This window comes from Lissotriton helveticus, chromosome 6 (genome assembly GCF_964261635.1).
Source record: "Lissotriton helveticus chromosome 6, aLisHel1.1, whole genome shotgun sequence".
NCBI lineage: Eukaryota > Metazoa > Chordata > Amphibia > Caudata > Salamandridae > Lissotriton > Lissotriton helveticus.
This window is the reverse complement of record NC_136067.1, coordinates 1723834587-1723906675: the sequence shown is the minus strand read 5'-3', so window position 1 is coordinate 1723906675 and position 72089 is coordinate 1723834587.

The window sequence follows — 72089 nt, the reverse complement described above, 5'->3', positions numbered from 1 at the left end:
CTTACAAACTTATGAAAGGGCACCACGGGGTATGCACTGGTTCAGTGCCCTTACATACTTATGTAAGGGAACAGAGGGGTATCCACTCCAGTGTACACCACTCAGCACACTTACATACTATGTAAGGACACCTCAGGGAATGCACTGCACTGCAGTTGTAGTTTACAGTACTAGAAGAGAGAGCAGTCCCTCTAGGTTTAAAAATCCTTGCAGATTAAAGTTTAATCTACAGTGGTTATTAAACATGGATTCCAGCCCTGTTTAAAACCATTACAGTGCTGATTTAATTTTGCCAGTGGAACAGCAGTATTAATTAGTAATACTGCATTAAATGAGTACAGAGGAATTACTAAATTACTCTGACTCTGCTAGAAAAATTAGAAAATCTTCTACACTATACTCATTGCATTTAATAAGCTCTAACTTCCAAATGGGAACAGGTACCCAGTTCATGTTTGGTGTCTTTGAAATTGTAATGAAAAATCCTCTCTTATGGTAAAGTCATATATTTAAATTACAATTTTGAAAATGCCACTTTTTAGAAAGTTTTATAAGACTAAGGAGTTAGGTTCGATTGGGGTACGGGGTAGGCTGGAACCTATTAAACAGTAAATCACAAAAAATTGCCTACACCCGACATGCTTAACCAAAATTATTTAAATGGAATGGGCAAGCGCACTGTATGAGTTTGACCTGGTATTTTTATTTACACCTATTTACTTTATCAAATTTTTTCTATACCTTTTTCAAAGTTTCACCAAAAAGGAAAATACATTCATAATATTTAGATTACAGTCATGACTATTTACAACCACATATTTACAAATTTCATACATTCCACAAACAAAACTTTTTACAAATACACATGAAAGGTTTATAATTTCATTAAATCGAATCAATCACATTCAAAGGAAAAAGACAAAGTCAAAACAAAGGAGCAAAGCCAAAAGATGGAAATAACTTATAGAATCAGCCTTGACTGATACAAAAACTCTTAATGATATTGCTTGCTCCTTCTGGTATGCTGACGCTTTTCTAGTCCAGGGAAACCAGTTCCCGGACTGTCATCAGGGCTTTGTCAGTTTTCTGTATAGAATGCAGAAAGACATTTAGGATTTATTACTAAATTGCTACCTACTCCTATATCATGTTTTGCACAGTTCATTTTCTGAAGGAAGTACCTGTCTTTAGTAGGTCATTCCCTTGAAGGTCAACAAAACGACAAAAGGGCTTCGAGTCAGCCTATTTTATTCAAAGAGAGACCGTTTCAAACAATGGGGCGTTATCTCATTATGTGCAATGAGAGAAAAGTTTTTTTCAGAGTTGGGATCCCAACTCTGAAAAAAACTTTTCTCTCATTGCAGACCCAGCTCAGCGTGGCATATAAATACGGCTGTGCTATTAGGGACCCCTAGGTGATTTCTTAAACACCTATTTTCTACTAGCTGCAGGCACTCAACATTAGCATACCCCAGATGCCCGCTACATACATAGCAATCAGTGTATATTTAGCTTTGTAGATTGTTAATAAATCAGCAAATGGGCGCCTCCCTAACTTTCTGGCAAAGTGAATCAATGCACCAGTTGCTTTACAAAATAGTCATTTTCTAGATTCTATGGCTTTAGCCCATAGACCCCTTCTTTCAAATACAAGGCCCAAGTATGAAAAGTGAGTAGTAAATTCGAGTTTCCTATTATCAATGAACAAATCTCGGCACTTAATACAGGGCTTACGACATTTAATTGTGAACGTTTTGTTTATATTTACATGGAGGTCTAGATTTGACATATAGGCAGAAAAGCTAGAGAATAGTTTTTGTAGACCAATGGGGGTACGAGCCAATATGAAGGCATGGTCCGCATATAACAATGCTCCGATTGGTCGTCTACTTATACATGGTAAATCCTGACAGTCCCGACTTCGTTTTGTACCAGACTGTTTATATAAAGGGTAAACAGGAGGGGTGCTAGAATGCACCCCTGCCTCACCCCCTTCTTTACTGGGAAGCTGTGGCTGAGTTCACCGCCTCTTCCATAGCACAACTGGGCCCTGGCATCTAGGTAGGACTGTTTTAAAAAATCCAAGATGGGTGGATCAACCCCCATGGTCCTTCAAATGCTCCATAGCTTCTGGTGGTTGACACAATCAAAAGCTGAACTCAAGTCAACAAAACATAAAAATAGACTCCCCCTTTTGGCCTGTAGATATTTTCCAAGCAGGAGATTCAGATTCAGACTCTTTTCGACGGTTCCCACGCCTTGACGGAAACCGTACTATAATTCTGAAATTATGCCCTTTTCCTCCACCCAGAGCTGGAGGCGATTTAGGAAGACACGTCCGGCCACATTTGCAAAAGAGTCCAGTAGTGATATTGGTCTATAACAGAACGGGTCGTCACGATTATCTTTCTTGAAATAGGGACCAGTATGGACTCCTTCCAGGTGGCTGTAAATCCCAAGGTAAAGCAAGTCTTTAGGACCAAGGCTAACAAGGGTCAGCAGAGCTCTGGACCTGATTTAAATAAATCCACTGGTATACTATCTGGGCCCGGGGCCTTACCACCCACGTTTGCATTTATAGCTAAAATCACCTCCTGGGCATCAAAAACAATTTCAATAGGAAGATGATTTGAGAAGTTTATGCTTAAGGCCTCTTCGTTTTGGGGATCCACCAGATTGTTAAAAAGACCAGAGAAGTGAGTCACCCATTTACCCCCCCCCCCCTATTGTGATTTCAATGCTGGGCGAATTACCTGAAGCAAAAAAGGGGGCATTCACGGCCCTCCAAAAACCTTTCATGTCTTTCAAATCTGATGGTCGTTTTAGATTTTGCCATAATTTTGGCTTTATGGCCGACTCGCGTTCTTTAAGGGACATCTTGTCAGCTAATATAGCCCTTTTTATTGCTCTTTGATCTTTTATGGGCTTATATAAGGTAGTAACAGGACTGCATGAGCTTTTGAACATTTAGAGTAAAACCAGTCACTCCTCTTATAAACCAGTTTTTTGCATTTTACCCGTAATCTATTTTGTAAAGACTGGGATATGTTTATAAAGGAGCTAAGAACATCAGATTTGTTAGCAGTTTCGTTGAGGCAGACCATGAAGTTGTCTTTGCGAATAGTTAAAAGGTGCTTACATAATTCGAATGAATTGATGCCTGCCCATTTGACTGTATAGCCATTTTGTTCGTTAACAACAATATCTTCCGCCGGATGGGTTACCAATGTTTTGCTAGTTAGCATCTCGGCAGGAAGATCTAGGAGAATGCTAATGGGGTAGTGGTCGCTAAAAGCAACGGGATGTACTATTAAAGAGTCTATCATGTCTGCATATCAATTTGATACTAGTATGTGGTGTATAACTAAAGACAGGCCACATCCATTAAAAGTGCTACTAAAAGGAATTGTTAGCAAATCCCATATCCATAGTATGTTTTAACAAGTTGAGTAGGTCACTGGGAGCAGAATGTAAAAAGTGGGACAAATCATTAGTGTCATCTAGTTCTATACCACAGACATCTCCGTCGGTATGTGGGCAGGGTGCACAATTGAAATCCCCACCCCAAATTATGCAGTAGTTTTTGCCAGTACTCCTTTGAATCTTATCCAAGTCTCTCTGCAGGTGCATTACAATTTGTTCAATATCCACAGCGGGTATGCTATTATAAAAATGTATTATAACTAAGTAATTCATATTCTCTATATTAATTTTAAGCACCTGATGATAGGTCTTGGACTCCACAAAGTCTATATTGTGAGCGTTTAACCTATAGGACACGTAAGTACAAAGGCCACCCTTATTCCTCCCCTGACTCAAAGAAACCGCTGGGCTGAAGAATGTTTTATAAAAATTAATATGTAGTATAGTATCAATCCAGGTTTCTTGAGTACATTTAGGGGCCGATTCCGATTCGGGAAAAAAACGCTCCGAATAGCCGTTCGGAGCGTTTTTCCCGTACGAATCGTACCCTGCAACGTCCTCCGTACGTACGACGAAGTACGATTCGTACCAGGAGCCGTACTCCGTACGAGTCGTACAGAGACCGTACGACATTAATATCCGTCCGATTCTCCCTCGGAACCCGCTGTACACGACATCTGTACGGTTCGTGGCTGGTTTTTACGACACAGCAAGTGCGATAGGTGTCGGGTATGCACCGTATGACCCTTTTACTACGGGAGCTGAAAACAGCCGTAAAAGCAGAGTTCGTGCCGAAACAGGTACGGAACAGCCCCCCGGGTACGGTGTGTACCCCCCATGATCGCAGGGGTACGGTGCGTACCCCTGTGATCATGGGGTGTACGCACCGTACCCCGTGTACAATGGGTGTACGCACCGTACCCCATGTACGATGGGTACACCCATCGTACATGGGGTACGGTGCGTACACCCATCGTACATGGGGTACGGTGCATACATCCATCGTACATGGGGTACGGTGCGTACACCCATTGTACATTGGGTACGGTGCGTACACCCCATGATCGAAGGGGTACGCACCGTACCCCTGCGATCATGGGGTATACGGACCGTACGGTGTGTATGTGTTTGTATGCTTTTCTGTCTGACTCGCCCTTACCTGACATGGACTGTACGAATCGCGTCCTCATACCCCGGTCCGGATCGTACTCGTCGGGTCGTACGGCATGTGTTCGAGTCGTACGGCATGTGTACGAGTTGTACGGTTCACGGTTTCAGCCTTGCAATACGTACAGATCGCGACGATTCGGACAGATTCACGGAATACGGATCGTACTACGCGACTGATGGACGGGTACGATTCGTACGGAAAGGGCTCCGGATACAAATCGTACGGACGTTTTTTCCCCAAATCGGAATCCACCCCATAATGTAAAATTTGTAAATAAATTCCAGGCAGGGTTACTAAATTTGACTTTAAGTCCTGCCACATTCCAAAACAGGATTCCCATTTCTTTAGTTCTAGGCCCAGGCTTAGATGCGCAATTAGTGGGGGAAAGGGCGGTATAGGGGCCATCAAGGCTATTTGATATTTCACTGTGAGTGATGTCTATGGTAAATTGAGTTGTTCCATTTTTGGTATTATAATTATTAGGAATGTCTCCAGCCTCAATGTCGACTTGCTCGACATTAGCCACGGGGACTATACGTGGCGATGGTATTCCCGTAGTTTGGCATTGAGCCCCATTACTACTACTATTGCTGAGTTAATCAATGTCCTCCAGGGTAGAAAGCACCTCAAATCTATTAAACCAGGGTCGGCTGGGTTGGGAATGGTTCACGGGGTAAACCAGGGTCTGCTGTCTTACATAAGGAGTATAATTTGTAGGAGGATAAAAATAACCCAGGGGCAGAACGTTTATACCATGGTTGTTCACATGATTGGAACCCTGTAGGTGCAAGATCTCTTGTATTAGGTTTGGTGTTCTAAATGTGAGAACAATGCAGTCGCCAGGGAACCTCTTATCTCTTTTCCCCACCCATCCTACTCTCCTTGCCATTTTAAATTCCCTAAATAGGACACCAGTTAGGCCGGATTTGGATCCGGGCCAGCAAAGGGCCTTATTAAGTAAGGACTCCCAAGATTCAGTTGACTTAGAAGTGAGTTGTGGTACATTCGCCAATATTATTGTGTAAGGTGTGGCTTCTGGTGGTAAATTTAAAGTCACCTCCTCTCCATTTGCCCTGTCCCTTTCTCTAAAAATAGCACACAAATTGGGCATCCTATGAGAGTCACTGGATTCTATTTGGAGTGGCACTTTATTATGTCAAGTCAAGTCAAATAATCTTTATTCGGATAAGAATATCCTTAAAAGCACAGTTCATCACCACCAATAGAAAGTACAATGCAGATTTTGTTTTAAAACAAATAAATACACGGTATCATCCTAAACATACACAACATTACACTGTATAAAATCAAAAAGAAAGGTGGGATGGGCCTACCAGAACTAGCAGCATAATAACATAGTACAAATTATGAGGTTTGGACCAATGTGCAAAATCAGCAATATACTGCAAATAATGTGTAGTAACAGGCAATGAGACAAACAGTAATGCCTAGTCTAGCAGCGTTAATAACAGAGTGCAGATTATAAAGTACAGACCAATGTGCAAAGTCAGCAATAAATAAAGTGCGATAATGTGCAATAGGTCAAGCAGTAATGGGCAGCAAGATATAAGTGTGATCCAGCTTTGCACCATTTGCAATTTTGCAAGTGATGACAACTTCCGGCAAGGCAGTTTTAGTTTCAAACGATGCAAAACAATCATGAAAACAAATTAAAAATACTTTGCACTAGAAAGCATTACAAAGTTTTTCGACGCATTAGAACTCATTCATGGAAGCACATGAGTGTACCGCAGCATGTAAAAACGTGCTTACCCGGAGAATCATGTCATCGCTTCCTAGCTGTAGGATTTCATGATATGCTAATTTAAAATCAGAAATAGCCCATTCCTTAAAATAGGAAATTAGATATTGTTTAGTATATCTAGTATAAAATTTACAAAAGAATGAAAAATTTAGCAATGTTTGTTTACTGCCGATGCCACATCAGACATGGCTTGACAGTTCGGGCTGGACTGTTCTTATGAGGCACAGGGTCAGACTGATTTGCATATAGCCATGTCTGAACTGGGGAGGCAGAGTGGGCTAAAGAACGGTGATGGATCAAACCCAGATCTTTTGACTGTTTGATTGATTCAGATGCTCCGTCCATCACCACCCCCTTTTGTACCACCGATGCCACATGGGCAAAACAACTTCTAAAGATTGCTGTTAAATCCTATCAGGAAGCAAAGTGTATATTTTATACTAACGTCCCTAAGACGGAAAAGTAAGTTCCTATTCCGTCTCCCTATATTTATCATGAGGTATTTCTGTGGCATATGATGTTGATTGCTCGGGACCTCCAGGAGGAGCATATATCTTATGATCGATGGTTTATGATGTTCTATATTTTCTCTTTCGTTATGATACAAATCATACAGTGCCCCCCTTAGTGATTTTATGCTTGTGCCACCCGTTGATAATGGGCGAAAGAAAATGTGCTCCAGCTTCACACTGGCTAGGCTGTTTTTAACTGCGCCAAGCCAAGGTATACTGCCACCCCTATCACACTTGAGGCAGTCTGTGATTATCTCTTGAGTTAAAAACGCAGCGAGGTTCTGCCATATTTTTTGCCAAAATATGGCTGGACGGGACCTAATAAAGTCCTCTACATAGTGTAGATTCAATTCTTTATGGCATATATAGTTTGGGGATGAGATTTGAGCCCCAAGGATTTTTCTACAAAATCTATTCTCTTGAAGTTGAATCCCGATACAATTCACATGCCCCCAGACTTCGGCACCATAGGTGGCCGTTGGTACACATTGTTATTTATATATCTGGAGCAAGGGTATGACCACCTCTGCTTGTTTTGGTTTCCGAAGGCTGATGATTGAATTAACAGCTCTGGCAAATTTACTTCTACCATGAGCTACATGGGCTTGCCAAGAGTCTGAAAAAACTAGGCCCAAATAGGGAAAAGTGCTTGGGTGTGTTAGGGATTCGCTGCCCGATGTTACAAAATGTATGTATTGTTTTTCCTGCCCGCACGACATTATGTAAGATTTTTTAAAGTTAGTGCAAAGGTCCAGATCAGCCATAAAAGACACAAACCCCATAATTAAAGTGCGAAGTGCGTTCGGGTTGCGGCCCATAAGGACCACATCATCTGAGTATAAAAGTGCAGGGAATAATCTACCATTGATTTTGGGTACATCACTAGTCAATTTGGACAGGGCATTATGTAGTTAATTTATGTAAAGGATAAAAAGTAGAGGGGCTAAGACACAACCTTGTCTAACCCCTCTACCAATGACGATGTCCCTAGAGACCTCCCCTTCATTACTTATCCTCACCCGTGCCTTCAAATCCCTGTGCAAATACGCCAAAAAATAAACCAAGGCCTTATCCAGCCCATAACTTAAAAGAATCTCCCATAAACGTGATCTGTTAACAAAATCAAAGTCTGAGGTTAAATCCATAAAACTCAGATAAAGTGAAGCCTTTTGTGCGATAGTATATTTATCAAAAATAAGCTTTAAGTTCAAGCACTGTTCGACTGTTCCAACGTTGCTTCTAAAACCCAGTTGACAGCAATTTAAAATGTGGTTGTCTTCAGCCCAATTCCTGATCTTATTAAAAACAACCCTGCCCAGAATCTTCAAAGTGTTTGTCTATCAGAGAAATTGGGCGGTAACAGCTGGGGTTGGATCTGTCACCCTTTTTAAAAATGGGCACGATAATACTGGTCGACCAAGTGCTTGGAATGGCTGTATCAGTTAAATATTAAAAACATTGCATAAAAGAGGGGCCCAAAAATCTGGTTTGTGTTTCATAAGATCGATCGGGAGTCCGTCCGAACCTGGGGCTTTATTCCATATGCTTTGATGTATGGCATCCTCAACTTCACTTATATATATTGCAACCTTTGAAACTGGGAGGCAGGTATGATTGTTAGACGTCATTGTAGGGCTATATAGATTCTGGCAAAATGCTCCTCCCATGACTCACTTGATAAATTACAACTTATGGGAATGATGTTCGATCCCATCGACCTCATAGCTTTTACTTCCTTCCAGAATCCGGTTACATCTTTAAGTGAAGCAGCACTAGCAAGGTTTAAATGTTTTAAATGTTTTTGTACTTGTATAGCGCACAGCTACCCGCAGTGGGTTTCCCGGCGCTTGTACGAATACCGCAAGGGAACCCTTCCTGGCTTTCCCTGTGAAGTGTCCACTCCTGGGCACCCCCATGGTGCAGACCAGGCATCCCTCGCGTTGTGGGGGCCATTGTGGAGACTAAGCAAGCTATTGCCCAGAGTTGCAGCGCGGGACCCATGATCAGAATAGGCCCTGAGGCAAGAATATCCGGTCAGGGGAATAAATGAGCCCGAGATCCGCCGAGGCGGGAATCGAACCCTGGTCCCTCGCCAGAGCTCTGCATCGAGGTCTGCCTGCTCTAACCATCGAGCCACACTTCTTCACAGGTTTACCCATTGTTCCTTCAATAACTCATCAGAGCGGAGTTTGGTTGCTTTCTTATAGCAAGCTCTTAATGCCATCACTAGGGTTATGTCCCTGGGTTTGGCCGCTAGTGCTTCACGCAGTTCTCTGTTAGCCCGGGAGCATGCACCATCAAACCATCTGGGATTCTTGCTTGAACTTGTGACCGGTCTTGAGATTGCATGTTTAATACCGCACATAACCCAGTAAAGGCCTCAAAAATCTCTGCACCCATAAAACTACTTGATACACGTCTCCACCAATAAGGGATGTGATTTTATTATGCAAGCAAATAGGGCTTTATTGTCTATGCCCTTCCAAATCAGTCTGAGCCGGTCGGTGGATGCCACCAGATGTTTAGCCCCTATTTCTTTTTGGGTTGTGAATTTAGTAGAGAATCTAATAGTTTTTAAAATCGGGTTATGGCCACAATGACAAGTACATAAAACCTCAGCCTTGACTAAATAATTTACCAGTGAAAATGATATAAAAACATAATCTATGGTGGATGAGCAGCAGCGTCCTCTTTAGGTAGGCAATGGACCCTAAACTGAATTGACGCCAGCCTTTTCCATTACATTGATCGGATTGCAAGGGGATAAACAATTAAGAAGCACTTTCCCTCTTTTACATCGGGTTGGCCCTGGCCGGTACAGTGGAAGTGTTATCATTTTGACTATGCAAACGTATGTTAAAATCCCCACCAAGGCAGATTCCATCCAATTTGCCATACCTCTGCTCATCCTCTCATTTATCAATAAATTCAAACAAGTTACTAAAATTCCTATTTGATAGTGATGTAAAATCATTATTATAAAAATTATTTAAACATATCGTAGTCCCCTGTGAATAGATCGTGGCTTGAAAATTTTCATTATTTGTCTCCAGGGGTTTTATACTACTCCCTGCTGTGATCTTTATCTATGTTGATAACCCCCCACATGGTCGACCTGTTTTGGGGCTTGGAACAATATTATTATAACATACAAATCCCTAAAAAAACAGTTCATTTGTACACCACGTCTCCTGGAACATCAAGATGTCATAATTACTAAACAGATTGACCCATTTCACAGAGTTCAGTTTAGATCTTAGTACCGTGATATTCCAACTAAGTACATTTAGGATAGAGACTAGAGGTCTAGATTCGGTAACGTCCGGACAGATCGTTAGGGGTTCCACCGACCCCGATACAGCAGTCGATGGTTGATTCACTAGTCAGTCTTGGCTATCCAGGCTAGACAGGACGGTGAACCGATTTTGTGTGGTGTGTGTGGGGATGGTAAAATTACGGTTTCCCCGAGCAGGTTTATAGAAAAAACCCAGGGGTAATCAATGTATAAGGGTTGAGGAAATGTTGTGATTCATTTGTGCTTGCAATAGCCATTTCAACATGGAGGGGCATCTAAAGTTCACAACTATGCAGTCACCTGTAACATTCTTATCTGAGGATCCCACCCATCCTACACGTCGCACCTTTAAAATTTCATTGATGTTCGCCTTCCCTAGTCCCTTATACTTCGAGAGCCAGTCAATACTCTTATTCTTGAGTTGTTCCCAGGACTCAGTTTGATCTTTCTTCAGAGGAGGTACTCCAGCTAAGATTACGACATAGGGACAAGCCTCAGGTGGTAAATGAAGGACTTCTTCAGATGGGCTCCTAACCTGTTTTTCAAAGGTAGGAGTGTTGTTCGGGACAGTAGGTATATTCTTGGGAGCAGGGGCTAACGTCACAGGAGTAGCTAATGCAGGATTACGGAACAAACTATTGCTAGTGGTCCTATTATCGAAAGCTGCATTTGATAAGTACAACAAACTAGAAGTAGGTTTAGGAAACAAACTGATCTTAGAATTACCACACTTATCACATGCATTATTAATACTAGGTGACGTACGGTCACCGCTCTCCTTTGACAAGCCCTGGGAAGTTGTATCCATTGATTTTAAGTTCTGTTCCCCCCTAGTTTTATTAATAATGTTAGCCTTCTGTTTTTTTCCATCCTGTTTCTTAACCAGGTTTTCTAGTCTATCCAGACGTTTAAAAACTGCATTAAATTGTTTGTCTACTTGATCTTTTAAACAATCATAAACAGAGTCCACAATAGTGTCAATTAGGGTGTCGCTCAACCTTCCATTTGGGCCATTTGCTGCTGTGTGTTCAGTTTGAGTATGGATGGAATTCGGTGCAGCTTCTGATATGGTTAGGTCTAAGGTGCTATCATTGGTTTGCACAGGTGGGCTAGCAGATGCACCAGTGGATCCTTTTCTCCACATGCTCAAAGGTGTAGGTTGAGTTTTTAGGCGGGGTGGCTATTTCCTCTTACTATTGGTCATTTTTGACGTTCCTCTCTTCCTTTTCTCCCCCACCACTTTAGTGACCGAGGCCGAATTACCAATGCTAGCAGTGGCTTGAGGCCCTGGTTGGCAATCAGAAATTACCACATCGTTCTTATCAGTCTCAAAGCCCACAGGTAACATTTCTTGGTGTGTGGGATTATTAATTATTACATTGGGTGATAGCGGGAGAGGTGCCATTGGATTATCCCGCTCTTCCCCTCCAGACGTGTGCAAATGAGATATCTGTAGACCCATAGACAGTCTCCTCTCGGTCAGTTCAATTTCCGAGGAAACCAAGGTGACGGCTTCTTCAAGCATACTTTCAATGGTGGAAGTGGTGGAGGTTTTTTGGGCCCAATGTAGCTGTGCGTTTCCCCATAATACTTGTAGTCACTCACCTTAATGAGGTGCTTAGGGGGGTAGCACGGCCCGGTCTCCTTCGGCCTCCGACGGCCCACCCTTTGCCCGGGCTTAGCCCGGCGGCCGCCCGCATGCATTCCCCGTGGTGGGAAAGGTCCGCTGGTTAAATCCATCCCCGATGTCAAGGGGGCGGGGCTCTCACTTTGCCAGTCGCCCACAGGGTTCTGGGGTGTGCAGTCCTCTGCGCTTCTTCCCCCACTGGTTGTTGCACGAAGGTTTCCTGTGGCGACGCGTCTCCCGCGAAGCGGGAGGCGCGAGCAGCTGATAAGGCCCCCGGTGTCAAGGGGGCGGTGCTCTCACTTCATCGGTCGCCCCACAGGGTTCTGGGGCGTGCAGTCCTCTGCGCTTCTTCCCCCGCTGATTGCCGCACAAAGGTGTCCTGTGGCGACGCATCTCCCTTTATTATGATTTAAATTAGGAGGGCTCAGAAAGCCAACACTTCCCCCTGGGACTGATTGTGAGATATATGCAAACATCGATCCACATTCTGTCCATCATTGTTGTGTTTGCAGGTACCGCCAAAAGAGGTTTGGCTGTCATGCCGTCATTTTGTGTGCTCCCTAAGCAATTATGCAGTGTGTTATTTAAGCCTGCACCCTGTACTTTGCTCAGCAGGTCCTCGATGACCAATGTCATGGCCAACAATTTCTCTAGTGGAACCAGGGCTGAGTTTTGATTGTCAAAAGCATTGCCGGAGCCCTGACCCTCCCTCGACACCTGGGGGTTCAGAGGGGTGGAAAACAAATCTAAACGTCCAGACAGATTAGTCAATACACCATCCAGATGCTCTAAACGACCGTCCAATAGAGCAAAGTTTTTGTCTATGGATTCCTTAATCTGTTCAAGGACAGTGTCTAAGGCGGTCACACCAGCAGCAATGGTGGCAATGGTGGCAGTTTTATCCTCCAGGGCTGCGTTTACGAAGAAGCAACTGTGGTCTGTGTGCCTATGGAACAGGTCCTCACCACAGAATTAGACTGAGGATGACGCTGAGGCCCTTTTGTTGTTTTTGTTTTAGTGGGCCCGCACCATTCTCGCGGTTTACAGATGCCTTTGTTTTAACCCTTGTGCCCTCTATGGGGAGATGAGAAGTCCGGGTCCTAGTAGCTATACGGGACCCATTAGAGGTATCCATATGTGGTGCTATCAAGTCATCAAATGCGAGGGCCAGGGTATCCAGGGTGGCCAGTGCTGCCCCCGGGTTGAGTGGTGATGAGCAAGTTTGAATTGGGGTTTGATTTTGAGAAACGCCAGCCAAGTTTTGTGTTCCTAATGAGGATTGCCTCAGAAGAAATGAAGGGTCTAGAGACAGTTGCCTCTCTGTTAGTTCTATTTCGTGGCAGAGCAGTGATTGAGCCCTCAGTATAAAGGCATCCAAAGTCCCCTTGGCCCCCTTGCTTTTAATTGCTGCGGGATTGCTTATTACTAAGACATCTATATAAATCGCTCCGCCACAATAATAAGTACCAGTCACACTGCACACAGAACGTGGAGGCAGAAAGTAAAATCAGAAGACACTACCTGGAGATCAACGAATGATTGCGGGGGGCCTGTTGTTAGGGAGGGGGCCCAGCCCAGCCTCATCCGGTCTCCTTCAGGCCTTGACGGGCCATCCCTTGGCCCGGGCTTTGCCCGCGCACGTTCCATGCTGCAGGAGGGCCGCTGTGCTTTTATCGTGCCTCCTGGCGCATTTGGCAGAGTCCCGGGTGAGCAGGGGCTGCTGGGAATTGTAGTTGGGCCGTTCCCCTCACGGTCAGAGATGGTAATTTTCAGCTGTTCCCCTCACGGCAGCAGCGGAGACTGCTTGTCGCTGTCCCGGTGCCTGCGCTCCCTCTCTAAACAGCAACCAGAGGAAACGTCAGTGGTAAGGCCTGCCCTCGTGACGGCCTGAAGACTCCGCAGGCCTTGAGTTGAAGAAAGTCACCATACAAACATAGAGCCGCTAAAACCTCCTCTGGAGGTATTCAGAGTCCCAGTGTGGCACCAGTGGAATCCCTCACGCAGCAGGTGGACAGCACACCCAATCCCGTGGCCACACTTACTTTGTCTGCTCTCCACCACTGTAGCTGTGTGCGGAGCTGTGGCTTAGCAGTAAGGATCAGCTCCGGTCATGCAACATGCTGCCAAAGGTGCCCAAACTTCCGAAGACTGCCCAGAGATTGGAGCTGTCAGGGCTTCAGGCAAACCTCCGACTGTCCAAAAAATGCTCATTGCAGAGAGGCCTGGGTTCCATGTAAAAGCTTGCGCTGGGAGCAGCGCCTGCTCCGCTGCCCTCTGCCTCCCCGGACACCAAGATTCGCCTAACACGCCCCTCTCTTCCACTGTACAGACAGCCTCTCACAATAGGGAGCTTAGATGGGCCTGGATAGGCTATCACTGGCAGGATGGGAGGGAGTAGCTAGGCACAGCCCTACTTACACTTGAATCTTACACTTGAATAAGCTGTGTCCTGTCACCACTTCAACGGGCTTCACAACCTGTGTAGTTCGTCTGGAGCCAGGGCAAGGAAGGGAGGACACCTGTGCAATTCAAATGGGAACCTCTAGAAGCTTTTCCAACTTCAAAGGCACAACTGGGTATAAATATTTGACCTCAGACTCCAACTCTTCAGTACACTTCTAGAACTGTGGATACTCTGACAGGAAGAAGGACTGCTGTGAGAATGGGAATGACTTGACCTGCATTTGTTGAACCCAGGGCCACCAGAGTGACTCCAAGGGCTAGTTGGCTGGCCCTCTGACTAGAGCTTAGGGACAGAGGCCTCCAGCAATCTTGACACAAACACCTGAACACTGCCATCTGTGTGTCTATCCTGCTATGTGGTGCCACCCCAGTACTGGACCCTTGGAAGTGAGTCTAAGGTGCTCTGCCAGTCTCTGTTGATACAGCAGAACCAACGCATCTCCTCTGGTGGCTGGCATAATCAAGAGCAGAGCCAAATCATCGCTGCTACTGTCTGAATCGTCTTTGTCGCAAAGACTCACATCACAACCAATTGCCTCATCGGATCCGCCGCTGTGCGACGTACACATGGCGCAGGCCCCTGCATTCCTCAGCGACGCCAGCCTGGACGAGGATGCCGGACTCCGTATTACCACTTCATAGCACCTCAGAACCGATGCATTAGCCCTACTAAATAACACATTCTTGATGCAGGACTTTGTTTCACAAGCCCTCATTGACGGGAACCTCTAAGATGATGCAGGACCTTGCACTTTAGCCTCTCTGCTTCTCTGAATCAACGCATCGCTTCAGCTGCGCAACTCATCTTTGACACGGACCCTCGCACACTCCACAAACAAATTTCCGATATTTCGTTTACCGGCCTTAACTTGGTTCCCGTGGCATGAACTTGCAATTTTGTCCCGATAAGGCATGACCAGATATCCAATTTATGGTTTTTGGCTCTAGTTTCACTGAAATCTTTCAAATTAAACATCTCCAAATCTACTGATTGGATTCTTGTTGTTTTGGTCTTGTTTTATACATTAAAATGTACTCTATTTTTATAAACTGGTGTGGTATTCCTTTGTGGAGGGTTTTCACTGTGTTACTGTTCGCACAAATCCTTTATACCTTGCCTCTACGTTACGCCTGACTGTTCCGAGCCAGACTACCCGAGGGTTGCACACGGGTTAATTTAGGGTTTGCTTGTGACTTAACCATGACAAGGATTGTGGTTCCTGCTTGAGTGGGGCTTCACACCCCTCAACCTGTAGCCCAATTTCTTATAGGACTAAGGCCAGAATGACTAAGTATTATTCAAGACACAGCATAATAGCCATACACTGCATTCTGTCAAAGGGTGAGCAAAAACAGCACCATAACTACTGTGATAGGTCTCTGTTCTTCTCTCCTTTAGCACGTGTGCACTTTATGCTGCCATGCGTAACAGATGTGTGCATTCTGTCAAGCATAGGGTTTGTTCTAAAAGGGGACCCTTCCAGTACAAAAGCTATAATTTAATATTTTCGAACTTTCTCTGTGTGCTGTACAGTGCAGCAAACATGCAAAGTGGGATAACTGTAGAGGTTGTTGGGGGCGTGGCTTGGATGGTGAGGCTAATGGCAGATTGCTCCCAATGGACGGACTGAAACCGGAGGATTTCTTTGATTTCTTGAACACCCTGATGTTGCCACACAAAACCGTAGCCTCTGAGGATTATACCGATGCTCAGTAGGACTGGTTCAGCAATTTCTGCGGAGCCCTGGGCCTACGGAACACTTAGAGCATGTGTACAAGGGATTGGCTTACATAATGTCCACCCCTCCTCTCCCCTCTCCGACCCTGACGCCATGAAAGTAATGCCTGTGATGGCACCACTTCAGTTCATTCTTTATTAATGTTTAGACACGTTCTTTAAAACATACATTCCTTAAAAACAATTTAAAAAAATGATATAATTACACTGTATGAATACCAATTCATCCTACTACAGCTAAATACCCTGAAGCCCTAATATTTACACCATAAGACACTAATCCAAACATTTGTTAAGAAATTGTTATCCAGGGTACATGTCACACCAAAGAAATCCATCCTTAAGAGAAGTGATAGTACATCATTTCGACAATAGCTATTATATTTTTTTAAAAGATGTTTTAAAATCAAGAAACATAGCCTATAAAAGTGGCAACAATCAATTAAAAGATGAACATTGAAATTATAACACTACAGTCCACATGTGCATTTATTCTCTTGATCTAAAAGGGCTTAAAATGTCTCAGCTCTTACATAACGCACTTTGAATCCTGCCTGGAACTTTAGTAGTAGTAATAGTAACCGGGCATCTGGGTAGGCAGATAAATACAGAAATACATTCATATTTTCCCATGAATCTACAATGTATTTTGCAGAGGGTTTGTTCCTTGTATATTTCAAGTCTGCCAATCTTGATTCTTTTTTACAGGCTGTTTTTAATTCTGCTTTGGGGATTGAGGCTTCAGCTTCTTATATCCAGGTAGATGCCTTTATTCTAATCTTGCTGCGATGTCGCTTTCGGCATTCTGCCACCGGCCCTGACGTTTTGTACCCAGCGATCCTTAAACAAAAAACCCTCACCATGCCTGCCCTTAACATGGTGCCAGGAGAGCCCAATGCAGCCTAATGTACTGAGACCTGATTAATTTCTGCCAAGGAGACTGTAACCTATCGCTCTACTGACTGAGATCTAGCTGACCACTTCAATCCTTGCTTACACTCTGGATGCTAATACAGAGAAATGGCTCAGTGAGTGCACTTGATTGGGATACATATTCCCCCAGATTCATCATAGTCATGTTTTGTGAGTCCTTATTAGCGAATTTTAAGGATTCGCTATTAAAGACACGCAAAACAGGATGCATGTATAAATCGCAATATTTTTTTGCCATTTCTACTGCTTCCTTATTTGCGATTCGCTAATTGCTAATTGCAAATAAGGAATGGCTTTCCCTTTCATTCCTATGGGCCTAGAGGCCCATAGGAATGAATGGGGAGTCATTCCTTATTTGCGATTCGCAATTAGCGAATCGCAAATAAGGCAGCAATTTCAAGGGTGCCAGGGTGTCCAAAGGACACCCTGTTGCACCCCTGAAATGGTAATGTACACTGGTGTTGCGCACACACATGTCCCAAGGACATGTGTGTGTGTGTAACATACAACTTAGAAAAATGCACTAAAGTGCATTTTTCTAAGTTTTTGCTATTTACCACGTAGTTAGACTTCGCGGTAAATAGCGGCCCCAGATTGCGAATATGCAATTTTTAAAAGGCTCATGCATTGCATTTAAGGAATCTCAAATTGAGATGCACTGGAGCAGTGTCACCTGCTCGATCCGTTCACACATCAAGAAAATACTGTGTACCTATATAACCTCACTTAAAACCTGCTCAGAGACTGCTCTCAGATGCAAAACTGCGAATCAGTGCTGTAGAGGAAATCTAATCAAAATCAGAAAAAATACTCAAGCACTTCAATCCCTCATGAAAAGTATCTGATTTGGAAGACCGGAATCGTAGGGAGAATCTGAGAATATTTTCCAAAGGGAATAGAAGATTCTGCAGACTCCCATGCATCGCTTTCTTAGAAAAATGGCTTCCACAGGTCACTTGTCTACCGTTCACCAAAGGCTTGGAACTCAAATGTGCGCATTGTGTACTCTCCAACCAGGGAATAAATCAGTAGCAAGACAGATGTCGGCAAAGCCCTCCACTCTCAAAATAGCAAACTGATCCTAAAGCACATGCACAAGCATAACTATTGGGGATGAGGTTCTAATTACAGCACACCTTGCAACCAAAATATTTTAGTCTTGGCTGAAATCGTATACCATCAGTAGAAAAGTCTAACTACTATACACAGCACAAATACAGAGTAGCATAGAAAACACGTCAATAGGGATCCAGATAATCCACAATAATTTCAGAGAAAGTCCTCTTCAGATTTCATCAGGTCATTCTTTATTTATGTTCATAATTTCTTAAAAGGATCTCCCAGCACGTAATTCGCCAACACGTGTTTCGTCTCACACAGAGACTTTATCAAGGCAGAATTAAAGTAGGTAGTTCTCTGTTGTTCTGTTAAAATGGAATCGCAAATAATGAGGATGGACCGTGGATAATTTGATCACGTAGATATGAGATAGGGCACCTCCAGTGTTTAGGATCCTAAATAAATGGGAGGAGTAAGTAAGTTCTAGGAGTCTTTTACAACATTGCTAGTTGGACGAAATATCCAATGTGAAGAAACCACCACACCAAGGTAAGTGTAGGGTAGTCAAAGCGTATAACCACAGCTACAAAAATACCTCTATTGTTCTGTTCGATAATAGTAAGTAGTGCACAAGTGAAATTCTTAGCGGCGTTTAATAAACAACTCTGTTATGTTCCGTGACCAATATAACTAAGTCCGTTTCGTGAAGAATACTGTCCATAAATTAAAACCTGTCGAAAGTGGCAACCATGATAAGTCGCGTTCTAAAGAACCACGAACGAGCTCAATCACATGCTCGACCGCCCACAGCAACGAGCACATGCGCAAGCATAATCATATTCTTTGGAATGGCCATAAACTATACATCTCGCAGGACTATTCAAAAGCAAAAGTGGACACGAGGAAATGTTTCCTGGCTCTTCGACCTCAACTCAGAGACCCCTTTCAATGCTGTATCGCTCCTCAGAGACCACCACTTTTATTAACCTCACATGATGCTGTTTTTCCATTTGATTTTATTTGCACAGAGTGTGACTTCAGGCGTCCCTTCCCCCGTACGGTCTCGTGAAGCCATAGGGAGGCAATTAATATGTATGTGCCATTTCATCAGCAGTTTTAATATATGTGTGTCTGTCCTGTCTGTGCTTCGTTGTTAACAGCGTTTTCAAAGCAAACTTCTCTTATGGTATAGCTACAAGTGTTCACATGCCTATCACAATTTTTTCACGCAAGTGATGTGTTTTGGCATGACAATGTGTAAAGTGCCCTATTGCCTTGACGAGCTAAACCCCGTTTTTCTTTCCAAACATTTTCTTTTTACAGATTTTCCTGATACAAACACAAATTGGTGCTGTACGTATATTACTTATTATATGTTTTTCACAAAGGTATTCCTTATTAACAATAAATAAGAGTAGTATCAGAGAGCAGTAATCCTTGGTCCTGAAGAATAGCCTTGGGGTAGGGCTAGAAACATGTTGACCAGTGGAACTTAGGGACATTTTTGCCATTGAGTTCGCATTTTTCCCACCATTTTTTAATTATATTGTATAGAGGCACAAATAAAGATTTCTTTTCCTACTAGCCAGATATTTTTATTTTATTTTCCTCCCGCCCACTCGTTCCTTTGCTGCATCACATAGTCTTCCAACTAAGTGCTCCCACGTAACATGTAGGTTGCAGCACATTCTGTTCCACAGTGACACGGGAAGAACCCAATCATGAAGCATGCCACCAAGGGGACAGCCCGGTGGGTGAGGGTTATCTAAGGAAAACTTTCTTTTTTCTAAACAAACCAAAGTGGGAAGAAATATCCTTTATTGACAGAAGGGCTCAATTTATTTTGATTACAGAAATTGATCAGGGCACCTGGTTTCAAGATATTATAAACTCTTACAGCTTCTTTCCACATGACTAAACCTATCCGTACAGGTCAAATGGGATGAACACCAACCGATAACCCAACAGAACTGGAAACTGAAATAGAAATCAGTTGTTTCCCTCAAAATTATCTCTGTGCTCTCCCAGGCTAAATTTTGCCTCCTCCGTAGACTTTTTTGACTCCATCACACCTTCATGAAGTCAGCCTCAAAAGCTACTCTACCTTTTGGAACCGTAATGTGGAAACGGGCAACTTACCTCACCTGATACTTCACTGCAGTGCTGTATCTGGATTTTGGGACAGAATATTTAAATTCCTATCGACTCTATTTGGGTTCCAAATCAAACATGAACTCCATGCCATCCTTTTAGGGTTTTTGGAACCTTGACTGAAGTCCCCCAAATGTTTCTCTGCTTTTAGATATTCTACTAATGGCCGCCTGTAGGTCCATTCTTTCCAACTGGAAAAACACTGCCTCCACATCTTTTCAGTCATGGTTGAATTGGATTGCACATGTGAGAGGTCCAGAAAACATTGCTCTACAACAATCCCCATGGAAACCACAACATGGACCTCTGTGAGGAACCCTCAATTCCTATTTTACTAGCAACAAACCCACATGAGCCCTCAATACCACTAGTTAACCCTCTCTGCAACCAGGTATTACTCATATTGCCGAAAAGCAGGTTCTGGTGGTGCAATTCATGGAATGTGCACACCACCACCACCACACTTCTTGTGGATCCGTCACACAAGGACATACTCCAAGAAAATAAGCCATTACCTTCAATTGTTCTTCCTCAATACTGTCCTTTGGAAACATTTTAATGCTCCCATATTGATGCATATATACTGTATGTACACACTAATGTGAACACCCTACTTCTAGCCACAACAGCACTTTACTAATTGTAAAGTATTGGACTTCTCACAATCCTACTTTACTGGTTTCGTTTTTATCACTCATATACTCCCACAAGGTATACCTTGTTTATGCCTCTTTATACTCTTGTTTACTTTGATTGCTCGTATGATTTATGTTTTTGCATCTGTTTATTGTATTCTCTTATGTCTGGTATACGCACAAAAAAAATCTCAATGCAACTCTTGTAACTAAAAAAAAATGTGGAGGTTGGTAAAACTTGCAACACCTATTCATCTGCCTCAAGGAAGCAGCATGTGGTGGCTCAATCCATGTCTATAAATGTTAGTATATGGAGACGTATGTCAAAACTCATGGATGGTTAAATAGACATGCCCAAGTACTGCCCTTGATAGGCTTCTTGACTCAAACAAGTGCAAGTAGCCAACAATGACTTGTGTGCAACTTTAGTCAATTTTTCAATGCAAATCATGTTTTGCTTTGAAAAGTAAATCCAACCACAACATTTTGACAAGGGTTTGCGACACTTTCATGCATAAAGGGCTTGGGACTGCAAGTATTGCCTCAGAGGGTTCTGAGTCCCACAGAATTTGAAATGGTTTTAAGTAATTCTGCATATGTGTCAGGTCAGTGGTCACAAACAATCTAATCTGTGATCCACCCTACTAACCTTGGAAGGGAACACCTCCCCAGCTCATAAGGCTTGGGCAGCAAAAGAGCAAGACCTGTGAAGCATTTCACCAATGATGGTCCATCCTTAACATGCCTCAGGAGCACCACTAGGGGAACAGATGTCATCCATTCCAATTCTTTGCATACCAATCTCCAATAAGTAGCTACCCGGGGCACCAACAAGCCAGATACAGAAAGCCCACACTAGCTAAGGAACATCTAGCACATATAGCTTGGGCAATCAAACCACTGACCTGTATCCAAGACTCTGTATAGTAGATGTGGCCTAACCACCCTTAGCTGTCAACTTTGGAACTGAGGAACACGGTCAGAGTCCACCCCCTGACTCAACATTCTGTCCTTTTGGGCAAATCACTTAGGCCCTTAATACAAGTTTGGCGATCTGGTAGATAGCCAAACCCGTGGTGAAAGTCCACCTGCCACATTGGGACTGTGGTGGTTAGACCACCATAGGACTGCTGCTGCCACCAGGGATCCATGATCCTTGGTGGTGGCACATCAGTCTGAGGCCCCTAATATGCTACCAGTGCCACTGCTGCACCGCCAATCATATTAGGAGTTTCCTCACTGCCACACTTTTCATGGCGGTGCTACCACCATGAAAAGTGTGGCAGTGAGGAAACAAAGTGAGCCCTATAGATCCCCCTTGTGCCTCTGCGCCATGCGGTGCATGGAGGGGGCACATGATTTGTCCCCCTATGTGCATCCCCCCAGTACCTGCACGGGTAAACAGAAACAGGAGTAAACCGTTGACCCAGGTGAGACCGGGTAAGCTTTATAACAAAAGAACAATGTCTCAACTGGTATATCATTCAGGGGGACTGTTCATTAGAAGGTGTAACAGTGTCATAGCACAGGAGGGGGGAAAAAGGGGGACAAGGGAGACCAAGATAAGGTGGAAGGGTTGTTACAACTAGATTGCAGTAACCATGACAACCAACTGTGCACTAGAAGTGTTACTGTGAATGAACGGCGCAGTGGCACAAGTGATAAAGGAACAACGTGAAGCGGCGAAAAAGCAGTAAGCCTAAATGTATCGTGCATTTATTATTTTCAATTTGTTGAAAGTGTAACACTGTAATTCATATTTTTCTCATTTCGTTACTCGTTGCAACCCTATGTTTCACATTGATCTCCTTTTAATTGTATAAAGTCACAGAGACCGCTGTTGTAATATGCATTGTCACTATACTACGGTGTCTACACTAAGATGGCCATCTTGAAACTGCTGTATTCTCTCCTTTCAGTCCCCCCGGGGCACGCAACTCGCCAGCTCCAATGCACTAGCGCCCGTATCCGGTGAAAGTGAGGAAGACGGTTGCACTGTGTCAATGTTTACCTCAGAGAAACATGCGCATGTCAGACTGTCTGCATGAAAGGAAAAATATCAGTCAAAGAAAAGTCGACATGCCAAATCACCAAAGCCATATAACCATTGTCCAAAAATTACATTCAAAATAAATGACTGCTCAATAGCTTTCATCCTCGACAGGGGCACATCAATAAACATAATGCCTCAAGAGAAATACTATAAATTGCCTCCATTGCCTCCTTACGCCACTGAAAACCAAAGTGTGCAAACACCTACCCATGTGCTCCAAGGTACAGCAGCAAGTGCCTGTCTGCTCAGTTTCAGTATCACTACTGATATGGGACTGATTTCTGTGACTTACAAACAGAATGCTCACCTCAAAATAGTTAGTCAATTTCCTACATTATTTCATGGTCTGGTAAAGCTAAAGACTATGAAAGTAAAGTTACACCTTAATGACTTAATGAATATCCATCCTGTTGCTCAGAGACATAGATGAGTTGCTTTCCATTTACAAGAATCTGTTGAAAAAGAACTTGAATCATTACTTAAACATGACATTGTTGAGTGCTTAACTGGTCCAACGCTTTGGGTTACACCCATAGTGGTACTGCCCAAAAAGTACACTGAAGGAGCTTTACGCATATGGGTTGATATGCGCCAAGCAAACAAGGCAATTAATTGAGATCAACATCCAGGTCCACATATTGCTGACATTGCAATTAAATGGTGCAAAGGTTTTCTCTCCCCTTGATTTAAATAAAGGTTATAAGTTGAATTTTGCAGACATATTACAACTTTTTCAACAAACGTCAATCTGTTTCAATATAAAATACTTCATTTTGGTGTGTTATGAGCTGTAGAACTTTTCCAAGACATCACTTGACATGTCATACAGCCGGTTTTAAATGCATTCACCTATAGTGATAACAGGGCTCCTCACTAAGCCCCCTGTTGTTTAATGTTTATTTTTCCCCCCTGGCCGAGCCCATTGCCCAGTCAGGAATTAAGGCAACTTCGTATGCTGATGACATTCAGCTTTTGTTTTCTTATGATACTCCCACTCAGACCACCTTTGACCCATTGAAACTCTGTCTTCGTAACATCGCCTGATGGATGGACAATAATTTCCTTCGGTTGGATGCAGGAAAAACCGAGGTTCTCTTTTTCCATCAACCCTCTCCTTTGGACTCGAACCTCTGGTGGCCACTTGATTTGAGTGTGGCCCCCTCCCCCAAGGAATCAGTAAAAAACCTGGGGGTAAGATGGGACTCTAGACTATCCTTCCATAACCAAGTCCAGACGGTGTCTGCTGCCTGTTTTTCAAAAATTAGGATGATCAGAAAATGTATCAATTTTCTCCCTAGTAGCACCAGGAAAACCATTGTTCAGGCATTAATAACATCCCATTTAGATTACGCCAACGGTCTATATCTGGGACTTGCTTCTGGCCTTTGTCATCAGTTACAGACAGTCCAGAATGCAGCAGTCCGGCTGGTCTGTGGCATCTCCCTACGTGAGCATATCTCGTCACATCAACGCAGGCTACACTGGTTACCTGTTAGTAAAAGAGCGGAATTTAAAGCCCTCACCTTAGCCCATCGTGATATCAAAGGAAAGGGCTCTGCTTATCTCTCTTCCTGTCTTCGCCCATATAGCAATGCGAGACACCTTCGATCCAACTCAAAAAGTCTGTTGTCTACCCCCAGGTTCAAAAAAGCACGCTCCGGGGGAAAAACCTTCCAGGTATGTGCCTCCTCTCAATGGAATAAACTCCCCATCTCCATCCGGATGATACAGGAGGAGCTACCTTTTCGCAAAGCATTGAAAACATTTCTTTTCTGCTAAACTCACTCATGTAAGACTCAGCAAATGTGCAGAAGCGCCGGGACACCCTGTTGGGGTAGCTGCGCGCTATACAAAATACACTAAATAAATAAATAAATAACTTCCTACTGATGAGTGTTGATGTGTAAAAAATTGCAGTTCTTTATTTAACAGAAGAGTATATGTGGCTTCATAACATATTTTATGACAGAACACTTTTGGCTCCTAATGGACTCATAGACCTATGACATAGGTGTCAGAGTGCAATGTCATGAAAGCTTGTCTTGGAATGTGGAGTTTGCAGCTACACACAGCAGAATAAAGATGTGTAATGCTAAACTCTGTGTGTGGGACGGTCATTGGCAGGTACCCGAACTGGGAAGCTTCCCAGGCTCCCACTTCCCTGGACTGGTCCTCCGACTAGTCAAGGCCCCTTTGAACCCAGCTGCTGAGTTCTCAATCTGCTCTTTTCTGGTCTACCTCCCTTCAGCTCCTTGGCTCTACTTTCAACCTGCTGACCTCTGTCCTTTGTTCTCTGGCACTTAAAACTGGCCTTTCTCTGCCTTTTGCTCCACTTTGCTCCAGGCCCTCTGACCTCCTTTAGGCTTCCTTGTTGCCCCGCTCTCAATCGCCTCACTCTCACTTGCTCCCCTTTCTGGCCTTTCTAATATTCCGCTTATGATTTTTGGACCTGCATTGCGCCCCCTCACTCCCACTGCCGCTCTCACCCCTCTCACTCTCTCCTGTTTTCTAGTCTCTTTTACATTTTGCTCATGTCTTATGGACTTGTATTTTTGTCCACTTTCACTTTTCTGAACTGCCTTTTCTCCTGCTCTCACTCTCCTCATTATCATTAACATCCATTCAGATTTACATTTACTGCTCTTCTTTTACATTTCTTTTCAGTTTCTGCCCTTTTTTTCTTGTTTTACTACTTTCTCCATTTCTCCATTTATGCTCTCTTCACCCTCCTGCTGCCTCCCTTTTGATGCTCCCACTGCCGTTCTTCCTGCTCCCACTGCTGTTCTTCCACTCCTCCCCTCCTTTCTCCTTACCTGCTCTCCTGTATGTATTCCTCCTCCTGGTGTGACAAAGGCAAGCCTGTCTGTGCTCGTCCATGCCTAGACCACACCCAGTGCCAGGAACCCTAGCTCCCCACTCCCCCACTGCTGTACTGCTGCCCACCTCAGTGCCTCAAAACCCACAAGCCTGAGTGAACACTGCTGCTGCATGATGCCAAACTCACCGGTAGGCCCCTTCACCAGCACCGTCACCTGCAACACTATTCCACCCAGCACCATGCAGACCACTCACCACACCGCACCACCACTGCACCACCAGCTCACTTGCATCCTCCTCAACACATGTTTACTGTGTAAGCATGCCACAGAGCATTGAGACCTCATCGTTACCCTCACAACCAATTTTGTTTTCCTCACTGAGACCTGCCTCAACCCTTTGTCTGCCCTTGATATTGCCACAGCAGTATATGACAGATGCAAGATCACCCACCAGGACCGCACCGACAAGCCTGGAGGAGGAATGACCATCATCCACAAAGAGACTATGCAATCCACCACCATAACTGACAACACAACTCCAGCTATGGAACACCTTACCTTGAAGCTCCAAACAGCTGACAAGTCGACCATCAGAGACACCCTTGCCTACCGACCTCAGGGACTACACTCCAGCTTCTGCAACATCATTAACAAATTCATTGCCCCCTTCTCCACAGACTTCAACTGCTACATATTCCTCAGCAACCTCAACTTCCACCTTAATGACCACAATGACATCAACACTGCCAACCCTCTTATCAGCATGAACAACCTCGGACTCACCCAACTCATCCACGACCACACACACAACGCAGGACACACGCTTGACCCCATCTTCACCTACAGAAACTGAGTTAAGTACAGCCACATCAGCAAACTTACCTGGACCGACTACTACTTTGTCTACTTCAATGTTACTAGCCCTTGTACCAGCACCCCCATGTTGCCCAGGAAAAAACTAAAGGAGATCCAAGGGATCGATGCCCCCAACACCACCAACTCAAAAACTGCAACAAACCTGGACCAGGGTGTCAAGAACTTCAACACCTAGATCACCAATTGCACTGACACCATTGCCCCCATCAAGTACAGGAGATTCATAAAACAGGCCAGCTGGTACACCAAAGAACTGAGAACTGCAAAACTCAACTGCAAACAGTTGGAAAGAAGATGGCAAGCAAGGACAACTCCGGCATGACCTTCTTCAAGACCTCCCTTAACATTTGCTACCGCTGCTGAGGGAGAAGAAGAGGAACACCCTAGCTGCTTGCATCTAATCCAGCCCCAACCACAGAAAAGAGCTCTTCAACATTGTCAGAGAGTTCTCCAACCCTGCAGCCACAGAGAAGAGCATCACCCCCTCACTGGAATTCAGTGCCAATCTTGCAAACATCTTCCACAACAAGATTGCTAATATGTACAAAAACTTTGAACCCCAGCCCAAACCTACAGACTTCGGAAACACTCCTACAGCGCTACCAGCACAGACCACCAACTGACCACCTGAAACCAGCTCACCCAAGACACTGCCACCATCATGAACCCCTTTCACTCCCAAAGACCCTTGTCCACACCACATCTTCAACCTTGAAGCACCAGGACCAGCCTCCAACTCACCACTCTGCTTAGCACCTCCATAACCGCAGCCACCTTCACCAAAGACTGGAAACACTCTGAGGTCAAACTGTTACTCAAGAAGCCAACTTCCGACCTGAGTGAACTCAAAAACTACTGGCCCACCTCCCTTTACCATTTAAGTTCCTGGAAAAGACCATCAATAGACAACTCACAAATCATCTATAGCAGAACCTTCTTGACCATACATCCCAGTCTGCATTCCGCAGCAATGACAGCACCAAGACCACCTTGATCACATCCACTGATGACATATGAGCCCTCCTCGACTGGGGAGAAACATCGGTACTGATCCTCCTTGACCTCTCAGCGGCAATCAACACGTATCCCACCACACGCTGATCGCAAGGCTACACCAAATCAGTATTCAAGGGAATGCACTCAGATGGATCACCTCCTTCCTCACTGTAAGAACACAGAAAGTACGCCTACCACTATTCACCTGCATACCCAAAGAAATCATCTGCTGGGTTCCCCAAGGCTCTTCCCACAGCCCCACCCTCTTTGACACCTACATGACCCCCTCGGACAACATCATCAGATCCCATAGACTCAACATCATATCCTATGCAGAACACACACAAATTATCCCCTCCCTCTCTGAAGACCCTACCACAGCCAGAACCAAATTCCACAGGTGCATGGCAAACATCACCAACTGGATTAGGGACAACTGCCTAAATCTCAAAATGGAAAAAGCAGAAGTACTGATCTTAGGCAACAATGTCACTCCCTGGAATGCTTTCTGATGGCCTTCGGAGCTAGGACCCTTAGCCACCTTGACCGACCACACCAGATACTTCAGCATCATCCTGAACGACAAGCTGACCATAAAGTCCCAGATCAATTTAGTCTCCTCCGCCTGCTTCTTCACTCTACGCATGCTACAAAAAATCTACAAATGGCTTCCCCAGTGCACAAGACGCACAGTCACACAGACCCGCATCAGCAGCTGAATGGACTACAACAACACGCTCTAATCATAGATCACCACACACCTCCTACAGAGACTTCGGACCATACAGAACACCACAGCCAGATTTGTCCTTGACCTGCCTCAATGAACCCTCATAACTCCTTACCTCAGAAAACTCAACTGGCTACAAATGCAGAAGATATGTCCATTCAAGCTGCTGACCCATCCATACAAGGCCCTACACAACCAAGTACCCACCTACATCAACCACCATCTAAACTTCCACCAACCAGTCAGACATCTATGCTCTGGATGCCTCTCAATCGCCCACACTCCTCACATCTACGGAAGCAACAGTGGAGCGCGCTTCTTCTCCTACCTCACTGCGAAGACATGGAATGACCTCCCCCTGAAGGTCTCGACCTCCACTTCCCTACCGGAATTTCGAAAGGCGCTAAATACCTGGATCTTCGACTAGTCCAGTAGGCCCATCACGCGCCTGGATACCATCTTAGATGAAAAGGAGCACAATTTAAATTGGCTGATTGCTTGATGCATCCCAGTCAGCAGACTGTACCACCATGACCAACAATGAAACGTGGCACATTCTGCCCCTAGCATCAGACGTCTGTCCCCAACCTAAGGGAAATGCCACCCATAAGCTTAGCAATCAAAAGAGGCCACTGACAGCTGTTAGTGTCAAGAACTAGGCCACAGGCTATCCAGGGTTCTCATACTTCTGAGGATTCTCAGAGTGAGGAGCAACAGCCCCTGGTGTCAGGCACCCCATTTCCACTCCCTCTCCCACCAATCAAGGGATGGTATCCTGAGACTGGCCTTTCAGTCCAGGGTCTGTACCCTCAGGCTGAACAGGAACCTTGCAAGCTTGGACTTTTGGGGGGATCCCTACATCCACCCCCACTCTACCTGTGTCATGCTGGGCTCTATCTGGAACTGGTCTCCAGCCCTCTGTCTCTGTGACAGCACAGGGAGTCCCTCCCGGTCAGAAGTGGCTTCAGCAGGGTCAGTCTTGGGGTGCTTTGTACTCAGAGCTGGAAATCCCTGATGCACTGGTCCACTCACTGAGGACTGTTTCCACCTCCTACCCCTCCATCTGGGCTCCTTTATTCTCCCTGTCAGAGTGGTACCCCCATTAACCAGAGTTTTCGGAGTCTCCTAGGTGGTTGCACTTCCTAGCTCCTCAGATACAGGTGGTAATTAATTCCTCAGAATGCAGTCCATGGGCATCTGGGGATTAACTATGACCCTAAGTGGAATGGAAGTGAATTTGGAAAAAGGAAAAGAGGCCAATCAAGGAGAATAAAAAAAAATCAAATCTGGTATCAAAATATTTATATAGGATTTCAGTGTTGCACAAAACCATTTAAATTCACAGCACAAACAGAAGTACTGAATCCCATCCATGAAAACCAATGTGTGAAATTGGGCAATTGGTTGAGAGGGTGTGAAATCATACTCAAGCAACAACCACAGTTCTTGTCAGGGTGAAACACACAAAGTCACTAAATTACCTGTGTTTAATGCTCTGGTAACTTGGCACAAAAACAATCAGGCTTACTTTAGAGGTAATGTCTATAGTGAAAACACAACAGACGTAAAATCCCCTACCAATTTAGAAAAATAGAGTAAAGTTTAATACAATATTTGACACCAAAATGACAAAAATCCAATCAGTAAAACTGGAGATATGCAATTTCATAGATTTAGGGTTAGTATAGCACAAAGCTTCCCTCATGGTCATCCGGTCCTGCTAAATCAGTGGAGAATCGCAGGTTCAGGCAGAGAGCAATGGAGCATGGGCCTGATACAGAGACTAGTTCAAGGTGGAGGAGGCCAAGAGGAGCAGGAAGGGGGATGTGGATGGTCGTCCCTCCAATTGGGAAGAGCAGGCCTGGTGTCTTGTACTGTGTTCTCTGTAGCGCAAAGATGCTTCCAGTGTTGCAAACAATCGATGCTAGAGCTTTACATTGGTGGTCACAATGAGTGAAGCAGGCCCACTAGTAGCAATTCATTTGCAGTCCCTGGGTACATTTAGTGCCACTTTACTTGGACATAGAAGTAAATTAAATGTGCCAACTGGGTGCAAGCTAATTTTACCATTTTAAAGGAAGGAGTACAAGCACTTTAGCACGTTCGCAGTGGTAAAGTGCACAGAGACCTAAATGCAGACACAAATGAGTTAAGATAACAGGAGTGTTAAGGCATGTTCTATTAGTAAAATAGATGCCTTCGGGACCTAATTTACCTAAAAGCTGTAAATATAAAACGTGTAGGCAGGCACCTATGTCATGTTGACATGTACAACTTTTCTCTATCTGTAACAAATTATCAGACAAACATAGCTATCAACTTAAAATTCACATTGGTGTATGTCTGTAATATGTTATTCGAAATATGGTATCATCATATGAATGGAATTTTCATTAAAAAGAATACATTGTAAGAAATTGGGGTATTTTGAGGAGCTGAAGTCCCACTCATGCAACAGCTACAATTCTTGTCAGGGTAATCCACAAATGTCACCAAATTAACCTATTCTTAGCCCTCTGGCTGCTTGGCCAAAAGTAATCAGGCTTAACTTGTATAAAGTATTTATTCAGCACACAAATAGTAATAAGTCCAACACACAAAACCAGAAAATCCTAAACCAAATTAGAAAAATAGAGTACATTTTAATAAATAAAATAATGCCAGAATGACAAAAATCCAATCAGTGGAGCTGGAGATCAACAGTTTCAGCTTTTAGGTCGAAGTTGCACCTAAATGAACTAAGCGCTATTCACTGTTATCTGGCCGTGCTACACCAGGGGAAAGTCACAAGTTCTGACTTACTATTATGGAGTGGGACTCAGATTCAGGAACCAGGTTAGTCCCACTGAAAAGTTACTTTCTCAAAGTCTAGCATAAAAGTTCAGTTCGCAGTGGCGGAAGCCACAAGGCCCCCCGTCCATCCTGGCTGGAGGGCCCATCCGGACCACATCTAGTCCCCCTTGTGTCACTGTCTAGGACGAATATACAAATCTCAGCAGCAGAGCCATTCACACTCATGTGACCCAGGTTACTGGCAGAAGGCGCAAATGGTTAGGAGAATAAATGCATAACTTTCTAAAAAGTGGCATTTTCAGAATTGTGGCTAAGAATCCGACTTCACAGTTAAAGAGTTTAAATTACAATTAATTTGAGTGTGAACACATATCTCTATTTCTATCTATTCCCAATCAAACGGTATCACTAATTAAATGTAATATGTCAACCTAGTGCTAGTTAATTGGCGGGATATGCCTTACAGCAGTGAAATACATTTTTAGATGTGTTGTACTGCCAGAAAATGTAAAACTTAAACTCACATGTCCTTCTTTTTAGATATAATGCACCAGGCCTTATGAGCCCTTATGGTATACTTCAGGGGTTGTTTATTAAAATTGAAAACAAGTTTAGACATGTCGAGAGGTTTATTTTGCCAGTTCAAAATTTCAGTTTAAACCTGCACTAGATGTGTTTTAAAAGGCTGCTTCTGTGGGTGGCAACATGAGTGCTTCAGGCCGACTAGCATTATTTAATTTAAAGGCCCTGGGCACATGCACTACTACCTCACTAGGGACGTCCAGTTAAATTAAATGTGCCAATCAGCTGTAACCAAGTTTACCATGTTTTTGGGAAAGAGCACAAACACTTAAGTCCTAAAGCCAACAAAAAATAATTTAGTAAACAGGAGGAGTTAAGGACAAATATTTGGAAGAATATCACACCAAGAATGTCAGGTCTAGCAAACATCCATAGAGAAATGTTCATTGGAAGAATGCTCTTTTGCAAAGACATAAGGTGGTAGTGCTCTCAGTGCAGTTTGTAAGCACTTGGGGAGGTGTGCCAGTCAAAGCCAAATGCTCTAATATTCAAATACTAGAAAAACATATGTGTCAGGACCTGCTTTTGCTTTTGTCAGAGTGACTTGGGTGATATTTTACCAATCCAAAGCTGTAATAATGAACCTAGAATTGTAAATGGCCTTTGTCATCTTTTAGCTTTCTGTGGATAGCACTTGTTGAGGCCTTGGTCTCATTCTATGCTTAAACATTCTACTGGACAGATATTTACCTTCCCTGTGTGACTTACTTCCCTGTGTGGCTAGCGGCTATCGGTGATTTACGGCTGACGGTCGTACACGCTAAACGTGTGACGCGTGACGAAGAAGCCCGTCAGTGAGACGTCGGCGGAGAGTGGAGAGCGGAGAGAAAAGCGGAGACGCTGAGGAAGACGCGTTGCGGAGAACGGTGACCCGCTCTAGTGTGAAACATCCCCCCCCTCCCCAACCCCGGTGTGGGAATCATGGAGGAAAGTGACGATTTGTGTGCACCCAGGAGAGCAGAGAAAGGGCTGCATAAAAGCTCCTGAATGTAATAACGCCACCGCTTCTAAGGGTTCCGACCCCCCCTGCCCTGGGTCCTTTGTCTGATGCAGGTGGGCCAGGTGGGGGCGCTGAAGTGCATGATTCCTGAGCTGTGATCAAGGCACCCTAAAAAAAAAAAAAAAAAAAAAAAAAAAAAAAAAAACTTGCTCCCTTTAGAAACTTTGATAAGGAAGCCTAAAAACACTGGGGAGACACCCGATATAGGGGCCCCCTGGGCAGGTTTAAGGCAGCATACAGGAGGAAATCTTGGTCAGCCACAGCCAGCTAGTCAGCACACAGGGAAGGTAAGTGATAATAGATTTTATATGATATATTACATTTTTAAACCATGTTTTAAACCATTTGGATTAACGTGCAAGTAAATTGAAAGAAGTATAAGAAGAAGGGCGGGAGGAGAAAGCCCAAATTGTTTGGAGGCCCCCCAATTGAATAGGGGAAAGGCTATTCTTCCTGGCAAAACCTCGATAACACCCACGGAATAAGCGAAAAGTTGGATATGGCCCCAAGAAAGGCAAAGCCAAAGGAAATATGCGTAGACCATCTGGAAAAAGCTGACGAGTTCAACGTAACAGCTGTCGCAGAAGGGCCTGATGAGGCTATATCAATTTCATCCGGGGTAGATGATAAAAAGGAAAGGAAAAAAATTGCCAAGAAGGCGACTATAGAGAGTAAACTACAAGGTTGCGAGAAAGATGGCAGCCTTGTGTCCAAATCAATAAAAGACTTTGTGGGGAAGCACTTTAAGAGAACACTTACACCGGGAAAAGGTCAAGTCCAAGCCCAAGTCCATGAAATTAATAAGGAGATACTAAGCGTAGAAGACGTCGTGGAGTTTGCGGATCCCTCCTTTATTCAGAGTGAGCTAAGCAGCAGGATACAGCCCACTGAACCAAGACTATCATCCTCCCCAAGGATCTTTTCCTCATTTAGGGTGGAGGAGGAAGGTTTGGTTGGGTTTGGGTCCAAAGAGGTGGGGGACTGCTCTAATATGTCGAACCCGGTGGCAAGAACTATCTTTGATAGAAGTATGATTCAAGTAGAAAACCAAAGTCCAAAACTCGTAGACTCACTAAACTAAATATTACGGAATGGATCTTTGGGCATTGACATTACAACTTCATCCTCTGCCTCGATGATAGACATTATGTTGTTGTTACAAAAAATGCTGCAAGGTCTGTTAGAGGTGTCCGTGTTAAATAATACCCTGTTAAACAATCATGAAATACAGTTTAAGAAAATGATAGAGGAATTACAGGGGATAAGGGGACTGATGCCCACAATGGTCAGATCTGTACATGACCCAGCAACAGAGGGCCACACCGATGGGAATATAGAACACATTGAAGGGAACTTAGAGCAAATAGGGGAGGGTGGTCCCCAGAATGACGTTTATATCTCCAGATGGCCTATGTTGGTAAGGAGGCGGGGAGACATTTTTAAACATCAGAACTATAGGTACTCCCAGAATAGGCTACCCTATGCCCAGGGAAGACAGAAGGGACAGAATAAAGTGAAGAGTAAGGAAAGGCAGGTTAAGGTAATAAGCAAAGAAAATGTCCTGCGGGAAAATAAGGGAAGAGAAATAAGGGAAACTGGGAGGCAAATTGTGCCTACAGGTGCAGGGGCTGAAGTTGAAAGGAAAAGGGCTCCACGAAAAGATACGAATAGACCCCCTGGGGTTGTGGGGAACGCTAAATTTGCTGACAAAAAGATAGGTGGGAAAGAATCCCAAAGAAGTGCAGCTGTTGGAGGTAACTTAGCAGACACACCCCATGGAACAAAGGTACAGGAGGGAAGAAATGTTTGGGATTTAAAAACCTCAAACAGAAGCAACAATAAGACAATGTGGATCTATTTGAAACCCAAGGAGCGAGTGTATGGAAGGGAAAAACAAGGACAGGTAGTCCCACCAAATCGCTCCCAACTCTTATATTCATTTGCAAAATGTCCGTCCCTGAAAGAAATTGGTACAAAGGACCTGAGACAGGTAGGGTTCGGTAGGGATAAGAATGGTGCCGAATATACAAAGGTCCTAGTCTACTCAGGGCTTGTTAAAGCGGCAATACAGAAAGCAGAAAAAGAAAGCCTAAAAGAAGGTCTAAGGGTAATTCCGGAAGAAGAAGTAGACGGAGGGAAACAGCAAGATGGCGGCTTTTTGAGGTTCCACGCTGGTTTGGGGGAAAGACAGGTGAGGTTGGATACTAGGGGTCGGGGGGAGAAGGCCAATATCACCATAGCTGTAGAGAACCCGAAGTCTAGAAATGCTTGGGGTAGCTGGGGCATGGATAATAGTACCTGCTCATGGGGTTTGAACGAGTCAGGGTGCCTCAGTGAGATAGACTAGGTTACCGAGTTGCCGCATAGCCTGAAAATGTAGTCATGGAATATAAATGGCTTGGGAGGAACAACAAAGGCAGACGGCTTAAACCAGGTGGCAAAGTACGCTGATATTATTTGCCTACAGGAGACTTGGCTATGCGGCAACACCCAGGTAGTTGAAGGGTTTGTGCAATTTCACAAGGTAGCCAGCAAAAAGAAAACATTTGGTCGGCCCTCGGGGGGTATTATGACTCTTGCCTCAACTAGGCTTGTGACAGAGACCAAATTAATTACTTCTTTATGTAAATGGCTATTGGTTTGCAAGGTATGTCACCCGGGCATTGAAGGGAAGGACGCCCATTTGATTATTATTAATGTATATATTCAATGGGGGTCGCAGGGAGAATATGATATAGAATTAGGTCTTTTCAAGAAAGATATAACTGACCTAATAGAAAAGTATGGGAAGGACACTTTGGTGATAATGGGAGACTTCAACCATAAATTAAATTTTGGAAGGATAGACTGTTGGTTTAAAGATATGCTGAATGCCTATAATATAGGGCCAGCAGATTTTCCAATGTGTTTAACCTCCAGTCAGGATGAAGCCTTTGGGAAGTTCTTGGGTTCTAAAGGTTTAGTATGTTTAAATGGCAGGATGGATCCCGATCGCCCAGCCTCCCAGACCTTTAGAGTAGGAAATCAACACTGTCCTCTAGACTATATCTTTATCCAGGCATGGAACTATGTATTGGTAAAAAAGTTCCAAGTAATCAAACGCAGGGATAGCGATCATAATGCCTTGTACTGTGAAATTGAAGGGGGGGCTTTAAGGAATTGTGAAAGGGTGATCCCCCAAAATGTGGAGTATCCCAAGCGTTTGACTACAAAACTGACGGATGAGTATGTTGAGAAACTGGCATGTTTTCAACAAAATGTATTGAAGGACAGGATCGAAGGTCAGCAAGTAGAGTGGTATGAGGATAAAATAGAACAAGAGGTGCAGTGTCTTAGAGTGTACCTAAAAGATAATGAACAGGCAAAGGTAAAAACACAGCCCAGCAAAGGAAAGTCCAGGTGGTTTAATCAAGAATGTAAGAGTAAAAAAAGTATGATTCGAAAACTGGAGAGACGGTTGAGGAAAAGCTATGACCCTGGGAATGTAGAGCTCCTACTCAATTTGAAGAAAGAATATAAATCTCTAGTAAGGAAGCAGAAAAGGATCTATAAAGAAGAATGTTGGAGAACCCTTCTAGAGACAATTGAAAATAAAAATATAAAAGGTTTCTGGAGGTTGATACAGGAAGCCGCAGGAAGGGTGCCGGGTGCTATGAGTTGTGTTGTGGAAGAGGCGGCATGGGTAAACTACTTAAGTGACCTATATAAAGCAAATAAGACCGCGGACATCGAGATGAATAGACCAACTTGGTCGGGGGATATAGGAGGGTTAAAAGCTGGTTTCTCTGTAGAGAAAGTAAAAGAAACAATTAAGAAGTTGAATTCATCTCGTGCAGCAGGTCCCGATAATCTTCCCGCCGTCTAAATTAAAAATCTGATAGATTGGTGGGCAGGATTTTTATCCCATATGTTTGTGGCAATTCTGGATTCAGTTCACTTCCCCAAATCCTGGAGAGGGGCCATAATCAGACCCTTGTATAAAAAAGGGGTAAAAAAAGGACCCCAAGAATTATAGGCTGATTAACTTATTGGACATTGGGGAAAAGGTCTTCTCAGAGATAATCCTTGGCAACTTAAAAGAGTGGGCGGTGCGGCAGTCAATAGTTCCAATAGAGCAGCGAGGCTTTAAGGAAGGACACTCCACTATTGATCACTGCTTCGCACTATGGGCTGTAGCAAGGAAGTCCATGGAGCTGCAGGGCAAATTGTTTTGTTGCTTCGTGGACTTTCGCGCAGCTTTTGATTTGGTGGACAGGGACTGTTTGTGGGAGACATTGAGAAGGTACGAGGTCCCCACTGATCTCTTGTGGGTAATCCAGGAACTGCATTGGCAAAATTGGGCACAGGTGATCAAAGACACCTCTGGCGGCCTTACAACGGAAATAGGGATAAAAAACGGGTTGAAGCAAGGCTGCGTCCTGGGCCCGCTGCTTTTTGCCATATTTCTAGCAGACTTGCCGCTTTGTTTGGGCACAGCCAGAGGTGCAAGTCCAAAAATAAATGGTAGGCACCTATCATGTCTAATGTATGCCGATGACCTGGTAATAATGGATCAAACTGAGGTGGGGCTTCAGAGGAAGCTAAGTGTATTCAACTATTATTGCACCACTAAACGACTTACAGTAAATATGGACAAAACAAAAATGTTGTGTTTTGGGAAGAAGAGGACGAAGTTTAGTTGGCACTTGGGCCAAACTAAACTGGATACTGTAAGCGAATACAAATACCTCGGAATATGTTTTAAAAGTACACTGCAGTGGGTCACGCATTTGGAAGCACAGAAATTGAAAGCTCACCAAGCGGTATGTGGACTGAAAAGATTTAACCATAGTTATGGGGATATGTCCCACAAACCTCTATTGACAGCCTTTAAGGCCATGATCCCCCCGCAATTCCAATATGGGGCGGAAGTGCTCTGCATTGATGGTAAAAGCTCCTGGGACAGAGAGGAGGGGAAATGTTTAAAACCCCTACTGTCTCTACCTGGGTCGGTAATGATCCAGGCAGTCAGACTAGAATTAGGCCTAACCGCCTGGAATGTGCAGGTGCAGCAGAACTTCCTCAGATTTTGGAATCGGTTGGGGCAGGGGGAAGTTACAAAGGTGTCGCAATGGTGCATGAAAGAAATTCAGACTAGTGAGTTAAAATGGGCCAAGGAAACGAGAAGAAAACTCCTAGCCCTCTGCGACCACCTAAATGTAAACATTGACCCTAGGACACTCCAAATTAATGTAATAAATAGTGTACTTAAAGCGCAGGTTAAATACACTTCAAGGGTAACTGACCAAGAGTATTTGAAAAAGAAAGACTCTGTAAAATGTATGTGCTCAGGCTGGGAGAAAGATGTAAGCTTTCCTTATATAGATTTGCTACCGAACCGTTGGCTAAGAATAGAAGTTTTTAAACTAAGAATAGGTATTAACTCGATATTTGCAAATAGCGCAATAAAAGCCGCCTTAACGCATTCAGATGGCAAATGTGTTTGTAAATTAGAAAAGAAATGTAATATTTTGCACATTTTATTGGATTGTTATATATTTTTTAATTTACGTAAACAGTTTCTGCGACCGATATTTTTAAAATATGATGTTAAGAAGCGTTCACAAGCACGGGAGCTACTAGTCGATATGGAAAACTTAGATATCGCGATAGCTATCGGAAAATACATGCAGGGTGTGTATAAGTTCCCTGAAAGATTGGAGGTTTAAAGGTATCCGGTAGCTCCATAATCCAAATGAACGTCTGATTTTAAAGTGTGATAAATGTAATTTTTAGGATAATAGGACTTTTTTTAACTGTTAAGAATATGAATTTGTAAGATGTAAATTTTATATGACGAACTGTGGTTTATAGATCAATGGTCTAAATAAACTTTGTTTTTGACTTGACTTAATATTTGGATGAGCAGATTTAGAGTGTTTGTGATGTTGGAGATGCATTCTATAAAAAGGAGCTGATCTTTATTAAAATGCTAAGAACTACCCAGGGCTCCCTCTATCTGTTTTGAACAATTGATGCTGCAATCAAAGCCTACAATTTCATAGTTTGGACTGAGTTGTCCCTTGTGTCTGAACAACGCTATCCTTCTCTGCAGATCTCTAATAAGAGACAGACATGTGTCTGGAGCTGCTTTTACTTAATACAGGTTGTCTTGGATGATGGTTTATCATTCTGAAACTGTAGTAAAATAGGTTTATTCTGGGCTTAAAAGTGCTCCATATGAAGGAGCTGTTCAGCACCTAAATACAGGGAATGAATAAGTTTCCCAATTTATGTTTTGCATTACATTAAACTTTAAGAAAATACATTTTAAAACTAAGTAAATATAGAACTCTTTTCTTCATGAGTTTCCCCATCAAGTCCATAAAGTTTTAGCAATATGCATCAATGTATTGTGTTTTCCGCTATAGACAAGAATACAATGAAAAAGGAAAACAAGAGAAAAAAGCAATGTCCCTATGAATGACAGTAATATGGACTGATCATATGTCTACATCACCTGCAAAAGGTGATACGATACCACTGGGTGACCCTCATATACCAACAATCAATCAACGATATCTTACATGTCCCATCCTATATATCGAACCTAATATCACTTTAAAGTCCTGTATTTCCAAACATCACTACATAGCTACCATTTCTCTTCACTTCATCCCTCAAAAGTCGATTTGTATCAATCCTGTTATCCCGGTTCCAAAAAATTCACACCTGGGATCCTGCCCATTTACTTTAAAAGTGAACATTAAAAATGTTCCGCCCACTTCTTAATATTCCCAACACATAGTCCATCATTTTCTCAGTCAATCTCATCAACAATCCCATCTTAGATAATAAAAAGAGAAGGGAAAAACACATCAAAACCGCAATATTTAAAATAACTCATACACATTTCAAATCCCTTCCATTCCCCAGCACTAATGAACAATGTACTGTTCTTTACCCATTCTCTTCCACATATAAACTAACCCAAAATGAACACAGCAGCAAACCGAAACATAAAATATATGACTAAAGTGTGTTTTACCCGTGTTCAGTGTTTCAGGTTACACAGAATGTACTCCGCCGGTCAAAGTACGAATATTGGCCAATCAACCATTTTTATACTTACTTCAACCAATAATAGCCAATGCACGCATGTCAGAACTAGTAAGAAAAGAACAACAAAAAGCGCCTTATTAGAAAGGCTACTTGAAAAGAGCACCATAATGTGTGTGCCTTAGCAGGAAGCACACTAGCACAGAGCTCACCTTTCGATAAGGTGGCACAGAAACACCTCTAGATAAGGTGGGTGAATAGGCTGGCTAGAATGACGGAGGTAATGACCTACACCACAATGATGACAGAAGATAGTCCTCAATACCTTAAATCAAGCCCTCAGTCATTTTTTTCACTTTGAAAGAATGGGAAATGGTGCTGATACTTCACCAACGATGGCACAATCCTGGTGGGTAAGAAAGTCAGGTTTCTCCTACTCTTAGCTTCGCGAAATGATGAAAAAGCTTCAGAGGGCCAGTGACATGTGAAAGTGGTGGGGTGTAGGAGTTGGGGATGAGTGTTGTGTCTCGAATGAGTGAAACAAGTGAGCCCAATCATAAATATGTCTCACAGCGAGGACTCTCCACCACAATAACGTTTTTTAAAAGGTGTGGACAATGGTGCCTTTGCACATGCACACGTGTCCATACTGAAATGCTGATTTTTAAATTTGTTCATATTTTCAAGGAGATCGTATAAATCAACAGCAGTGTATTAGCGTTATTCGTAGAACACTTACCAGGTTCATCTTTCGACTTTATAAATAAAGCCAACAAACTTTTAAACGTATAAGTAGGTATATATGTGAGAAGGAATTATGACAGGACACCGTCATGTTGGCATTTGGAACCAAATCTTTTTGACTAGTCTCTGAGCAGAAAGTATCTGTAACCGTCTTGGTGAGAAAGCAGTGCCTCATTTTGGCAGTCAGTTGTAAAATCCTATCACACAGACCACAACCATAACTAAACACTATTTCACCACTGTCTTCAACTGCGAGATTCTGACTCTGAGCCCAGCTGAAAGTAAAAGTAAGCCTCATTGTGAGAGACAGCAGTGTATCGTACCAGCTGTACGGCCATTTTGTAATCCATGTAACTGCTGCTGACACAGTAATTGGTGTGCATTTGATTTAAACACTGACTCAGCGTCGAAAAAGCTTCAGGATGTCGTACTATGAACATTGTCAGCCAGTCACTTCTACAATTATAGTGTTGTAATCTGATGATCAAATACTTTACATTGCATTTTGAAATACAGTGTTTTCTTTGTCTTTGTTGGGATGTTTCCGTGGTTACAGGGAGAGCCGGACGTTCTACTCCCGGCAGTTGACCTTGAGCTGGCACGGAGAGAAGTCACACTCGACCTTGAAGCCAAAAAACGTATGAGTTATAGTGCTTCTCTACAACATATAGTAATCACAAACAGTCTGATTAGTCACTGATTCTTCATATCAGTCATATTTATGCACTGTGGGCTCGAAAGGAGCACGGGCAGACTGTTGTAAATAAAATAAGATGGAGATGGCCTAACTATCAGCAGTAAGAGCTTGCCATTGTACAGTCCCATTCCATAGGCCACCACTAAGCCTGCATTCAGGGGCGGCTCCTCCGCTATGGCAGAGGAGCGTCACCTCACTGCTTTTAAGCAGTGTAAATAAGTTAAACATAAAATGATTATAACTTTAAGTTATTATTATTTTATTCTTCCTGATGTGTCCTACTACTTTGTGCTGAGCGGGGGCAGGGCTGCTCTGATTTCTGAGCAGGGCAGGGCAGGGGAGGAGTGGTTTGCCCACACCCTCTTGGGCCGCCCAAACCAGCCATGCGCACTTCCCTGTTCTCAATGCCCACCACTCCAGCCCCTTGTTGAGTGTTATTTCATGGCGCTCAGACCAATTACAATGCTGCCTTTACAGCGTCATGATTGGCTTAGGGGAGGGAGCCTTGCTGCCTGCTTCCTGTTCCTGTCAGAGTCAGGAGAGCAGGAGAGTAGGAGCAGAGAAAATGCAGGACCTGTGGAGGTAAGTTTTGCTTGAAATTATTTTTTGAGAATTCAGGCCCCCGCGTTACATCATCACTGCCCCCCGTTACCCTCCCTCGAGAACCTAGCACCCTCCTTACCAGTGAGCCATGTCGCCCGCCGTTGCCTGCATTACTGCCAGCCACTAGCATTCGTATGGTTTTACGAGCAGAGCGTATAATAACTAACAGGTGCTGCAGTTTTATTTTTAATTAAAGCTTTGCAAAATATTCAAGCACATCTTTTTACCTCAAACTCTTTTTTTTTACAACATGGGCTGGCATGGCAACTTTCCCTTTCGGCCTGCAAGCTAGTGATAACTTCTGAGTCTGGTCTCCAACATGGTACACACACGAAAAGGGAAGAGCACAAGGGACAGAAATGGCAAATCACAGCATGGATTCATAAGAAAACCATGCAGTGATTGGCCATGTTCCGACCACTGGAGCAAAGGCCTGACGGTGTGTCCTCAGCCAATTCAGACACTGCTACATTGCTGTTCTGGTGCCAAAACAGCGTGGGAGCATTAGCAGGATGGTCTGTACAGGATAACATAGCAGTCATTAGGAGCCTGGTAGGCTGTAGCTGTCATGCACCAGTGTCACTAATTGAGCAGATGGGGAGAGGCATCTATTGTACATGTTGTCCAACCCAACATGGGCACTTTGAATAATGAGTGTGGACCCAGAGGGGCCTGAATGTTTAGTGTGCTGACAATTATTTTTAAGCCCCGCCCACTCGCCCTGCCCTCCTCACTCATCATGCAGGATCACGGGCCATGAGTGAAAGAATCACTGCTGCGGTTGAAAAAATAAATTATATTTTGCTTTTACATTTAATACTGGGCCTTGGGGGGCAACATAAAAAAGGGGGCAATGCCCCCGTGCTCCAATGGAGGGGCTGACAAGGACCATGCATGGAAAGTTGCTAGACTCATGGAGCCCAACCTAATTACAACTTCCAGTCTTGCCCCATTGGAGGATTTCAATATCGTAAAAAGTTACTAAGAGGTTCATTACGATGGCGGACGAACGTCAGTCCATCCGCCATCATTACGAATTTGGGACCAGCCACCTATGAGGCGGCCTCCACACAGTCCTAATCCCGATGTGACCACCACCACAGCGGTCACATCACCTATATTTTGCAATGTGGCGGGGATGTGGTCAGCAACCCCCTCACCACAATGCAAAATATAGGGTGCCTGCCACATGGTACAGGGATATGTAAGGTACATATCCCTGCCCCGGGGATTAAGGGGGCCCGCTACGGACCCATAAATCCATTTGCATCATTCGTTTTGTGGTGGTTTGTCTGCCGCAAAATAAACAGAGGGAAGGGATACCATAATCCCTATGGCGGTGCCCGCAAGGCACCGCCGCAATTTTGGGTTATGTTTCTGTTCCGACAGGTGGTCGGAAAAGGACTGCTTGTCAGAATCGTGGCGGGCCACGCTTACCCAATGATTCCATGTCATCATAATATGGCGGGGGGAAAATATCAGTACTATGGTGGAAGACCCGCCACTGACCAGCTGTCGATGATGGGCCTTCCACCATCGTAATGAGCTCCTAGGTTTTGAAGGAAAACACTTGAACTGGAACATAGCAGCAAATCTGCCCCATCAAAGTAACCTCGACATCTATGGAATTCCCATTCAGAGATTTAATGGCAAGATAGCTTCAGCGGGTAAGTGACAACTAAGTACAGGAATTTGACTTGACATTGGTTTCAACCTCCAGCTTTGCCCAACTGGAGATCATCAATTGCCTGCAATTTTCCTAAGTGGTGATCTTCATTCGGCTACACACTATGTCTAGTCCTCTCATTTCTAGGCTTCCCCTTTTGATATACATATTCTAGAATTCAAAATGCCTCATTTATTAAAATTAGGATTTTCCTTAACACACATTATTTGAATGTGCTACATGACACAACACCATATCCCTAACAACAGATTTTGTTTTCAACGCATCCCAAAAATTATTAATTAGTAATGATAAACAACCTTTTTAAAGCTTATGCTTCTTGTGCTTTTAATGTCACTGATACTTCCATGTTTTCACCTATTGAACTCCTATCGTGCCAGTTACCCTGGTATTTTTCCTCAAAAGACTGATTTTATTCCTGTATTTCTCATTGGACGGCAAATGGACATTACCTTCTCATCCACTCCTCATCCCATTCATTATTATATGAGACAAGCACTCACTCTGTTCACTCTTATCAAGCCCACTCTAAAACATCAAAACACAAGAAAACAGCCCCACCCTCTTTACTTACTAAAGGGAAATCAGGATAGCACACTACTTTTTTTCTTTTTTGTTTGCACTCTGTCAGGGCACTCAGAGCATAGTTTAGGCTTGTTTAATTTTTTGGTTGTCACTGCATTCTGTTTGTGCTGCTTTGAATTGTGATGGACGTGTACCCCCCTTTCACAACAATTTTTTTAATAGAAGGGCTGTTTTTGTGCTTTTTTAGGTCTCAGCCTCGCAGCTCGCATGCGCTGCTTTGGAAAAAGACCGTTAGAAATCGCTTCGGCTTTTTAGCCAAAAATGTGCACGCATTGCATTGCTTTCAATGGCAATGCGTGCACGTTTGGCGATTCCCTTGCGGGAGCGAGCTTTGGCAAGATATGTTTGTAATTAATTTCCAAACAGATGGTGCCCAAAGCTCGCTGCCGCAAGGGAATTGTTGTGTGTTTTCTCGCACTCTCCCCAATCCTCCCACTTGTTAGCCCAGTACTGTTTCACTTTCGCTGCTGCGGGGCCACGGTTGTGTTACAGCGCTTGTTGGCTTTGTGTCCGAAATACTCATCCCTTGTTTTAACAATGTCAAAGGTCTTCATGAAATCCAAGTGGTGCCACAACCATAGCTAATCCTAAATTAAAGCTACTGAGTTACACAGCTCTTTGAGTCACTGAGTTGGAGCAAAGAGCTATATTTTTATGGCCTTTCTGGAAAAGCAGCACGCACTAACTCCCAGCCCTCTTTCCACCCACCGGCACTCCTCGAGGCTTGGTAAGATGATACATTGCACTCGTCGTGTGTCTTTGCTTGGGGAACAAGCATGTTGGGCTGTCCCATTACGAAGGGGAGGCACCCCTGCTATAGCCCTTACTTGGCTAATGGCTGAATAAAGAAGGCCTGGTGCTAAACTATTTTAACGCGCATATGGGGTTGAGAGGAAAAAACACTGTTACAGAAATCCACAGTCAGGTGCGGCTTGAGTGATAGGGAGAAAGAAGAACAGAGCAGCCTTAGCGCCAGAGCCGCAACATCAATCACAGGGTGTCCCAGCATCACAGGGTGTCCCAGAAAACCGCAGCCCCCAAGCAAAATGCTGGGCCAATAATTAGCCACGTTGGCAGACTCAGGGTATAATCCAAATGTGCGCGGGGAATGCTTACATACAACTCTGCAGTGGTCATGTACAGAGGCGTGTTTATTGTCCGTCCTGACAAAGTACTTTCATGTTGAGTATTTAAATTTAGCATTGCGTCATTCTTCATTGCCAGGCTACTTCATGTGTCGTAAGTCACACAGACCGCGGGAATTACTTTTAGATGACTGTATTTATAAATCATGGGGCTAATTAAAGAGTGGCTTGCAGCCTTGAGGTAGATTTCGTGGTTCTTGCCCCAGTTGTGGGTGGCACGCCGCTGAGTTGAGGTATCCAATTTGTGAACAAGCAGATTCCTTTATTTACCTCAAAAACATTTATCATAAATAGGACCACGTATTTCAGAAATTCTTATGCAACTTCTTATTGCAGAATGCAGAACCTTTTATTGCAATTCTGTGTTAATTCTGCATGAAAGTTTAAAAGTAGAATCTGTGGCATGGTCAAGAATTGGGGGTGTGGGTGTGTCTGTGCGCCATATGAGTTGGTATGCATGTGAGAAAGTGTGTGTGCGTTTGAGTTGAATCAGACTGTCTATGAGTGGAAGTGTTTGTGCCTTATCGTATGTGTGCTATGGGTCATGTTGTGCATGTATTGGGGTGTAGGGACAGAAAGAGATGTGAGTTTCAGTATCAGAGTGTGCTCGAGGGGCAGAAGAGTTTGGGTATCAGCATGTCTTTGTTTTACATCGATCTCTGAAGCGCCTTGCTTCTCTGCGCTGTTGAAGTAAACAACATCTCCTATTATCTGCCTCAATTAATCAACCTTTTAAAAACGCTGATCCTTAGGTCAATGCAGCCTGTACAAACAAGCATTGGCATAGCCAATAGGTCTCGCTTTTGTGACCTTAAAAGTATTTTGTTATGCAGCACAATATCCTTGGTGCAACAACAACTGTTGCATGGCTAAACACTTATAAGGTCCCAAAGGCGAGACCTATTGGCTATGCCAATGCTTGTTTTCTTTCCCGGGAGCAGGACTGTGATGAAGAGTGCATGATGAGTTGCAGGTCACATCCTTCTTTTTAATGTTAGAAAGCCTTATTTGCCTTCCTTTTGGGATCATGTGTTATAACGTCTCCTTTATTGTTAGTTCTGCCTCATTAGTCTGTGCTGCCAGCAGATGCATGTTTTTTTTAAAGTTTAATCAGCTTTATTAAAAGCAAATTTGCTTAAAAGTGAGCCTGCATAATAACAGAAGTAAATAAGAAAAATATATGCATACCAACATTATGAAGTAAATGAAAGCTGTTTACACTTTTGTATATTAAAAGGAGGGAAAAATACAAAAAAGGGAGGGAGAAAAGTGGCAAAAAGAAATACAAATTTACTGATCAAATAAAAACACCTAATGAAATGAAAAAGATAAATAAATAAAGGTATAACTATCAAGGTAATATAAAATATACATAGAGCAAAAGCAAAGATGACAAAATTTTACAAAAGATTCAAATTCACAGAACTGGTACGGATTGCAGGTTGTTTAGCAACAATACTCAAGTAATTACTTAACAACATTCAATAAAACTCTACATTTACTTGTAGTCAACATGAAGAAGTAAAAGCAACATCTAACCAATCATTCAACCAATCAGGTATTTGTAAGATGCACTACTCCCCCATGAGGGTCTCAAGGCGCTGGAGGGGGTGACGTATGAGAATGACAAACATTATTACACCACGCAGAAAAAAAGATATACACGTGGAACACTTTCAGTTAGTTGTAATTTGCTGCAATGCCAAGGCAAGCATAGGACCAAATACACCTTTATCTTTGGCATGGAGATTCACTATAAGTGCATCTGATAAACTTCCAAACAAGTAGAGGCAACTCTCGCAATTTTAAATACTCTGGACCAAAGTTTGTTCCACCATAATAAAATAGTCCAATCACATCCCAAGTCTACTTTCCCAAGAAAGTTCTATCTTCGATTTATAGCATAAGGGGGTTTGGCTTATAAAAGTCTCTATAAAAAGGGATGCTTTAGAAGTAAGTGTGAGTATTTTTAGAAGCAAATCATGAAGCGAGGGAGATATAGAATTTGAAGGAAATGAATACAATATATCTAAAATGTGTTCCATCAGAATGCACAATTTTTACCAAAATGATCAAGGACAGTGAATAGTCACTAGAAATTGAGGAACAAGGCGAAGGTTCAAGCCATCAAATAAAACTTGAATGTAAATTATTTCCCTTTGTCTACAAGACTTCCAATATATAGGCCTATTATTAATAGTAATCAGACGATATGTCAGAGAGGCGAAAGCAAAAAAGGATCACTAGATAAAATCTGAGGTTGATAATGAGGTTTCAGCAAAGAACAGGGATTATTGAATAATTGTGAAGATCTAATAGTATTTTTTAAAGAAAATGCTAGGAAGGTGTAAAGAAGAAAAGCTAAACATCAAACCAGAGAGGCAATACCGGAGAAAAAAGTGGAAGAAGCCACTTGGAAGCCTGTCTCAGACAAAAAGCTTTATGATATGTCAAAAATTTCAGAGATCCACGTTTGGTTTCTTTAGGTGAGCAAGAGAGATTCTAGATTTTTTGTTGTTCCAGATACATTTGGAGAGAAGAGAATCTATTTTTTTAAATATATAGATGAATACAAATGGGGATCATAGATAAAATATATAATAAAATAGGAATATTCATCATTTTTTGTGGTGTCTATACAACCCCACCATGACAAGAAGAGGGTATTCTAAGAAGACAGAAGCTTATCCATATTATGTAATCCTTCTTTCATATTAAGTATAACAGAATCTACAATGGAGTTAGTAAACCAGATGCCCAAAAATGTAATCTTGGATTTATTCCAATGAAAATATGTAGGCTCAAAGGAATGTTTAACACAAAATGTTGTATTGGCAAAAAGGATTACTTTTATCAGAATTGATTTTATATCTTGAAACAAAAGAGAAGTCATAGATTTCATGAAGAAGGGCAGGAATTGAACTATCTAGATCCAAAGGAAAAAGAAGAATGTAATCTGCATAAGCTGACAATTTTAAGTGTTCATCACCTATTGATAACCTGATACAAGAGTATTATTGTGGATACGAGAAAGGAAGGGAACAAGAGATAAAACAAAAAAAAGAGAAGATAAAGGAATTGATTTTATATCTTGAAACAAAAGAGAAGTCATAGATTTCATGAAGAAGGGCAGGAATTGAACTATCTAGATCAGAAGGAAAAAGAAGAATGTAGTCTGCATAAGCTGATGATTTTAAGTGTTCATCACCGTATTGATAACCTGATACAAGAGTAGTATTGTGGGTACGAGAAAGGAAGATATCAAGAGCTAAAACAAAAAAAAAGAGGAGATATGGGATCCCCTTGATGAACCCCTTGTTATAATGTGAAAAACGGCGAGAGATGCAGTAGCGGCTCGTGGTGGGAGTGCTGCGGGGGTGGGGCGGTGGAGGGGCAGGGTGGGTTGTAGTGAACTCCGGCATATGGCCGACCAAAGGAAAGTACATAAATAAAGAAATAAAACAAACTACATTGCGCATGCTGCAACACAAATGGTGTTGTAGCACGCGCAATGTAATTTGTTTTTATTTATTTATTAATGTACTTACCTTCAGTCTGCCGTATGCCCTCAAAACCTTCTGGAAGGCCATATAAATGTAAGTTATGGCAGCTATTTCTATTTTCTAGGTCCATTTTTTAACAGTAAAACATTGTTCTCCAAGGCGGTAATTCTAGAGGACGCATCATGCATATCATTGACATGTTGTTCCACCACAGTTATTCTAGACTCCATAGACGACCATTTATCGTCAAGGGTTTGAATACGGTAGTTAGTTTCTTCCACAAAGAGTCATAAGGCAAACAGTTCCTCAACTATAGTATCAAAAGAAGCAGGAGATGTAGATTTTAAAGGAGAAGGAGGATCCTTTTAAAGTCATTTATCAGCAAAGAAAGGTGACTGTACCTTTAAAGTAGGAAGCGCTGAGGATGTTCCACGAGAAAAACTAAGTTCAACCATATTGGAAGGAGTGCATGAACGATCCACCAGGGGCACTATAGATGAAGATGCAGAATCTGATATATTAATATGAGGTGCCATACTGGAATGAAAACTCTTCCTCCTTCTGCCCATAAATTACATCCTCACCACATAAAAAAATAAAAATTCCTTAATAATTAAATTAGGCAGCAGAAACCCTTCTGAACACCAAAGAAGGCATAATGGTTAAGTACTGTATAGCAGTGTAGTAATGACTGCTGAAAAGATTACTGGCATAACATGGCATGTGTCAGTAATAAATACATGACAAGCATTTCTATTGAGACACATGCTGTGAAAAATTCAGAGAAGCAATAGCTAGAAGTTGCCTGCAAACAATACTACAAAACCAAAGAAGCGCTAAGGAGAAAACTCTAATGCGGTAACAGATCAAAATGACGGCCACAACAATGCAGGCACCAGTGATCACAATTTAAAGAGCCCAGCTCCCATGAGGAGACATGAAATGCCAAGAAAGCAGTTCTGGTGAGGTTCACCTGCAATATGTCAGTTGTTTCAGGATCCCAACATAGCTAGAACTAATATGAAAAAAAATTGCCATCTTGGGTGACATCCAAGCCCCCCCCCCCCCCCCCCCCGCCAAGAGGTATATGTTGCTACCTGGGAAGGATTACAGATCGTGACTGGGTCTCGCTCGTCCCTTTTATGTTTGGTAAAGCGACCCTGGTCCTCTTTTCTTCTTGTTTTGGAGAACATACTTATTACGTCTCTTTTGTGCAATATAACTTGAACAAATGCAGTTGATAGGCCCATATTTCTGTTATTTTGAAGTGCAAGGAGGGAGGACATGTTCTTTTCATTCTTGGATTGCTGAGAAGGAGGGCATTCTGGTCGAATATGATAAGCCATTTACAGACTTGTTGATAGCAAGTTTTTTTCCTGTTAGCTGGATAGAGGTCTTTGTGCTAAACCAGTTATGTTGCCCTTCATGTCTCTTTTATGAAAATAGAAGCCTGGTTAGAAAAAGAGGAGATAAAACACGGAAGTGGGCAGTGGGGTTGTCTCTGGCATTGCCTGTCGGCATTTCCTCCTTTTTTGTGTTGTGAAGATGTATGGTATCTTTGTTTGTGTTCTCACATATTACTAAGTATGACTTGTTGGTGAGTCTTGTCTTCATGATTCCCTTTTGATTGTTGTCAGGGGACCTTGGGGGCTATATATATCACCTACGTGCAATTTTGGTTACGTATATTAGGGAAGTATAGTGAGACGAGTTAGCACCTGTCTCCCGCTCTCGCTCTCTAAGGAGAGATATTCTTATGCTGCTGCAAAGGCCAGGGTAAGTGTTAGAACCCGGAGTCTCTAGTTGGCAACGGTATGCACCTTTATCAAATAGGGATCCTTCATCTACGACAGGGCAAGGGAATTACACGCTGAAGATAACTCCTGCTCACCCACATCTTGGCACGAGCAAACAGGCTTATCTCAGAGGCAGTGTGTTAAGCATTTGTGAACACATAAAGTAATATAAATGAACCACTACAAACAGACACCACACCAGGATGTATCAAAAATAAGTATTCTTCATATAGTTATCACAAGACCTTACGACAAAAATCCACAGTATGAATAGCCTTTACGGTTACTTAAAAATGGGCTTTAGCTTCAAGTGTCTCTGGCAACGGATAACCCCAACAGGAGTTATCACTTCAACGCACAACAGAGTTCCTGGGGTTCAGGCCGCTTGCGAGGAGCGCAGCGTCGGGCCCGGAGTCACACCTGGACTGTCACGGGATTGTACCTCTAGAAAAATAAACAAAGGCTCTTCTCTGCGACAGGAAACTGCGATGTTGTGTGGCACGTGGTAGCGTCGGTTCCTTGCTTCAGGGGAAAGCGATGCGGTGGGTCCCGGAATGTGGATGCAGACAGGGGGCAGCTTCGGTCCTTACTGGAGAGGCGGTGACGTTACGGCAGGGCCGGCACCACAGGTCGTTGCTGATGTCTTTGAATCAATGAGTGCTTGGTCACTCTTGGCGATGATTGGCTCCGTCCAGATGATGATCTCGGAACTGGTTGCAGAGTTCCTCTGTAGCAGAGGAAACAGCAGTTCCAGCTTTGCTCAAACAGAAGAGGTGAAGTCGTTGATATCCCTGTGTCTTCGAACAGGAGGCTAGCTAGCTCTAGCCCTTGGAGAATATTTGGCAAGATGATGAAAGTTTCTTCTTTTGTCCTTTCTACCTCTCCTTGGCATGAAAGACACCACCACAAGCCAACCCACTACAGCTCTCTGGCAGAGGGGCAGTACAACTCCGTGGTCTCCTGGTACTTTTCTTAGGCAGACGGTCATCTTGTTCATTCCCAAAGTGATCCTAAAGATATGGGGTCCAGGCCCCATTAATTATACTCATAAATCCTTTGTCCTCTGACGGCAGAGGGTCCTTTGCCTGGTCAGAGCCGGTTTCAGGTTCACTCTGCCAGTGCGTGTCCTCTTCCTTTTCCAGGCCGGGCCAGGGTCTTCAGGCTCACCACGGGTATTGGAGCCAACGTTGTGGGAGATGGCCCAGCTCTCTTCAGACCCAGTACCTACTCCTCCTCACTACTCTCAGGACGATCAGCCTGGTGCCGTCCCGACCCAGCTCCTGGAGTCCCCCCAGTCCTGTCACTCGCAAATCCAGACACACAAAACACACGCTAGCAGAAACAGACTGGATGGTCAGGCAAGAAAATACCGTCTTTCTAAAAGGGGTATTTTCAATCACAGAATGTTCAAATCAACTTTCCTAAAAGATGCATCTTATCATTTTGAGTTCAGGCATACTAAACTTGATTCTCTACCTGGTTCCTTGGGTCAGTTAGGATCATATGATACTACAATCTAAACTGCCCAGTCTGGCCTACGGGGAACATAGTAGCCTTGCAATAGTGAAGAATGCGCTAGGGTGTCATTCACTAACAGGTCATGCCACACAGTTTAGGGCATTACCTTCCTCCGAAGTACAACGCACCCTGCCCGTAGGCCTTCTGTAGGGGTGGCCAACATGTCACAGAGGGAAGTTTCCCAGACCAGCGAGTGGTTGCACTCGCCGAGTCACACAGCGGCACAGGCTGCGTACGGCGCTCTGCGGTGGCAGTCTCAAATCATACTTTACGGGCTACTGCGGTGGGTGGCACAACTGGTGCTGCAAGCCCACCAGTAGCTTTTGAATTTCAACCCCTGGGCACCCTGGGTGCACGCTACGAGGGTCTGACAGTAAATCAAATACACCAATCATGGAATCACAAATTAACATTACTTTACTCGGGGAGCACTTGCACTCTGCACTGGACAGCAGTGGCGCAGTGCCCAAAGAGTCTAAACCAGCAAACATCAAAAAACAGAAGAGGCACTCCGTCAAAAAGAGATAGGGAGATCCACGCCAATGGTGCCAGGTCTAACACTTGTCCCCTCCAGCTGAAATGTGGGGAAAACTACGCACCCCCTTCGGAGTTCTCTTCACAAGGCGGAAAAATCTAAACAGACCATCAGCATTGGGGTGCTCTGTACCAGGGCAGTGTTCCACCGTGAAGTCCATCCCCTGTAGGGAAATGGACTACCTCAACAACTTCAGATTCTCACCCCTCATCTGCATTAACCATCTGAGGGGCCTGTGGTCTGTTTGAACCCGGAAGTGAGTCCCAAACAGGTACGGTCTCAACTTCTTCAGCACCCAGACCACAGCAAATGCCTCACGCTCTATTGCACTTCACCTTTGTTCCCCAGGAAGTAACCTCCGACTGAAGAAAGCTACGGGTTGATCTCGGCCCTCCTCATTCACTTACACAAGTAGATACCAGAACTATCCACCACAGAAATGTGAGGATTTTTTTTTTTTTTTTTTACAAAGGTTGAAGTTTGCAAACAATTCTGGGTAACAGAACCCCAACCTAGATTCCACGGGGTGTCTAGTTTTCAAAAATGTATAAGGTTGCTAGTTTTTCCTAAGTGCCGGCAGAGCTAGGGTTCAAAATCTATAGTTAGGCACATTACAAAAAAAAGGGTCAGTTTTCACTGTAAAATTTGGTGTGTTCACGTTGCGTTTTAAGAAAAACATATGAGGAAAATGTGTTTTTTTTTAACCAAGTTTGAGGTTTGCAAGGGATTCTGTTTAATAGAACCTGGTGGGAACCAGACAAGTGACCCCATGCTGGGTTCCCTTAGGGTCTAGTTTTAGAAAATGTATAGGTTTGCTGTTTCCCTAGGAGCCGGCAGAGCTAGGATTCAAAATCTACAGCTAGTCACTTTGCAAAAAAAGGTTCAGTTTTAGCTGTAAGAATGTGGTGGGTCCACATTGCGTTTTGAGCCATTTGCTGTTGCGGCCACTAGGAGTTTGCAAGGTATTCTGGATAACAGAACCTGGTGAGAGGCTCACTAATCACCCTATCTTGGATTCCCCTTGGTGTCTAGTTTTAAAAAATGTACAGGTTTGCTAGCTTTCCCTATGTGCCGGCTGCGCTAGGGCCCAAAATCCACAGGTAGGCACATTGCTCAAAACAAATCTGTGCCTAGTCGGCTTTCCGCCGCCCTGGGGTGGGAATCGGAGGTGGGGGAGTTTGGGCCGATATGCCCCCAATGGGGGAAGAAAGACAGTGGCTATTTTTTTTGAGGGGTGGGGGAATGGGGGAATTGGTATGCCATCCTGGGCAGCCTCCACGCATTAAAAAATTGCTGGCACCCAGTGGGCTTTCTGCCCCCCGGGGGGGGCAGATCAGGGGCCACTGCCCCATCTGGCAGAAAGACTGTGACATTTCTTGGAGGAGGTGTGGGCATTGACATGCCCATTCTGGGCTGACCTCACCCCATAATTAAAAAATATATATATTTCCTGAGGCCTAGGGGGGCTTTCTCCCCTTTGGAGCAGATATGGGGCTTTTGCCCCCAACTGCCTCTTTTGGGGCAGAAAGACTGTGGTAATTGTTTTTTTGTTGAGGGCATTGGCATGCCCATTCTGGACAGATCCCATCCCTACATCATAAAAAATCCCTGGTGCCTAGTGGGCTTTCTGCCCCCCTGGGGGCAGATCAGGGGCTACTGTCCCCATCTGCCCCTGGTGAGGCAGACAGACTGTTGCATTTTTTGGGGGACATCTTGGGCAGCCCCAACCCCTAAATCAAATATTTAAAGAAATCCCTGGTTTCTATTGGGCGTACTGCCCCCCCTCGGGGGTCAGATTGGGAGATGCTGCCCCCATCTGCCCCCTGGGGGGGCAGAAAGACTGGAATTTCTTTGGGGGGCAATGTCATGCCCAATTTGAGAAGCCCCCAACCCTACATGAAAGACTGTAGTGGCCAAAACTAATTGGGGAGAGCAAAAGTCCTTGCCCAAGGGGCCGCTCCCCACTCCCTGGTGTCTAAGGGTGGATCCCTGCTTGGGGATAGCCCTCCTGGGGCGATTCCCAAGCAGGGATCCACTTGGGAGGGGTACCATTAAGAAGAGGGGATTCTCCCCCTTCCAATGATACCTCTCCCATCTTTCTACGTGCTTTGGGGGCTGAGATTGCCCCCTGAGCACATAGAATGTGAAGCTGAAATAAGCTTAAAAGCTCATTTCAGTTTTGGTTTCTATGAAATGACGACAGCGCGATGTACGCGCTGATTGTTATTTCAGGCAACGCAGAGGGAGTACCTCAGTAGCTTCCCCAGCTCCCGAGGCTTTTTGGGAGTAAAGGAAATCCCTCTGGTGCCTGTACTAGAGGGATTTCCGGTGCCATGTGCGAGGACGGCTGGGAGCCATCCTGCGCAATGTTGCGCACAGCGGCTCCCTACCGTTGTGTGCATGGAAGGGGTTAAAGAATGTTAAAATTAACACAAGATCTTCATTGCTTCTTAACCCTACATGCATGATGGGAGAGAATATAATAAAAGGCGAATAATCTACCATACAATTCAATGGATTCTATACAGTCCAGGAACTTGTCTTATAAAGATTGATTGGATCTGCCACCAACGGATACACCTTATGTAGTGGTATTGGCGAATGTACCGATCCTATTAGACCAAGAAAAATAATCTTGGGGTATATTGAGGAACAAAGCTCTGCACTGGGTGGAAACCAAAACAGAGCTAACACAGGCCCTCTTTTCTGACATAAAAATGTTCAGACGAGTGAACTGGGTTGGGAGGGATGCAAAACACAACAGGGTAACTATGTTGTACTTTCATTTAAAACCCCGCTTCAGCTAGAAACAATCATTATTAGAGCTGGTACTTCTATGGTTTCCAGGCATAGTGTTAGTCTACTACATCCAGGCTATTTTTACCAGCCACCAGGCAATGTGGAGCTAAAAAAAGACGAGAAGTGATACAATGAGGGAGGATGACATAAGGCCTTGTATAACATTCCTGTCAGCATCGTTTTGAATGTTTGCCAACACTAGATGGCGGAGATTGCCTATAATGATTGAAAATAAAGAACATAGAACGGGCACGAGCTTCCTCCCTTTTATACAAAGGGTTGACACTGGGGAAAATGCAGGAAATATACCCATGGTAATTACCCCAACAACGACACCTTGCCTTCTTCTAAATGCAAATGGTAATAGAGATATACACAGCATAAGAGGTGACCAGTGTAAGGTGCCATTCTGGAAAGTTGCAGGATTGAGATCCTAGACCCCATTACCAGAATGGAAGGATTTTGCTACCAATTTCAGCATTCTTTTCTCTCAAGAAACGTGATTGGGGGATCCAATCCATATTAATGGGTATAAGACTTTTTATACCACAGCTGTACCTTCTGTATCTGGAAGATCTAAAGGGGGGTTATGCACATACATTTCGAATTATATGAATGCAACCAAGATAAAGCTGTTAGCATCTGAATGTGTTATCAAATTACCACTATCAACATTGATATGGATTACTGCCTAACTGTGGTAAATTATTATAATAATGCTTCATTTGAGCAGATTTGTGTGGCCCTTACACAATTGTGCAATGATTTATTTCACATACAGAATGGTACAGTAAAAGAGACATTTGTATTCTGGGGCGGGCATAACAATAGATGGCGCTACAAGTTACACCCATTTCCCTCTTACGCTCTATGGGATAATCTGAATGATATTCTGTTCAAGTTTGATTTAGACTTTGTCAATGAATTATGTAATCCATCAGTACCTTTTGATTACATATTTAATGGGAGAATGCGGTTATAGATCATGTGATAACAGCATATAGATATTCATCTAGAGTCAATGATTTTAAAAACATATTAATCCATTAAGTGACCATTTTCCACAGAGCATTAGCTTTACGTTGCCTAGTAAAGGAATAAAAAGAAAAGGTAAGAGCTCACATATGCGGTTAATAACATTTCTCTCGATAGAATTATTGGCTACTCCTTACTGTAGTTCAAAGTTGTTAATTTTACCAAGCAGCTTGTGGGTAAGCATTACAAAGCTTTTTTAGCCTACATGGATGATAATTTGAATTATGTCAAAATCTTACAAACCTTCCAAGTGATTACATTAGGGATTAAGGAGGGCTTATCGGTTGAGAACAGAGAAGTGAGCAAGAAAAAGCACAGATGATTTGCTACCAGATGTACAAAGGCATATAAGAACTTTAAATATGCGCTAATCAAGCCATTGAAATCTAAGAAATTAAAGCATGCAGATTAGAGTATAAGCAAGCACTAATAGAATGTAGGAAGGGCATGAGAGAGGATTCATGGAGGGCCCTGCATGACGCAACTTTGGTTAGAGATAACAACATGTTCTGATGGGCAGTAAATGCCCTCTTCCTGAGTCCCCAAGATAACCCAACTAACTGATTGTGATCAGCGAAGAGGAATGGGTGAGCTACTTCTCGAATATGTATGAACACCCTGTAGATAATACAGGAACCGGCAGTGCCCCAATACCTAGGAGTGCCCTTTCCTCCCCTAAACTGCCAATAAACCTTTAGATCAACCTAGAAAAGGTTACTTTAGCTCTGGTACCTAGTCAGAATCACTCCTGAAACAGATATATAAAAAAGATGACCGTTAGAATCCTGCCTGTTACTGGCTAATCTCATCACTTGATTCATTGGCTAAGGTGGCTGGACACATTGTGATAAATAAGCTTCAGGACTGGGCCGAAGCCAAAGAAATCTTATCTTATCTGAGCTGCAATTTGGCTTTCAATCAGGTCTTGGTACAGTGGAGCAGGGACTTAATTTGAATTTATCAATCGGGAAACACATGCCGGCCAAACAGGGTATACTGTTTTTAAGCATTTGTAGACGTATCATCAGTCTTTGATTGTGTGGAGCACGGTACGTAAATTATGGATTATAATGGACAAGCTAGGCATTGAACCACTGCTAATAGATTTCCTGAGGCAATTATATACAGACATCAAAGCAAGGGTTCGATATGGGGCTAAGGGTGAGTACAACAACAACACCATTTTGGAGCGACATTTCGCGCCAATCCGTCGCACAGCATCACAATACCTTCTGGCACATTTTCCATCAAGTATACCATATTTTATTCTAATTAATCATCCTTCTTCCGATACTAGTCTTTCCACATATTAGCATATCCCTCACTCAGACTGATCATGCCATTTGTCCAGGTTTCTAATGTTCCCACCATGTCCATCCAGACCTTTCAGTGAAAACACGAATGAAGCATTCTTCGTTCAAGACAGCGTTTATTTGTGTAAAAACCCAATGCATTTCGTGCATAGTTGCACTTCTTCAGGGGTCACTATAAATACAAAAACAGTAGCAAGACTCAGTTTATAAATTGTTATCTTGACAATTGGGCACAAAACAACATGTTTTTTAAGCATTTAAATGAATCACGCATCTACCCAGTCTTTAAACTTAATTCGTCTGCCTAGCTGCTGATAACTCACTTATGGTCGCATGCCCTCTTTTATTTTTCCAAACACACATATTTTTTTACCGGAACTTATTTAAAAACATGTAGTGTTAGTTATTTATCGTGCATGAACAAGCCTCTAGGCTTAATTAATCGGCTCAAATCCTGAAAACATTACATGCTGTTTCACGTACCTGCGCTGAACTTTTACAAAGCACCTCCCGTATCTCAGGCGGCTAAAATTCTTGACGATCAATCTCCCTGGATCCTCCCGCCTTAAGCCTTCCTAATTAGCCCGCCCACTGCTCACTTCAGTTTAAAAAACTGTGCTAAGGGTGAGTGCACCACATCGTTAAGCATAGATAAAGGGCTAGACAAGGATGCGTTTTGGCACCCTTTTGTTTACATTATATATTAACAGTTTGGGCCAGACATTGTCTGATCAGTGCCGGGATCTACCACAAATTGGACATCGCACAATACCTGGCCTCCTCTCTGCTGATGATGCAGTGCTGATTGCACACACTCAGCTGGGGTTTCAACATCTATTAACAAGTTTCACTACTTACATAAATGTTCTACATTTCTACAATCATATGTATACTTTCCATGGTTGCAGCAAATAACTGTGGAAAGCAAAGGAAAGAAATAAGAACAAAAAGCTACCAGCACATAGAAGGAATCAGATGGAGAATAGTGACTGTCAGAATAAAGAAATCCGTGTTAAGCACTGTCAAATTGGGGCTCATAAAAAGGCGGAAGCGGAACTGCTGGGCTGCTACAGTGTGAGCTGGTTTTACTATTGCTGAGGATTAATGCTACTTAGTATTGTAGCAAACTGAAACAAAAAGATTCAAAGCTTTGACCAATTTTCTTATTCTTCTCACTCCTAAACACTCTTGATTTGGGTCAGATAGCCTCACTGTGTTTGCTTGGTGCAAGTTAAATCCTTGAAGATTCTGAAATATAGCAAAAGCAGATTTAGCTACCTGGATGAGGTAGGTATAAGCTTCTAGGACAAAGCTAAGTGAGTGATTTGAAGGGCATTGAAAATGTGTGTGCTGTATGTGGGAGCTAACATATGGCCTTTAAGATGAAGGAGATGTAATAAAATTACACTACCTCAAACCTCACGAGGTCAATCACTTGGCAGATGTTGGTGCTGTTATTCAGACTCACCAAGAGAACAGTAATGACTCCATCCAGTTGTTGGAGGAATGCTATGAATACATTGGTTTAATAACATAGTGCAATCATATTGTAAAATCAGAATTGTATTAATATATTGATCTACGTGACTACAGAGAGGATGTTTCTACCAGTTTAGAAGGTAAGCAAACATGCCCCTCACAATGCATTTACTCCCCCAAACACTGTCAGTTTAGATATGAAATTGCTGTTTGTGAATATGGCTCCATAATCACTCGCACCAATGTGGCTCTGGTTGTATGGAAAGCCATGGGCTGAGATGTGGGTGGCGGAATGACCTTGTGTCTGCACTGAAAATAATAATAATTGCCTCACTTAAGCTAAATGTAACTTTTCACATAGGTTGTCACATCTAGTCCACGTGACATATGGCTGTATGGTCTAATTTTTGATGATGCAAAATAATTAACATGAGAGATATATTTCAACCAACCCAAAGCACAAACACTTTAGCACCACCTTCTAATTCCTTACAAATTACTCACTATTCAAAATATTTTTGAGGAAGGATTCTTGAAAAGTACATAGCTTGGTTGAACTATTTTTATTCTTCTATCCACATTGCTGCAGAACTTGTAGAAAATAGAAACCTTCTATGGGGTCCGACTGATACTTGGTCCTTTTAAACCAACAAAGTAGAAATTGGCACAGAAGCTGAAATATAAAAAGAATACATTTATTCACCTCAGATGAGGGAGACTACGTCACACAGAAGCCTTAGCAACTGAATGAGGCAGTCTATGTAGTACAGAAAACAGGGGCCTTATATATGCTTAGGGTGACATAGTCAGCATAAGACCAAGGGGCAGTCCTGGCTCATGTAAGCATGCAAAATGCCTAAGATGGGCATGCAAGATCTGCTTGCTCAACAAAGTGGGAGGAGAGTTACTTTTCCATACAGCAGCAAAAATAGCCTGACAGTTATACTAGAGAAGCAGGTGCATTCTACTAGCTCCCCACCTGGATGTTTGTACTAAAAATCTACACTCCCTTGACCTCTGCCTTGTCCTCATTCCCTGCCTTGGTCTAAAAAAAGGATAGGTTGTCTCTAATGGGGACCTGAAAGGGTGGAAGTACTTGTACCCTCTCCTGGGTCAAGTTTGTCAATGGATCTGTTTGAAGATTTAGAGAAGGATATAGCTTCTTGTATTCTTGCATCTACCCCAGGGTTTATATTTTCGGGTTCATATTGGATTGGTGCAGAACTCATCATTCAAATAAAGATAAGTCTATTCATACTGATATTTTTTAATGTCCTTTTTTTTTATTGCCTTGTGTTTTTCTATGGTGTTGAAAGTGGTAATGGTCTTTTTTTATTTTTTCAATGAGATGTCTGGCATCTGTTAAAGAATCACTCTCAATGATTTGTTTTTCTTGGGCTCTTATTTCTTTAATTTCTTTTTAACTGTGCTTTAAAGCAATGTGTATGCCAAGGGCCATCCAGTGCCATGAGCAAGTGGTAACCAGACGACTGCAGGGTACAGAGGGTGCATGTACTTCCACCCTTTCAGATACCCAACAGAGATAACTCATCCTTTCTTTTGGATGGCACATGTGGCCCCACCTTAGCCTCTTCCTGCACTAATGATTGAGCAGTGCATTGGCATTGTTGTGAGAGCTACAGGTCAGACTGTTATAAAACCTCCCCAGTCTCTGTTCAGAATCCGTGACTTCCAGAAATGTATTGCAACATTTGTCTTTAAAATTCAGATGAGTGGGTTATAACCTCAATTTAGACTCTCCCTCCAATTGAAAGTTTTGGAGGACTCAAGGCAGATACAATGAGGAAGGAAGGTGAGAGGAGAGACTGGTGAGGAGGGGCCTCATCGGCCACAAGCATCACAAGTGGTCTTGATTGATAAACTTTCAGTATCGCTGATATTCATATATAATTACATTAGGCACAAGCCAATGTCCCGTACAATGGCATAAAGTATGGTAAAAGTTCTATTTTGAGTGAAAAACTGTGCCTAAACTTAGTGAACCCAGGGCATATGTATCAACGTCCGTGTTTGCGATTCTCAAATAGCGATTTTTTAGGAATCACTATTTGAGAATTTAAAAAAGGGATGTATGTACAAAATCGCAATTCTTTAGCAATTTCTTAGTTTTCCTTAATTGTGATTAGCAAATTGCAATTAAGGAATACTTTCCCATTCATTTCTATGGGCCAGAAGGCCCATAGGAATGAATGTGAAGTCATCGCAAGTTGAGAATAATTTCAAGGGTGCAAGGGTATCATAAGGACACCCTGATGCACCCCTGAACTGAACATATGTGCGCCATATGGCACCTTCACAAATGCCAAAAAGTGCATTTGTGAAAGAAATCGCAAATTACCACCAACTTCAAGTTGGTGGTAATTTGTGATTTCTTAAGGAGAATTCGCAAAAATTGATTGCTTGTTGCATAGCATTTAAGGAATAGCAATTTGCGATTCCTTAAATGCTTATGCAAAATTAAGGAATCTCAAATTTTGCGATTCCTTAATTTTGCGATGCAATTTTCCTACTACATACCATTTTGCGAATTTTTAGTCGCAAACGTTGCTTTTTTGCAAATCGCAGCATTTGCGACTAGAAATTGCATTGATACATCTGCCCCCCAGTGCTCAATGTATGTTATATGGCTTCTGTGGGCATTATTACATAAAGTGAGCACTACAAGTGCTAATTTAAATACAATCTGTGCCACATATCTAAAGTAAATAACAGAACATAACACAATATCATACCATACACAAAGTAACCACACATTACTTAACAGACCACAACACAATAAAATCTCATTGTAGAAATGCACCACAAAAACTAAAAGAGCACATCATCACCACAACAAAATGACATAAAAAAAATATGCACAAACATTTATATAACACATTACCACCAGATATAAACTTGGGGCCAGATGTACAACATTAGAAATACAGATTTTCTAATTGCGCCCATCTGCAACTATCTCTGAATTTCAAATAGGAAATTGGTATTGCTAATGTATGAACCTTTTTATTTCCAAATAGACCTACATTCAGCGGCGGCAGGCACTGGTCGGAGGTAGGGAGGTGGAGGCGGGAGGGGGAGGATGCGGGAGGTAGAGGGGAGGGAGGGGGGAGGACACGGGGGAAAGCTGTAATGCAGCCTGCATGGAGAACATGCGAAGTGTGCAAGACGGTTTGGGCAGCCCAAGAAGGCCAGTCAAACAGTCAATGAGCAATTTAAGAGGATGCTATCACTCCTACCCATCACCTGCACCCGCCCCAAACGCAAAGCGGGCAGAAGTATGAGAAAATAAAATGATAATAACACAAGTTATTATCATTTTATTTACCCTTTGTGTCACTGCAAAAAGCAGTGGGTCAACACTCATCCGCCTTAGTGGAGGAGCCACCACTGCCTACATTGAACGTTAATGAGGCAAGTTGCAATTTGTGACCCATTATGAATCGCAGCCATCACAGGCTGAGTTCAGCAGACCACCATGTCTGTGATTGTTTTCGAATAAAGCACTTTTTTTAAATGCATCTGTTTTCCTTAAAGGATTTTTTAAAATAAAATAACTTATTTTAATTTTTTTAAGAATTGGACCACGGCCTGCTCTTAAAAACAGGGAAAGGGATATCATAGGGAATCCTTCTCATTTGCGAATGGGATCCCACCAATGTAGAAATGGTGGTGAAGTATTAATGGACAGAAAACATTAATACATAGTATTTCAATTTGGCATTTGGAAGGGACACCTTAAAAACACCCTTTACCAATACCCAATCTGTATTCAAGTGCAATCTCAAATAGCCATTTGGTAATGTGTTACCAAATCACAATATGGATTAATAGATAGAAAAATCTCTTAGGCTTGATACATCATTACCTTGCTTTCAAAATATGTGGTAAAAGGTATTTGCAACAAGCACAGCCTTAAATTACAACCAATGACATGAAATAGAGACAGTCAGAAATGTTTTATGACCCAGTGCTGTGTCTTAACTTGGCGCTCCAAGTACTCACTTTATGGCCCGTCACTCTGGAAGTGAAAAAGAACCATTTCAAAAACTCAAAAAGTACTTTGGACAATTTTTTCGTCACTACAAGAGAAGATTGCTCGAGTTAACGAGTGATTTCAGGGATGAAGGATGTAAAGAAATATTTATATATATAGTATGGCAAAGGCCTGTCTGCTGGATGGCTCAGACTTGTGCTGGCAAAAGGGAAGCAGAGTTTTAATAATGGAATCGCAAAGGAAATATGTCTGCGAACATTTTTAGTGCTCTCACATCCAGCAAGGACAAAGAGCAGCGAGGAAGATTAAAGAAATATTGGAAATTGTAATCCCTTGGTATTACAGCCTGATCCATGCTCTCAGTGTGCTGTGAAAAATAGAATGATCATTGATGCAATGAGCGCCACTGCTGAGACACTGTTCATTATTGTACCACCAGCATCATTTCAATTCCCCACAGCTCTTATCTGATATACGCTGTGTTTTTGATGTCTGGAATACAGTTGCTGATATGTTCGAGCATCTCGCAACTCCAGTTCAAAAAACGTGGAATTATCTTTTTGAAGAAACAACAGCACTGGTTTGTATTGTAGACTTATATAGCGCTTCCCACCGTTAGAGTGGACATGTTTTTATTATATTTTATAAACCTCATTGGTGCCCAGTTTATACCATTGACAACATTTGTAACTAACATGGGTAGCATGGCTATGGCCCACATTTACGACAGTTTATGTACGATGTAATGTGCACACACCTTTATAATGCTAAGTAAACAGCGGCTGATTTTGAGTCCTTTAGAGTCGTGAGACCCCCCTGCACAATTATCGGAGATTTGGAACTACCCGGCACTCCCACGCAACGCCCATTGTTTTTGACATCGTCCCAGATTTAGAATATAGCATAAATGTGGGACAGCAAACTAACAAATGTAAATATTTCTCCTTGTTTTTTCCTCTTTTTATCTGTGCTGCATTCTGCGGCACGCATCAAACAGTGAAAACGCCTCTTTTGATTCTTTTTGTGAAGGAAGGTGTCCCTTCCTGAAGAAAAAAAAAACCAACCATGCTAACAACAGAGACACCCTTGCACCACGGTGCAAGGTTGCCTGTGTTGGTGCTTGACTGCAGTTTGTGCGCCGGTAGAAAGGACAGAAATGCACCGTATCTTGAAGATACAGTGCATTCCTTCCCTTTTTGTTTGACATAGGACAGCACAGCTAAATATGCCCCATAGTGTGTGATCATTAAAGTCCTGGTGCAGTTTATCTTTGAAATACTAAGGGGCAGATTTATGTTAACTGGCGCATCCCCAGGGATGCGCCAGTTAATGTGCGCCACAGTGCGCCACAGCTCCACCACCCATGGTGCGCCGCATTTACAATGCGGCGCACCATGGGGCAAAAACGGCACAGATGCGTGACGCATCTGTGCCGTAAAGGCGGCGCATTGCTGGAGTTGCGTTGCAAGCGCGACACAGCTCCAGCAAGCTCGGGGGTACCCTATCTGACCAATGCTGCATCAAGACCTACGCCTGCTTCAAGCAGGCGCAGGCTTTTGACGCAGCATTGGCCTGAAAGTGTCTGAGTGAAATCTTACAGATTTCACTCAGCCACTTTTGCGAGGCGCACCTGCCCCGGAACGCCCACCCTGCGTCGGAACGCCCACAAGCGGCGCAGGGCTTTACAACGTGACGCATCTGCCTAGATGCGTCACATTGTAAATCGTTCGTAGGGATGCGCCACGTTTACGTCGCCTTGCGTGACGCAACAGCGGCGTAAACGTGGGGCAAGGGCCTCATAAATCTGCCCCTTAGTCCGTGGTAAATAGCATTGGGATTCCGGAGGTACATAGTGGTAACGAACGCACAGTATCAGGCAAGGGAGTAGCCAGAAAAATAAAATACCCCCAAATTGAAGCAAGTGGAACTAGACATGGCAGCAAAGTGAGAGATTCCAACTATTTCTATACAAGCCTGTGCAAGATGTTTCTCCCTTCTAATGCAGCATAAAAGCTGATCTTGCCTTACACAACACATACATCTTTCTTGACAATGAACCCATGAATGTGCACTTTGCAGGCTTCTCAAAAAACGACAGTGAAACTGAAAAAAGTTGATGTACCAGCACCATGAACGCATGCTTGACTAGGTAGAAACAGTATGAATAATCAAATAGCGAAATTAACATGTTTTAAGAAACTGCTGACCTTATTTCATTAACAGAGATGTCATGAAAAACTAATGATAAAGCATAGCATTTCTAATGATTTCATTGGAAAGTGTCAAAACATACGCGACATTGGTGCAAATTGTATATGCAAAGAGTTACATGTCTGAAACTGTCAGTATAAGTGCCTGACATTATAAGTATCATTTATTGATAAAAAACAATTTTATGTTAGTGATTTTTAGAAATAGTTTGCATGTTGCTACTTTTTGAAATTGCAAAAACAACAGTTGATGGATAGAATGCAGAACAATGTCATACATTCACCCCAGTGCAGAGATCTGGGCCTCAATCCATCGTGCTTTTGCTCACCACACCACCTAAGTTCAGACATGGCCATATGCAAATCAGCCTTGACCCTGTGCCTCATGGGAACAGTCCGGCCCAAACTGCCAAGCCATGTCTTTCCTGGACCGGAATCAAGCACCCTAGGACCAGTTTCTGGCTATCAGCCGTCTTCAGCCAGGTTAGCTTGACTCCAGTGGCGTGGAGAGCACGGGACTCACGTCTGAGCATACCCGTCCCACTCGGGGTGACAAATGCAAAAACAACAGTTGATGGATAGAATGCAGAACAATGTCATACATTCACCCCAGTACAGAGATCTGGGCCTAAATCCATTGTTTATTTGCTCACCACACCACCCCAGTTCAGACATGTCTATATGCAAATCAGCCTTGACCCTGTGCCTCATGGGAACAGTCCAGCACGAACTGCCAAGCCATGTCTTTCCTGGACCGGAATCAAGCATCCTAGGACCGGTTTCTGGCTATCAGCCATCTTCAGCCAGGATAGCTTGACTCCAGTGGCATGGAGAGCACGACACTCACGTCTGAGCATACCCGACCCACTCGGGGTGACTAATGCAAAAACAACAGTTGATGGATAGAATGGAGAACAATGTAATACATTCACCCCAGTACAGAGATCTGGGCCTAAATCCATCGTTTTTTTGCTCACCACACCACCCCAGTTCAGACATGGCCATATGCAAATCAGCCTTGACCCTGTGCCTCATGGGAACCGTCCATCCCGAACTGCCAAGCCATGTCTTTCCTGGACCAGAATCAAGCATCCTAGGACCGGTTTCTGGCTATCAGTCGTCTTCAGCCAGGATAGCTTGACTCCAGTGGCGTGTAGAGCACGGGACTCACGTCTGAGCATACCCGTCCCACTCGGGGTGACAAATGCAAAAATAACAGTTGATGGATAGAATGCAGAACAATGTCATACATTCACCCCAGTACAAAGATCTGGGCCTAAATCCATTGTTTTTTTTGCTCACCACACTACCCCAATTCAGACATGGCCATATGCAAATCAGCCTTGACCCTGTGCCTCATGGGAACAGTCCAGCCCGAACTGCCAAGCCATGTCTTTCCTGGACCAGAATCAAGCATCCTAGGACTGGTTTCTGGCTATCAGCCGTCTTCAGCCAGGATAGGTTGACTCCAGTGGCGTGGAGAGCACGGGACTCACATCTGAGGATACCCGTCCCACTCGGGGTGACAAATGCAAAAACAACAGTTGATGGATAGAATGCAGAACAATGTCATACGGTTGGGATTTAGTTAGTTCTGACCCTTAGTCCTCTCTCTGTGCGCATGCCTTGGTCACTCCCCTTCTTTTCACCTGCACATGTGACGGTATAAAGTGAATTCAGACCTGGCGTTCTTTGCTTGGTTTCGCTACCGGTCACGTTGTCTTACCTGTTTGGGTCTTCCTTTGTACTCTCCTTTGGGATGTTGCTGCTGTGTTGAAGGATTGAAAAAGGACTGTTCCGGATAGCAGAACGAGGCTTCGTTTCTGCTGCAAAGAAAGATATTGGTTCGGGACATTATTCTGGATTCCGGAGCGTTAGTTCCAGCGAGTGGATATTTAACTCTTCTGGGATTTATTGTTGGTCTGTACGCGGCTGCGTGCAGTAAAAAGAAACACGCTGGAGGTTTTTACTTCCGGGAATTTTTGAACCTATCCGCCTCATTGTGTAAAGTTGAGGTGCTTTTCAAGGACTGGCTGTGAGTCGGTGTTTTGTTTTGCGTGTTGGGTGGTTACTCATTTTTCGGGGATTAAGAGACGGAATTAGGTATTACGTTGTGCTAAAGAAGGGGTTTTTTCTGTCCAGTGACTTTTTCCCCTGCTTTTCCGTCACCTGTAAATATTCAAATATTCACCTTTTCGAGTATGATTTCTTCTGAAGTGGACTCCATTCAAGTCTGAAATAACGGAGACTCCAGTTACGGACTGTTGAATCCCTCATCAGGTAAGAAGGGGTTGTTGTTTCTTGTTATGGTATGCGCAGGGAGAGAGGGAGAGGGCCGTGGGGTGATTCTCGTTATCTTCCTTTCTTTTGTCTCTCTTCTGCAGGGTGGGAGGCTTAGACTGTCTTCACCACAGATGTAAGGGGAGCTGGAGACGTATCGAGTCCATTAAAGCCTTTTGCATCCCTTTGTTTCTTTTTTACCCTTCCCTCTCCCCTGGCCCAGACTGTGGGGCGTAGTGGTATAAAAATCGCGGGCTGCAGTCTGTGCGGGGGTCGAGGTTTGGGAATATCGTCGCTCGTGCAGCGTGGTTCCAAGTGGGTTACATCTGACAGAAAACCAAGCCTACGAATAGTTGCGCTGCCCGAGCGAGGACGAATGTTGATAGGACAGATGACGAGCAGGATGAGAGGGTCCCCTCTATGCAGGAATTAATGGGTGCCATTACGGCTTTACAGACACAGTTACAGCACCTTAAACAGGAAAATCAGGGGTTACGGCAGGAGTTAAGTACTGCTAGGTCCCGAGATCAGGGGAGTTGGGGATCAGGAAAGCCCTTGCTGCAACCTGCCACATTCCAGTATGACAGAGGAGCAGGTAGTGGCGCCTCTCCCTTGACTGTTAATGTTACTACTCCTACTCCGGTTCCTTTAGCTGTTCCTGAGCGCTTTTCGGGGGACTCGAATAAATATGCGGTCTTTATGAATCAATGCCATCTCCATTTCTTATGCAGACCTACAGCCTTTCCTAATGATGCCGCTAAGGTGGCTTTTGTGAATTCTTATTTAGTAGGTACAGCGGCCACGTGGGCTGTGCCTTTAGTGGAGAGTGATGACCCTGTACTGAACGACTATGATTCGTTCAAAGAGTTGATGCCTGGTCTTTTCGCTAAACATGCATTCCTGCAAGCCAGCGACGCTGAGCTCCTGAAATTAAGACAGGGCAAACAAGACCTGCTGACTTACGTGTCAAATTTCAATAGATTGGTGGCTGAGACGCATTGGCCCGCGGATAAGAGAACCTCCTTATTCTTTCAAGGGTTATGTGAAGAACTCAAGGATGTGGTGTCCCAGGTGGTCAACCCTCCGTCAGATTGTGCTGAGTTTATCGATTTGGTGGTTAAACTGAATCACAGGTTATTGGAAAGGAGGGGAGAAAGAACCAGAAACTTTGTGTCAAGACCTGTGCCCATTCGCAGTGAGTTGCGTGGTACAGGGGAACAGAAATCTGTACCCGAACCGATGGAGATAGGTGGAGTGAGGGGTCCCTTGAGTGCAATAGAGAAGGAAAGGCGTCGTTCAAATAACCTTTGTTTATATTGTGGACATGGAGGACATTATGCGAGGGAATGTCCTGTGAAGCCTTCTACTGTGCCTCCTCGTAAGGCGGTGGCGTGTGTGAATAGAGATGTAGGAGAGATGGAATCTGAGGTACTTATCACCCCTTATCAGATCTCTGGAATAGTGAAGAGGGTGCCGAGACATTTCACCATCACAGTGTGTTTGGTCATTTCTGAAACCCATAGGGCTCCGGTTTCTGCATTATTGGATTCCGGTGCTACGGGGAATTTCATGGATATCAAGCTAGCGGAAACGTTGGGTGTTCTCTGGGTCTATAAAGACCAGCCGGAGCCCGTGCGTGCCATAGATGGCACTGAATTGTCCTCTGGTACGATCACACGGCAGACCAAACCCATGTGCATGATTTGTGACAACGGTCATTCGGAAGAAATAGGTTTTGACTTAATTGATGCACCTTCTTTTGGGGTTGTGTTGGGGGTACCGTGGTTGCAGACACATAATCCCAAGATAGACTGGATCCGGAGAACAGTGACCCATGACACCGTACACTGTTTGCAATGTTGTTACAGGGTAGCTACGGATTGGATCACACCTTTGACCTGTGCAGTGGGAACTGGTGAAGGGAGCGAAGAGGAGACAAGGGTACCTAAACCCTATTCAGTCTTTAGTGATGTGTTCGATAAGGGGAAAGCTGAAGACCTTCCCCCTCATCGCTCCTTCGACTGTAGAATTGATTTGATACCAGGTGCGTCGCTACCTTGTAGTCGGATTTATGCTCTGTCTGGCCCTGAAGAACAGCATCTGAAAGATTACATTGATGAGATGCTAGCGAAAGGTTTCATTTGCCCCTCCTCTTCTCCGGTGTCGTCGGCCATCTTCTTCATCCCAAAGAAGGAGGGTGGCCTTCGAGCCTGTGTGGACTATAGAGCGCTCAACAAGGGTACGATTAAGAACAAGTACCCTCTTCCCTTAATACCTGTGTTACTTGATCAACTGAAGCATGCAACGGTTTTTACTAAGCTTGATCTCCGAGGCGCGTACCATCTCATTCGTGTTGGCGAAGGCGACGAATGGAAGACCGCCTTCCGGACCAAGTTTGGCCTTTACGAATATTGCGTTATGCCTTTTGGGCTATGTAACGCTCCGGCTGCTTTTCAGTTTTTTATTAACGAGGTGTTGAGGGAATACTTGGATTTGAGCGTCATAGTCTACATTGACGACATCCTTGTTTTCTCTAATTCTGTCAAAGAACATGAAGTGCATGTGGGGCAGGTATTGCAGCGTCTAAAGGAGCACCAGCTGTATGTGCGACTAGAGAAGTGTATGTTTCACACCTCCAAGGTGGAGTTTATGGGGTTCGTGATTTCAGCAGAGGGGATCATGATGGATCCCAGGAAGATTGAGGCTATTACATCTTGGCCGGCACCGACCTGTGTGAAAGAGATCCAAGTTTTCCTTGGATTCGCCAATTTCTATCGGCGGTTCATTTCTCATTTTTCGGAGATCATAGCTCCTATGACGGTATTATTGAAGAAGGGGGTACCTTTTGTTTGGTCGGATTATGCTCAATCTGCTTTGGATCTGTTGATTGAAAGATTCACTTCGGCACCTGTTTTGGTTCACCCTGATCCGACATTACCTTTTTTTGTGGAGGCGGATGCCTCCTTGTGTGCTGTGGGAGGGGTATTGTCGCAGAGAGACGTGGAGAACGGATTGATGCATCCTATTGCCTTCTTCTCCAAAACTTTATTGCCCGCTGAAAGGAATTACACCGTAGCTGAGCGGGAGTTGTTGGCCATAAAGGTATCTTTTGAGGAGTGGCGTCATCATCTGTGGGGTGCTCGGCATCCGATAACGATCTTTACGGATCATAAAAATGTAGAGTTCTTTCGTTCTGCACGGGCTTTGACCCCTCGTCAAATGCGGTGGGTTTCTTTTTTTAATGAGTATGATTTCATCATTACTTATAGGCCCGCTGCTCAATAGCTAAAGTCGGATGCCTTGTCCCGCATCCATGTGAAACAAGCTGATTTAACAATAGGGAAAGAGCGGGGTTCATTTATTGATCCAGACAGGATAGTGGGCAGTGTTTCCACTGAGGAGTTTAAGGCGTTGGTCCAACAAAGGATGGGAAAGACCGACCTTACCCCTTGGCTATCCCAGCCGTTGTTCTCCTTGAGAGATGGGTTGCTGTACCATGAGGACAAAATGTTTATCCCCCTCCCCTTCGGGAAATGGTTCTGGAATGGTGCCACTCTTCCTCCTTAGTTGGGCACCCTGGTATGAATAAAACTAAGGAATTTTGTTTGCGGTGGTTTTGGTGGGAGTCGGTGGGTCAAGATGTGCAGTCTTATGTAGCGGCTTGCCCTGTGTGTGCCATAAACAAACCAACCCATGCTAAGCCTTCTGGCTTCTTGCATCCTTTGCCAGTCCCTACTGCACCCTGGCAGACCATAAGTATGGATTTTGTTACCGATCTACCGGAAGAGTCAGGATTTACTGCCATATTGGTTGTAGTGGACTCATTTACAAAGATGGCGCATTTTGTGCCTCTAGCTAAGTTGCCCACGGCGAGGGAATTGGCTTTGATTTTTGTGTCTTCCGTGGTACGATTGCATGGGTTGCCTTTGGCAATTGTGTCCGATATGGGGGCTCAGTTTATTTCCCATTTTTGGTCTGAGTTGTGCACTGCTCTACGGATGGAATTGTGTTTGTCATCCGCATATCACCCACAATCGGATGGTCAGACAGAGCGTACCAATCAGACCATGGAACAGTATTTGAGGTGTCTTGTAACATCCTTGTCGTGCAGTTGGGTCATGGCTCTTCCATTAGCTGAATTCGCGTATCACAACAGTGTGCATTCAGCTGTTGGATTGACTCCTTTTTTTTGTTCTATGGGGTATCATCCTAGGGCTATTCCTATTCAACTCTCGGGCCAGGTGCCTGCTGTGACCTCTTTGGGTCTTACATTGGGTCAGATATGGAACAAGGCAAAAGAACATCTAGAAAGGGCCAAGGAGGATATGAAGAAACAGGCAGACAGACATAGGATACCAGCTCCTTGTTACCAGGTGGGGGATAAGGTGTGGCTTTCCACACGGAATCTGAGAATGGGTGGCTCCCGTAAATTGCAGCCCAGATACGTGGGCCCTTTCCCTATCGTTAAACTAGTGAATCCTGTGGC